The 71,845-nt window shown below is 39.7% G+C and overlaps 5 protein-coding genes across 12 annotated transcripts; 3 read left to right on the top strand and 2 right to left on the bottom strand.

Moving 5' to 3' along the window:
• Positions 1-8,675: 8,675 nt before the first annotated feature.
• LOC103970782 (uncharacterized) lies at positions 8,676-22,355 on the top strand. 8 transcript variants are annotated; one of them, XM_009384705.3, is made up of 16 exons: positions 8,676-9,248; positions 9,325-9,375; positions 9,523-9,765; positions 10,571-10,669; positions 10,779-10,834; positions 11,314-11,425; positions 12,952-13,131; positions 13,289-13,546; positions 16,177-16,386; positions 16,473-16,676; positions 16,780-16,878; positions 17,040-17,321; positions 17,423-17,521; positions 17,605-18,131; positions 18,254-18,286; positions 22,083-22,355. In XM_009384705.3, coding segments are annotated over exons 1-16 (2,565 nt in total). In that variant the 5' UTR covers positions 8,676-9,137; the 3' UTR covers positions 22,084-22,355. The 8 variants fall into 8 exon arrangements, with proteins under 8 accessions (XP_009382980.2, XP_064946337.1, XP_009383005.2 ...); XM_065090265.1 differs by lacking the exon at positions 22,083-22,355 and adding an exon at positions 19,821-19,983; XM_009384730.3 differs by having other exon boundaries at positions 8,703-9,248; positions 9,523-9,705.
• A 6,326-nt stretch (positions 22,356-28,681) lies between these two features.
• On the top strand, positions 28,682-32,159 carry LOC135597387 (3-phosphoshikimate 1-carboxyvinyltransferase 2-like). Its single transcript, XM_065090254.1, has 8 exons — positions 28,682-29,069; positions 29,391-29,635; positions 29,727-29,880; positions 30,636-30,850; positions 30,940-31,057; positions 31,157-31,367; positions 31,504-31,565; positions 31,651-32,159. Exons 1-8 carry the CDS (start codon positions 28,737-28,739, stop codon positions 31,867-31,869), a joined length of 1,557 nt encoding a protein of 518 aa, XP_064946326.1. The 5' UTR covers positions 28,682-28,736; the 3' UTR covers positions 31,870-32,159.
• A 67-nt stretch (positions 32,160-32,226) lies between these two features.
• On the bottom strand, positions 32,227-39,189 carry LOC135597383 (uncharacterized). The gene is made up of 9 exons (XM_065090250.1): positions 38,726-39,189; positions 36,360-36,604; positions 35,708-35,792; positions 35,032-35,217; positions 34,789-34,959; positions 34,500-34,715; positions 33,199-33,370; positions 32,948-33,119; positions 32,227-32,835 (listed from the first exon to the last, which is right to left on the bottom strand). The coding sequence occupies exons 1-9, from the start codon at positions 39,113-39,115 to the stop codon at positions 32,742-32,744; spliced, it is 1,731 nt and encodes a 576-aa protein (XP_064946322.1). The 5' UTR covers positions 39,116-39,189; the 3' UTR covers positions 32,227-32,741.
• A 9,083-nt stretch (positions 39,190-48,272) lies between these two features.
• Positions 48,273-52,193, top strand: LOC103970744 (LRR receptor-like serine/threonine-protein kinase GSO1). The gene is made up of 4 exons (XM_009384659.3): positions 48,273-49,037; positions 49,824-50,084; positions 50,182-51,054; positions 51,309-52,193. The coding sequence occupies exons 1-4, from the start codon at positions 48,608-48,610 to the stop codon at positions 51,776-51,778; spliced, it is 2,034 nt and encodes a 677-aa protein (XP_009382934.2). The 5' UTR covers positions 48,273-48,607; the 3' UTR covers positions 51,779-52,193.
• A 9,918-nt stretch (positions 52,194-62,111) lies between these two features.
• On the bottom strand, positions 62,112-65,154 carry LOC103970736 (uncharacterized). The gene has a single exon (XM_009384647.3). The coding sequence runs from the start codon at positions 64,618-64,620 to the stop codon at positions 62,443-62,445; it is 2,178 nt and encodes a 725-aa protein (XP_009382922.1). The 5' UTR covers positions 64,621-65,154; the 3' UTR covers positions 62,112-62,442.
• Between the last annotated feature and the right edge of the window lie 6,691 nt (positions 65,155-71,845).

Raw genomic sequence — 71,845 nt, 5'->3', positions numbered from 1 at the left:
ACGGCTCGCGTTATAATCGCATTGGGATTGGTCAATAACCACGTGGGCGTTCGTGTTTCGTGCCGTGGGTGCCAAGGGTGTACCGTCAAGTGGGGTTGGATAAGGATCTGATCAACGTAGAGATTTTACCTGTTGAGCTATCTTATTCTTAAGCTCCACTCACAACTCGATTATTCACTACTTATTTTGCCGCAGAAAAAATTAGAAAAAAATCTTGGGTGAATTTTTTAAAAAATTCATATTTTCTTTTATTTTTTATGCATATTTATTTTAAAAAAAATTAAAACAGTACATCGTGAAAAGTCCATTTTATTTCTTCTTTCGTTGATCGCTCCTTCACCGATGATCTTATATGAGAACCGATTGTCCTCGTTCGCTTGTAATCGTTGTATGAGAGTTATCAATCCTTGTATAACGATTGCAAATGAAGTGAGGCAACTAGCTCTCGTAGAAGGCTATATGTAAAGGGGGTGATTTGTCCTCGAGGGGTGTGAGTAGCATGAGATGATGAAGATAATAATAATTAAAACTATCCCCTCCACCATGTACAGGGTTATCCCCTGTCGATTTTGAGCGAGTAAAATCGTAGTAGATTATTTGGTTCTAGGAACAATGACGAAGGCTATAGCCGATACGCTAGGTTAGGTTAAGTGAAAGTTAGACAATCGATGAAAGGGTAGAATAGTTATTTTGAAAAAAAAAATATTTTAAAAAATTAAAATAGAAACGTTGTACGATAAAATTGATAAAAGTAAAAAACTTTTTTCAGAATTTATCCAATAATCAGTCATAATTTTAAGAATTTTATTACTTTACAAAGAAGTCATGTCTATATATAATTCTTTATTCTCAAAAAAACAAATCTTCATAAATCTAAAAAATAAATACCAATTCCAGTCCACACGTTCTGCACTCCTTTGTCCAAAACCGAATTTTTTGTTGAGTGTGATAAATTATTCTCTCGCCTCCATTAGAGAACCCCCTGAAGATACATGAGATAATTATATTATAACAAATCTTAATTACAGGGTTTTTCTTTCTTCAAAAGAAAAAAGTTGTTTCTATATTAGAATTCGTTGTTCTTCAAAGGACATTATCTCTGCAGATCCAAAATTATTAACCAATTCTAGCATGCACTAATAATTATCTGTCTCTTGTGTCGACTGAAACTATGCATGCACCGTTGAAGATAGGAATGGCAGGAGGCATCGTTCAGGGAAGATATGCTGTGGGGTGGTCTGCACCCAAGCAAACGAAAAAGGGAGGGTCGCCATGGGAAGCATGCAGCTGTGAGAGACCCATGTTGGACTGAAACTGATGTTGAATAAGGTCAGATTTGAATAGGTCAACCACCAAACCATCTTGGTACTAAAGTCAAACCTCACCAACTCAAACAAGGCAGGTTTCATGCCCAAAATTTTGCTCGGTCCAAGTGGAAGAGCCACTGCATCGTAGAATTTGTTGTCATTATCCATGGCACACTCTTTTTGAATCCTTTAACCAATTACAATGCTGCTTGAGAGAGACAGAGATAGAGAGGATTTCTTCGTTGAGACCAGTAGTGCGGCCGTTGCATCAGCAACGATGGGTTCAGAGAGAATTCCGAAGGACATCCTTTTGATGATTCGCCAGCTTCAGATGGTGTGACGAAAGGGATGAGCACATCTATTCGATTAAGGAAATAAGATCTTAAGTACATTTAATGGCTTTCTAGAAATAATAAAAAAATTATCATTATTTTTTGACCCAATAGAAAATACATAATTAGTCAATCTTTACCCATCACGCAAGCATAGGTTCATGAAATGAAAAGGCCTAGATTCATTCGCTTACCACGGGGATAGAAGTCGAAGGGATAATTTGGGGTGATTACAAGATATCTCTCATGTACAATATTCATAGGAATATTTTGTCCGTACGAGTCCAACAAACAATTCAAGACGATCATAAACTATCTTTCCTATATAATCTTTATGAGAATTATTTTATCTCTCCAAAGTTAAATATAAAAATACATCATTAACTCTGGATATGAAGGTATTTAAATCAAGGACATAGACCTAAAGAAGTCAATCTATGGACTAACTTAAGTGCCGCATGGATTAGCTTGTAAAACTTCTTCTAACTTTGATCTTTGTACATGTAATATCTTGGGAGTACGATATTTTTATCTCAAGAGCATGATATTTTTATCTCAGAAGGAGACATTTTCTACCTTGGACGATTCTAAACATATGGATTAGGATCATATTGAATTGATAAAGATATCAACGATATTTTTTCTTAACACTATCTTAAAAAGATTTTTTTATTATGAAAAGATTATAGGAAAAAAGAATTCAATAGCCATGTGCTCTAATATACTTTTGGAAGTATAAAATATTTTTTCACAATCATTTCATTTATAAGTTATGAGTAAATACAATGAAAAATTCTAAGTTAAATAACACTTTTATCTTATGCTCACTCATATTATATATTTATATATATATATATATATATATATATATATATATATATACAAATATATATTTAAATTTATTTGTCATTAAGTTAAAATTAGTTAGAATTGTTATTGGTAAACTTATTATCAATGATATACATTTCATGATATTATTATGTTGGTTGGCTGTCAAGCTTAAAAATTCTACATTTTACACACTTATGTGAATATTTAAATCAGGATAAGAGTAAATCTCAGTTGATTTACTTGCTAATAAAGAATCCTACATTCTTAATTTGTCACGATTATTTATTAATTTGATATTATAAAGTCTTTCTTAATTAGAAAAATAACAAAATGATCATTTTCTCAGCGATTCAATCTTTTCAAAAATTCTCTTGTTATTTATTTTTGATGAAGAATAAAAAGTTATATTGATTTTAAATCACGATAAATTGAGAGGCAAAAAAAAATCTGAAATTATAGTTTTATAAATATATATTTTTTATTATTCGTCAAATTTGTCTTCTTGTGTATATGGCACAAGAGTTGTCTTATATTATTGACGCAAATTTTCATAGAAGAGTTGTGGAATGTCCCTTACAAATCATCCATCTTATTTTCTTTAAGGGCAATCATCAATCTATTTAAATTTTAATTAATATTAAAATTTTAATTTGACCAATTAAACAAAAATCGAGATAAGAGAAAGTAATGAATGGACAATCGATATCTTAATATCAGATGATCGATATGCTTCACATGATTGATATCTCGATATCAAGTGATTCTGATTGTTCTATCCATAACATTTTCATCGTACTTAGCTAATGTAATGGCACTCTCTTAATGTGTCCATCTCATATTCTCTAAATTTGGCATAGCATAATGCCACTTGGGTTAAAGAATACGTGAAACCATATAAATCCCAAAGCCACGTTATAAAAAACCTTGGGTGCATCCCAAAACACAAAATAATTCTCACTCGATTAGATATTTCAGTCTTATGGCTTTGAAGACTTCATCTACATTTTTAACTCCGAAACTAATTTTAGCATGAAAAATTTATTTATGAGTGTAACATCATAAATGTTGTCAAATTCACTTTAATCCTTTCAGAAAAAAATCTAGAGAAGTCTCATTAAAACTTACAATGAGTCAATTGCCAGTTTATTTTCTCGCATGTTATTTATTATATTTTCCTCGGATCCAAAGAGAAATTTTCTTAGTCGATCAAATCGACATTATATTATTATGGTAGTTGGACATACTTCAACTCTACTCAAAAGTTTAATCTAGCAATTATTGGCTAATACCGATATATAAAAGCAACCACTCACATATTCTAAATTTAAGAGTACCAACACAAAACTCTAATGAAGATAGGATGATGATGGTGGTGAAGCCTAAGGTTCCAGAGCTGGTTTTATTTACCCTTGCACTTCCACTATTTGGAAACTAAATCTCACCTTATTATAAGTTCATTTAAGAATCATACTCCGAATCATTACAACAAACTAAATGATTCTAGGATTTGGAAATTCACCGAGGATTTCACGAATCATGGAACTACACAATGCTGAAAAACAAGAAAAACATCATGTTAGATTTCATTTCTTTCCAATCTTTCTTGATCAATGTGTAACACCGAGGTTTAATCTCATATCGGTAATGAATAAATGTTTGAATTGAGTATTTATCGTTATCCTAATGTTAGATTAAGTTTAAATATTTTCGGGAATGATTCAGACTTAACAAAGTAAGCAGATCAATTATCTCATCATCGATGATATACTAATTAGCTTTATTGTGACTTTACTATAGCTTTGTGAAGTCCATCGATGCATGGATCACGAGAGAGCATAAAATAAGTGATTCATTGATGGCTACAGTTCTCTATCACCTATCACAATTGAACATGTTTATACAAGTGTTTAAGAGTCTTGTAATGACCTAAACCTAATCATATTTGTACTCTCCAATCTCCATGAGTTCATGTGCATGACGTAGTAAGGAAAGTCATAGCTGCTAACAAAGCATGTTTAAAGTGAACAACTCCAAGACTTCCAATCATGATTTGCATACTGTATGACCTAATTATAGTTTACATCAAGACTGGTACAAGCACAAGCAACTCTGCACTTTAAAGGACCTAATTGTAGTTTGTCTCATAAGAAGAATAAGAAGAAGAGTTACGAAGAGACTGTGGGAAGTCAATTGTGACATATGCTTTTAATTAGCATGAGTTCCATGACCACATGCATGAGCAAATATGCCTGGAACCGAACAAGATTAATTTTAGGTCGGATGTGGATGGAGAGGTCCACATTTACATCATTCTATGCCCATTAACACCTTTTAGTGTATTTAATTTGGAAAGAGTTGATCAAGATATTGCTGTTTAATCTCATATCACCTTCTGACGGCAGAGGGCTTTGCTTTGCCTAATCTTTAAGAGAGAGAGAGAGAGAGAGAGAGAGAGAGAGAGAGAGAGAGAGAGAGAGAGAGAGAGAGAGAGAGAGGAACCTGAACCCGACTATGATCCATCACTGGCTCCTGGAGATAGGATGTCTCACTGACCTAACTTTGGCCTTTGGATCAAAGCAAATTATGGATTGTGAAATGAACATAGCTAATGCATCAAATGCGTTCCTTGTCATCACCATATATGCTGCAAACGTTTTATCCTTGTAGTTCTTCTTTACTGATTCTAGCATTGCATCATCTCATGGTCTCCTTGATCAATCGATTCGAACAGACCAGAGAGGCACATATGCATTTTTAATGTGTTGGTGCAATCGTCTCATAAAGAAGTTACGAGTGAGATGAGATGATGGTTAGGTCAGATATAAAGCTCGCATCCAACACAGCAATGGAAAACTAGAAATAGGAGAGGGACAAGAAGTCGATGGAACATATAATTCTTTGTCCACCACATCAAACTCCTGTGATATTGGACGCACAAGAGATCACTATCCAAGTCCTAACTAATAAAGTATAAACAATCTCCATTGAGACCTTATCATTCAAGAGCATTTGGAGCTAAGTGTCAAATATGTTAAGCATGACAATGCTAATTAACGAAACTTGGAGCATGATTCTCATGCATTATTAATTTTTGGATGATATCAGTCTCTTTGAGTATGATTTGAAGTACTAATTGGATGGTTGTTATGGTATTTGTGGTAGTAGCTATGGACGATAATATAATCTCATGAAGCAATTCAGCTAGCCTCACATAATTAGTCATTCGCCTAAGGTGGCGGTGACGATACGAGATTAAAACACTGGTAAAATTGGAAGATGATAATTAAGCATGATTTATGAGAAATTCACCAATGATGTTCATGTCTTGTATATGTCTCGCTTATAAGTATTCTAGTACATATATATGGAAGGATTTTTTCCAAAACAAATCTGTGTAAATGTATTTATAAATCTAAATAAAGCCAATATCATAAAATTAATAATATTTCTATTTTAATTTTCAGACATCATTTGGACACATCAAAACCTATCTAGGAGTGGTCGATTGCCATAGAGATGGACAAACAATGTACTGATATAACTAAAGTTCGAACCTTGATCTGATTTTTGAGCAAGAGATCTGGAGCATATTGGACGGGTCTTTTGGATTCTCGATAGAATCTTAAATATCGGCATAATTGTGTTTTAGCTATGGAGATGTGGTTTGTTTGGACTCATATAACAACATAGGAGTTCCTATTTCTCATTCAATTGTCAAATCGCTGATCCCTACATCTCCAAAAATGATTCAACCCACATACCTATCGAGATCTTCTTTGAGCTAGCTCAACAAGTGTTACGCAAATGATTATTTCATTCCTTCCACAACTTGCATCATAGACAACTATACAAAACCTTATAACTCATCAATTGTAGCATGTGATTGCCGTATCATAGCTTGAATTAATGTTATCTCATATACTCACTACATGTGTTTCAAGTGGACATGTCTCGTCTTTGCATGTCTCATATATTCAATGCTTTCTACATGTGTTTCAAGTCGATATGTCTTCATCACATCTCTTGCAAGTGATCCCCTTTATACAAGTAGTTCAAGCTAGTATATCCTGACGCCCTCATATGTCTTTTGTATTCAATATATCTCTATATGAGCAGTTCAAGTTAGTATATCTTAATATTCTCAAATGTCTCTTACATCCGATGTCCCGTATATATGGTGATTCAAGTCATCATACCCCGACACCCTCATGCATCTCTGCACTAATTCAAGTTGGCACACTCTAGCATCATAGCAAGTCTCCTGTGTCCAACACCCCCACACAAGTAGTTCAATGCTTCTTACATGATTGGTTTAAATTGGTACACCCTGATACCCCTCACACATCTGCTATATATGACATCTCTTGCATGAGTGATGAAGTCAACGCCTCTAGTTATCCTCGTGAGTCTCCTATGTCAATGCTTTCTATGTTAGCCAATACCTCTAGTTATCCTCGTGAGTCTCCTATGTCAAATGCCTTCTATGTTAGTGATTCAAGTTCACATGCTTCAATGCCCTCACTTGTTTCTTGTGTGTGACACCCCATACTTAACAATTCGAATTGACGTACCTTGATACCCTCATACTCCTATATCCAACATCTTATTACTATATCATTTGAGTTAACATTTTTTTAGACGTTATCATATATCTCCTACTTCTCATACCATTGATGAAATAAGCCATTTGGATAAGTTTTTGAAACTATAAAGTATTTTTATGCATTTAAATTATCCTTAACAAGCAAATCGAACAACATGCCCAGCATGATCCACATAGTCGAATATGAACTTCTAAGACAATCCTTAACTAAGTTTTTAGCATAGACCATAGTAATCGAGTTCTTACGATATATCATAGCACTAACATGAATAAGTTTTCTTAAAATGTAATGATGTTATATGATCAATATTCTTGAACCAACTTAAACTTGACACATGGACACATAGAGTCTAGAGAACTTACAATATTTACTTGAGTTAGATAAAAAAATATTTTTTTAAAATATTTTAATTCTAGAAATATTTCCTTAGTGCTCAACAAATAAATTTTTTTTCTTCTAATTATGGGCCAAAACTTTATTTTTGAACTGGATTGGTTGTTGGACAAGAGGGATTCGTCTAAAGGTACATTCATCTCCTTAAAAAATTAATTTATAAAATATGATGATCTTTAAAAAGTAAATCAACTCGATTAACTCGAATGTAAATCAATAATCAATTCTGAAATTAACACTTATAAATACTTTTTAAATCAAACGTCTTATTCGTTCAAATGAGCAAAGCAATAATTAGAATTATGCATGTTAAATCCCAAAAAGCTTCAAATTTTTTGATAAGGTTGTAAAAGCACAACTTGCCTGTTGACCAAATCTGAAGGCTATATATATACGTTAATTCCCCTAGCATGCCACACTATCTCAAATGAGAATAATTTTTATGATTATGATTTATTTATTTGATTTTTTGAGATGCAAAATAAAACCATGAAATCATCGTGTTATTTACTAGTAAGACCCTACCACTAATGTAAATTAAACGTTATGGATGTGGCATATAACCCATAGTTGGCACTAACATCAACATCATTTCCTCATTAAGGATCCTATCATGGAATGAATATGACATCTAATCCTCAATCAACATTTTAACTCTGTGCAGCGTATTATTGTGCTTTGCATAGTAATTATGACCACATTTAGTCTTTTGCTTCTCATCAGCTCAATTAATTTCTTATGGCAGTGACTAAAAATTAGGATTGGTTTGAAGTTTAATTGTTATTAGGTTCGAATGCAAACTTGGGTTGGATTTTTAGGAATCTACGTAGATAAATACACGAGGCTATAACAATGTGTCACATTGAATCGGATTAAGTCATATATAGATCATCTGTATACATGAAGCCAAAAATATTTTGTGTGGGAAACGATAGTCCAATTCATGTCAAAGGTTGACTTCGTAGTGTTTGACAAAAGAGTTACTTATGATCCATTATTTCTGGGATTGGATTTCCCGACCCAACCCAAATCCAAATTCGGGAAACCCAACCCAATTTGACCCAATAATTGGATCGGGTACTGTGGGTTTGGACTTGATTCGACCAAAAGTCTATTACGGTACCATTGGAGTCTCGGTTCTCTACACGAAAGGATCGGATCCGTTGACCACCGTGTGGACTCATAGTACTGTTGACGGCGTCGTTACCAAACCCACCGACGGTCATCCGACCCGCACCATTCGCCTCCCATGATCTCATCGTAATCTTCCCCGTCTCCCCATTCCGACCCCTATAAATTGGCCGACGCTTTCCTCTCCTCTTCTCTTCCCACTCTTCCCCGCCCCAGCCTCCGTTAGCTTCCTCCGACCAAATCCTTAATCTCAGTCTAGTTTCTCCACTCGACCTCTATCTGGTTCGGGCTCCTCTCCAATCCACCTCCGGTTCATCCTGGAATCCTACTCGCCTTCGATATCTTCAAGAATTAGGGCTTGGCCAACCATCTCAAAACCCTAGGATCGCTCTTATCACCCGATCCTTGCTTGGAAGGCCGAGCGTCCTCTTTTTTGGTGCCAGAAGCCCTTATTTTTTTCTCGGCCTGGGCTCCTCGTCTGGAGGCGGGGCTGAGCTCGATCGCCCTGCCGGGGGGCTAGCACCGTCCTGTCAGAACCCATGAACGCCGCCGCCGTCCTCGGCGGAGCCGTTCCGGTGCCCTCTTTTCAGGCAGCCAGAAAGGAGTGGCGTGCCGTCACCGAGCACTCCTTCCGGAGCAGTGGAGTCGAGGTGAGGTCAAATGCGCTTCATTTCTTGATAAACGTATTGCGGTTTGTATATGCACTCAAATCTTTATGTTCGGCAGAAACAAGTGTGTGTTAAATCGGGCCAATCAGCCGAGAGAACAATATATGAGGTATATACTCCGGTATTCTGTTGTCTAGGAGGCAAAATATAGGTGTAAATCTATCTTTTGGGAAGGCGCTTTTGGGAATATTATGAAGAAGGTGCTTTTGGGGGCAAAAGATTAATCTTTTTCTCGGGTAACACTTGTTGTGTAAAGGTGCAGGAGGGTACAAGCCTGCTGGATGTGGATCCTTGTTCAGTTACTACTGAAGGTGTTGGTGAGTTGAATGATGATATATTGCAGCAGAAGCTGCAAGAAATCACGAGGCAGAGAGAAAGGCTTCAGCAAATGGAGATTGAGCTCCGAGCTAGGGCGATTGCCAGATCAGATATCCTGGAGGTGCAGAATAGTTTTGAAGGACAGCTAAAGGAGCAAATAGATTTCAATGCTAATCTAAAGGTTCCCACATGCTTGGTTTTGTCGGACAATATCAATAAAATATATGCGTGATCAATTTGGGTTCTTGGTGTTTCTTTCATGATTTGTTTGGCTTTGGGAATCATCTGTTATTTGTCTTATATATTGACCACAATTTAAATGCCATCTCGGTGTAAAATGCTCTATGTCTTACACGTAGCTAGCTTAAGTTATTGTCATTGCATAGGATGAATATGCATTTACTCCATTGACCACTTCTGTTCATTATTTCCTTTTAGTTTAATAATTATTTCTTCATGAGAATGTTAGCTTTAAAATGCTTCCAGAGTCCCATCGTACTTTTCTTTTCCCTTTTGTTGTTAATACCACCTTTAGTTCATTGTCTTTGTCGTATTTGTTTGCTGTTCTTGAATTCTTGAAAGGTTAAAGCTGCTATTAAGATGATATCAGTATATCTGATTGGTAGTCTACAAAAGCTTTCAGTTGTTATGGAACTTGATGCTTCATTTTACTTCATTCTAGTTGCATATCAGAGAAATATGCTTGTAATTTAATTGCCAAGTACAAGTGTTTTGGCCCATATATGTGCAAAATGGCATGAATTTTATCGACACAACTTGGTTAGTATTTTTAAAATCCAAGTAGTTATATATGATTGCCTCTGTATCTTATGCTAAGCATAAACAAATAATTTGTTCTGATTTGTGTTGAATGATCATTGTTGATTCTTATGTATCTTTCTTCTCGTAATAACTCCACCAAGATCCTAGAACTGATTTATGTGAACTGTTGTGCTTATTATCTGTTAGTTGTACTCCTTGAACAGGAGCAACTACATGAACGGGAGCAACACATACTTGAATTGGAGATGAAACTAGAAGAGAAGGATAGAGAGCTACATGCTATGAAAATTGACACTGAAGAAGTTTGTTTTGGCTCTCTCTCTCTCTCTCTCTCTCCTCTTTTTGATTTTCTCGAGTGGCAAGCTTGAGTTTTGTTTCAAGGATTTGTTTTATGCCTTTGCTTTTATTTAGGCATGGGCAAAAGAGGACCTTCTCAGAGAACAAAACAAGGAGCTAGTAGCTTTCAGGTATTTGAGTTTCCTCATAAAAATCAATAATTATTATGCCTCATTAAATGTGTTATATTCTGTGATTTTTTTACTCTGATCTTATAGTCAGAATCCTTTATCTATCTTCCATTCTGGCCCATGCTTGGGCTGTTCTGTATGTATAAATGTTCTGAGATGCTGTTTCTCTTGGTGATGAGTTGCTAACATACATCAAGTATGGTCAGTTAAACATTCAGCTACTATTCCCTTCAGTGCCATAATTAATTTTTTTGCTTTTATCATCATGCAATTATTTAGGTGGTCAGGTATGTCCCTTTATTCTAAGATCCTTTAGTTGCAGACTTGCAGTTCCTAGTTATTAGGAAACTACTTATTGCGGTTCTCATGCAGTGATTAATTGTTTATTGAATGAATAATCTTTTGCATATAGAATTAACCTTCTGCATCCTGGTTTGATAAAACCCCTACCAGAGTCTTGAACTTACTATCCTATGCAGAAGGGAGCGGGATAAATCGGAAGCAGAAAGAGCACAACTTCTGAACCAAATACGTGATCTCCAAGAGCATATTCAAGAGAAAGAGAATCAATTTTTTGCACTGCAAGAACAGGTTGATCACATGTTTTCTTTTTTCCCTACATTTTTTAAATGTACTATGATTCTGAGTCCATCCTCTATCACATGGAATTTAGACCTAACCTAATGAAGTAATATTTTGATTGCTAACGTTTCAATGACACCATTTAAGCATTAGTTTCAGTTTCTTGCATTGCAGGAGCAGGTTGATGTGACAATTCTTTTTCCTACTTTATATAAATTCATATTCTTGAGCTAAAATGTACCTTCTATTTCATAAATTGAAACCTAATGAAGTGATATTTGCGGTTTCAACATCTCAATGGGACCCTTCAAGCATTATTTACTTGGTATTTGGTACTACTCGTCCTTTTTGTGGTGGTTGTTGTAAGGATCTATTTTGTTAATTCGAATTGTTTATTCATGTATATGCTTATTGTACCATATACGCTACACTTGTTGAATTTTGATTAGGACTGACTGCTAGTATCGGTTAGCTTGAAGAAGTTAGGAAACATCTAAATTCAAATGTGTTTGTGCAAATGGCTTTCAGATGGTTTCCTTATACATTAGGTATCTATATCACATGTTGATGTGGAAGACAATTGGCTTTACTTGATCTAATTTGTAAAAATGGATCATCTGGAATGAAGTTTCTAAATCAGCTTTACTTGATGAGGATTGGTTTGCCCCTATGTTCCTGTGGCATGGACCTTAAGTTATCTTATAGGGGCAGATATAAACAGTGAAAGTGTGTATCACTTGTCAACTGTTTTGATTTTATGGAGCAGTATTATATGGACCCAGAGAAGAGAATATAATATGGACATGAATCCAACTGTCCGGTTTGGCAAACATACAAAATGGAGACATGGGGATACATACAAGGAAAATAATAAAAAATAATAATATGATGCATGTTGTTTTATGAGAACATGAGTATTAGATTTTATGTTATAAGTAGCTTTGGAAACATAAAAAGATTCACTTCTTGTATTGTTGTTGTTATTTAACATTAGACTAACATAACTTAGGAGTCAATTAGTGTCCAACCAATGAATATGTGGATACTTTTGTGACATCTTGTGGGGTTTGACACTATTATCCATGTAACACTTCTGTGGAGTTCATTGTCTCTGATTTAAGAGGCACTTGAAAATTGAAATGATACCTAAATGTGTTAGATGAATCTATATACTATAGTACTAGGAAAATGTGGAGGTTCTGATTTGCTATTAAGAGTTGTAATAACTCAAGAAATTGAGTGCCAATCAAGCGGATTGTCTGTGGTGATCTGACTACCATGGATTAAGCTTGTATAATTATCTTGAACCTTTTTATTATTTAAATTATTATCTAAACTGTGTGTGTCCTTAATTTTTAGTAATTGTGAGTTCATATTTGCTAGTAATTATGTATTACTTTTTAGTTATTCTGTGTTAACTTTATACATTTCTATAATGTTTATCTGTTAATTTGTCTCCTGAAATAGAACTTATCATTTAGTTTCATCAATTTATAACAATTTAGAAATTAACTATAACAAATTCTTCCATTCAGCATAGAGTCGTACAAGAAACTATCCTTTTCAAGGATGAACAGTTAAGGGAGGCGCAAGCTTGGATCGCACGTGTTCAAGAAATGGATGCTTTGCAGTCTTCTACTAACCAGTCGTTACAAGCTGAGCTACGAGAACGTACTGAGCAGTTTAACCAATATTGGATGGGTTCTCAACGGCAGGTTGGATTGCAATTGCTTTTTCTTTTGTGCTACAGCAATCTACATATCATTTGTTTGTTCGTCACAATATTTTTTAAATTGGTTATTATGTTTTGCTATGATAATATTTTAATTTGGCCTCATTCCCTTTCTGTTATTGTTTGACTTCTTTTTCTAGTTTGTCGAAATGGAGCACTATCATATGCAAGCTATCCAGCAGCTTCAGCTAGAGTTGGCTGAGGCAAGGGGAAATAATAGAATGTTTATAGATGGTTTGCAAGTTACTCATGAGAACTCAGTGGATTCATCTTCATATGATGGAAACCAGATCAATGTGAAAGATGATGGAAAATCAGATACTCACTTGGGATTCACATCTAATGGAAGTGTAGATAGGACCATGCCTCATGTTTCGGCTTCCAATTCTTCTACTAAGGTAGGATGAAACATTAAAGCTCTTTAACTTATCCATTCATACCAGAGCTTAATCATCAACAATCTCACCTCCTGATATGCAACCTTGCAATTAACCTGTTGTTTCTTTTATTTGATGGCAATCAATGAATAAAATTTCTTTACTGTGTTGATTATTCAAAGTAGTAGTTTGATATTTATATGTGAAAAATGATACTTAACATTATTGTCATTGTCTGTGATAGCATTCCAGATATATAGTGGCCTTCTTTTTGTAGATAGTATGCCTTTCCGAGGAAATTGTAGAACTAGTTTTGCATGTAGATGCAGTGATAAGTCACAAGGTCCCATCAATTAATGTGTCATGGACATCACCTCCTCCCTTGAGTGATCTTGCGAGCAACATCTAGTTGAAAAGAGTCATTGATTCTCTTCATACTGTTTCTATTGAAGTTCTCTTTAGTCTTGTTCTACATCTTCTCATGTCACTACTCCAGCTTCGCTCAGCTCATTTATTTCTTGTATATAGATGCATTAGTGTAATCATTTTTGGAAATTTCTTTTGTGGGTTTATGATACATGCTACATTCTAGTATCATCTTATAGGAATATGTGGAAAAGGTTAATGTTGCACTATTTGGAAGTTCTAAATCTTGATGTCTTAGTAAATTCAAGTCTATAAAATTGATTAATTAGCATCTGTTTATCAACTTACAGTTTAGATAACCATATATATGGCATATTTATAGATATGTGCTATTAGGAGAAATGCTCATGCAATTTGGCTGGTGTGTCTTGTAAACTTTGTGCTATTTAGTGTGTGCTTCCTAAATTATTCCTTGATTTACATGGTACAGAGTTCAAGCCAGTATATATTTGTGTCACTAACTGAAGTTGGTAGATTCAGTAACTTGCTGTATCTTTGAATCTTTTTCTTTTTTCTTTTTTCCTTTTTGTATCCAAAACACCATTCTATGATCATGTGTGGCATGTACTCATCATGTATGGCATGTTATAAAATTTAATACAATGATTAAGGTGCTCTGTGCCTATTTGCCTTTAAGGTTGTGTACATAACTGGTTTGCAGTAAAACCAATGAAAAGATGCTACTGTACTACCACATAAGGTGGTTCTTTTCATTTCGAAAATATTATACTAAGTATTAACCTTGATTAGAAGTGTAACACCCTGATTGTTATGACTCAAATGCACAATGCTAGGGTTTGATTAGACTATATTGGGTCTTGACGAGGATGTCAAGCCCTTAAGTGGGAGAGATTATAACACTCCGATTGGGCAAGAATCGCAAGACTAAAATTGGCTTATAAAGGTTTGATATATATATTACTATCCAATTGAACTTAAACATTTTGGCCAATGGTTTGGGCTCAACGAAGTTGACAGGCCAATAAGCTCATCAGGACCGGGTCGTTACTAATGGTATCAGAGCCGACCTAATATTAGGGTATAGTGGCCACTCGTGGATGGAGTCAGAGGATTCGTCACGGCGTGTAGCCACCACTGGGCTATGACGAGGACGTCAAGCCCTTAAATGAGGAGATTATAACACCTCGACTATTATAACTCACATGCACAATACTAGGTTTGATCTGGGCTATGATAAGGATGCCAAGCCCTGAAGTAGGGGAGATTGTAGCACCCCGATTGGGCAAGACTAAGATTGACTCATAAGGGTCTGATGGGTGTACTACTGTCAACTTTAGCTTAAATATTTTTGTTAGTGGTTTGGGATCAATGAAATTGATAGATCAGTTAGCCCATCAGACTCGGGTTGTGACTAGAAGTCTTAAAATAAATTATAAAAATAATAAAAATGAGCAAGAGTCATTAATTGAGTATTACTTTTGGCATATGTAACCATATTACCATTTATCTCTTGATACTATGATCTGGGTTCTGTTTTCTGGTTCTTGGTATTGCAGCATCTCAGAGTGTGGTGGCACATGATCTGGATAACAAAAATTGGGAATTCAATCATAGATGCTATCCATTTTTTGTAGATACAAACCAACTAAATATGAACAAGATATAAATCAGTAGCTTCTAGCTTCTACTTTGTAATCCACTTGAGAGCCACCCTCCGTCCTGCACACAAGAAAAGGAAAAAAATGAGAGGGAAAAGCTATGTGAGAAAAGGGAAACAAACTAAAAAATTAGGAATAAGATTCCTGATCTTTGAAAATTTCATAACAATTGAGTGTATGCATTACACACTCAATTCAAAACTATTTTGCATCTTTTTTTTTTATCAATAGCAATGGATTACTGTGTTTCCTGTGGTCACATGTTGTCTTGGGTTGTGGGAACACTTGTTTGGCCTGTGCCAATGGACCAGAAGTTGTCTAACAGTCCTGATAACTCCTCGTCACTGCACTCATGGATCTGTTGTTCACAGTAATTATACGGCTTCAAACACCGGTATCCTCAAATTCTATGCCAAATAAATGTAAGCTAGATCAATGTAAATGCTATTCAACTAAAAATTAGTATATACATTGTAAGGCTGCATTATTTATTCTGGTTTATTTTAGTGCACAAAGAAAATTAAAATTTAAATATTTGCCTGATATCATTTATAATTAAAGAGTATTCTCCTTTTGATGTTAAGTTTCTTTTTCTTTTTTTTTCAGACTGATCCTCTCCCCAGTGTTTCAGTTGTGCCATCTTCCATAATTAGTATGAATGCCTTAATTCCTCCTGGCCAAATGTCTGCAATGCATAGTTATGTAATGGATCCACAGTCTGTAGCATCCACCAATTCTCCTATTCCTAAGTCTCACATGGGTCATTTTCAATCAATGCCTATGGTTCCACCTCACCAACTTTGGCAAAATCATCAGGTGCTGGTAGCACAGAATTTCAAAGCCTTGTGTTTGTTTTTACAATGCCACTTTCAGCATTAATTTGTATTTCTTTTCTCTTTTAGACTGCATCAGACATCTCACAGATACCTAATCAGAGCAAGTTCGTGACATCCCAAACAGAGCAAGATATTTTAAGACCAGATACCCATTCTAGCTCCAATCTGCTTGGTGAAATACAGATGGTCCATCCTGACCAACTTAACAGCCACACAGACCAGCAACAGATGTCTGGCCCTCCAGGCAATGATTCAAGTGAAAAACCTCAGGTTGCTAATAAGAGACTGCTTTTATCTGGATCATGGATTGCTACTCTGATGTCTCTTAGGTAACACTTATTGCTTATGCTAACTTTTCATTGATGGTTAACAGAACACATTTACACAACAACCACAAGGGACCGTAGATGCACCTTCTCACTTGGATTCAGCAAGAGAATTCTACCCACCAGAAAAGAAGAATGAACCTGGGGTATGACCCCTTTTATGCCATTCATAAATGTTAAAAATTAAAGAATGAAAGCTGCCAGTTTAGATCTCAATGAACACCAATATGCTGGTTGAAAAGGCTAATAGATCAGTCTACAGGCATGTAGAGGTTCTTGTAGTATTGTTGATTCTTTGTTTATGCAGGTTGAGGCCAGTATAACTGCAGATAACCAATCACAAGATCAGGTGCTCGAATCTGAACAACGTCTAACTTCTGGTATCATGTTATCAGCCAGTCAAAGTAGCTCCTCTATCAGTTTAAATGGTACTGAAGAATCTTCTGTATCGGCTGCACCTGATTCAAGTATTTTGATGCCTGGTAAACCTCTAGTGGAACCCAATCTTTTAGATGAAAGATCACTTTTGGCTTGCATTGTCCGTGCTGTTCCTGCCGGATCAGATGGTAGAATCAGAATCAGTACAACAGTGAGTATAACTATTTAGCATCAAAACAGTATAGCAAATTTACTGATTGTTATAATATCTTTCATAATTCGTATTAAGTTTGTATGTTATGTATGTTTTAGCTACCAAATAGGCTTGGGAAAATGCTTGCACCCCTTCACTGGCACCATTACAAGAAGTACCATGGAAGGCTTGATGATTTTATTTCACATTATCCTGAAGTAGGTTTTAGCCGTCAACATTTGAGCTATCTAATGTTAACTTGAGCTGTTATGTTAGTAAAATTCTAAGTTTGTGGTTCCAGTTATTTGTTATTGAAGGGGACTTTATTCACCTTCGCGAGGGAGCACAACAAATTATATCTGCAACTGCTGCTGTTGCCAAAGTTGCTGCTGCTTCTGCATCTTCTGCTCCTTACACATCATTATTGCATTCAGTTGCTGTCACTCCTGTTGCTCAAATCAGTCGCCAGAAAATGGCACAATCAATTGAATCAAAGGTTGCAAACACCATGCCTTCTGCAGTTGGTGCTGCTGTTACTGATATTGGAGATTCAAGTAACAACTGCTCCCAGATTTTGACAACACAGAACCAACAACCAAATGGTATCAGAGTTAACATTATTCAGGGGCTATCAGATGTCACAATTTCAAGTAAATTAAAGAATGTCCAAGAAGCTAATGGTTTCCCATCTGAATTCCAAACTGGCCATTCCTCTTTCAACTTTAGTGTTGGAAGTACAGCAAACCTTGATAAAACGGGTTTGTCCTCTTCGCAATGCCAAGGACCAAGTAATGGAAGACATAGTTTTGGAGGGAAGCAGCAAGGGAGGTATTATTTGAATTGTTTGATTATATATGTATATATGTATATATGCAAGACTATAGATCATGCAATTTTCTGATTTTCAATCTAGATAAGTTTAATTAGCATGGCTACTTGTACTTTGCCAGGTCAACTGGAGCTGGCTTGATTTCAAGGAGATAGTAAGTCCATACTTAAATCTTTTGGTTCATAAGTTAGTATCTATAGTTGGAATTATTTATATTCTTTGAAGTTGTGTATGATATATAAATTCAATTTAGTGACATTGTTTAGTTTAGATAGACAAACAAAGCAACTAACAGTAGTGATTTAAAAAGGCGCTTGGGCGAGACGAGGCCCGAGCGCCTCATTTAAGGGTCAGATGGCGTGCTTCAATGAGGCACCACTTGGGTGCTCGCCCGAGCCCAGGCGCCGGGCGCTTTGGGCGAGTGCCCGGTTGATATAAGGTGATTGAATCGCCTAAATTTGCATTAGTTGGTTCGATTGAACCAACTGTTATATCAGCACGCGACCCCAATTCCCAACCCTACACACGCTTCTCTCTGTTTCCGTCGCCAATGATTTCTCCCTTTGTGTTTGCTGCCGACGATTTCCCCCTCTACCTCCGCCGTCGACGGTTTGTCCCATTGCCTCAGAGTCTTCCTCTATCGTCGACCGAGTCTCCTCAACTTCTGCTGCTATCTGCTGTCTGTCGCTGCTGTCCGCTGCCGCTGTCGTTGTTCACTGCTTACTACTGTCTGTTACCTCCTGTTGTCCGCGACTTCGGAACTTCCGCTGCTGTCTGCTACTTGCGACTCAGCTTCTCACCGCGACTTCTTCGGTCTCTACTATTCCCTACTGTTAACAGTAAATATACTATTAATAGTAGATTATTAATTATTATTTAAATAATATTTATTTATTAGATTAATAATATACTATTTAGATTTTAACACTGCTAATCTTTGTTTTTAATTTAATATTATATTTTTATTTAAATAATTATATTTATTAATTATATTATATATTTTTTTATATTTTAATATTTTAGAATGTCTTGCTTCGCTTGAGTGAGCGCCTAGTGCCTCGGACGTTTTTGGGACCTTGGTGCTTAGCGCTTTTTAAATCATTGACTAACGATATATGGATTAATTGTTCTCTTCCCAAATTATAAATTATCATAATGATCCATTTCACTTCCTTTCCCATTAGCAGCGAGCCATATTGGTGCAAAAACACAGTTATTGTCTCAATGCAATTTCAACAAGGACAAGATTAGACAAGAAAGAAACTCCCTAGGGTCATACATCAGGCCCAGAATGTCCCTTGGGATTGCTGTTGACCCACCAAGTGTGTGCCTACCCCTGATCATGATGTGATGGTCAGGTGCCAATATAGTCCCCTGGTTGCATTTCTGGGGCATGGCACCATCATTACCTGGACATGGATATGGGAATAAGATTCAGATACATATCTGAGTATCCAACTTGGCACAAGGACACAGAGATGCATTTATTAATAATATAAAATAGTATATAGAATTGAGATATAACATAAAGTTTCAAAGATCAAAATCCATCTGTTTGTGCATATTTCTTAATTTGGCAAACATGTTTTGTCATATTCTCTCTTATTTCTATTTATTTGAGTTTTGACTACTTTTCCTTCCACATGGACTCACTAACCTGTGAGGCCATTGCTGTGTTCCATCACAAGTCGGGTAGGTCAGCCAGGCAACCTTTGAACATTAGGAAGTGGTTTTCTTTCAATTAAGTAGGTTGCAAGATCTACAGTCTTCGAGGATTGGATGCAGGATGCAAGGGCACAATACAGATTCCTCTCTCTTTTCACACTCATTTTGCTATGCTCTGTGCCTGGAGATCACAATGCTGTGCAGCTGAGCAGCACAGAGAAGTACTCTGGTTCCTCTGCTCTGGTATCTCTTCTTCTTCCTCTTCTTCCCTTCTTCGTTTTTGTGGTTGCACCAGCTGTGGATGCATCTGGTACATATTTAGCCATTCTCAATAATTGTCAACATGTGAAGAAGGATCAACCGGAACACACATATCTAGGTAATTCTTTATGATATGAGCATGAAACTATGTATACCTTGATGGCATACTTTAGAATTGCATGACATGGATGAGGTGGGTGGCATGATTTATTTTCAAGTCATCCAATTATGCTCATGCTACCAAGGATTAACATTTAGATGGCTAGTTCTGGAAAGAGTACCTGAATAGTTGAGGGTTGTGTTCATTTACATGGCAACATTTAGCCAAAGAATCCAGATGACATCCAAACTATAATAAATGATATAAGGTTTAATCTATATCAAATATTTCTTTCTTTTGTCAGAAAAGGACACAATACTATCAAAACAGTGATTTCATACGCCAGTTAGCCCATCTCTCTGTTTAACATATTAATATGCTAGACATCAACATGTGCCATCATGGTCCAGAATTGAAGATAAATTGATCTGCAACAGGAATTGGTACCACTGCTGTGAGAAACTAATCTGCATTACTGTCTCTTGATACCTGGACCAAATTTTTGTTTATGCACATTATACTCAAGTCGCTAACTGGCATTTAAACATATATAATGTAAGATATATTTGATGCTTGTTTTCAGGCATTTAAGTTTGCATAATTTGGACTTGTCAAATAAATGTCTTGTACATTATGTATGTCCAAATGTGCATCCTGTGAAATGTTCACGATAGAAGTAAGACATTTTCCTACTATATGAAGATACTACTGACCTATTTTAGTTTTTTTTTCTTATATTTTCGTACACTTTGATAACTTGGAATTTAATGCTTATGTTTTATTTTGGTTTCTTTCAGTTCCAAGCTTTCTCTTTCCATAGAACTATATCTATGTTTCTACCAGGCTTAGTTAAAGATAGTACTCAATAGAAAAATGGGAAGAAAGGTTAGAAGAATTTAATAGTTTTTTATGGAATTGAGGGGTTCATTTTGCTAACATATATTCTATCTGAGAAATTATAGAAAATTATATTGTTAAATGTTAGGGCTTACAGATGCATATGGCTTAACAGTAGATACATAAACACCGGTATTTGCATAGCATAAATTTGATTCAAGTAGATAATACATACCATTCTACTATGCTGAGAACATACTGATCTTGTGTATTAATGTATGGTTTAACAGAACCCTTAGATGAAATAGGTTGAGGAATAGCATGATGTAATGTAATTTCTCAAGGTATATGTGATTGATTAAGACAGATTTATTTTGATTCATGTTAAAGGTAGGAAATTTATTACATTCACCTTAGATATCATATTCCCATATTAAATTAACTTGCCATAAGAATTATTAGGATACATTCTATTGCTGGGACCATGACTTTCTCACTTGCCATAGCAGATCATTTGCATCTTGGTCAATAATATGTTTGTGTCCTATATCAAAATCTCACATATTCATTTAAACTAAACATCAATGAATTGAATTAAAATCTTTGCTCCAAAACTGCTCAACGAAACCTTGCAATAGCAAAATATGCACATCATCAAATTCAAAACTTCTAGGTGTACCAAATCTCAGTAGCGACACTAGTCAAATATAGTTTGATGAAATATATAACCAAATGCTCCTAACTCAACCGGTAAGGTACATAGTAGATAAAGTGAAACAAACACCACCATTTGAAACATATTGTTAATAAACTCTAATAAGGGCTTTTGACAAGTTTAGACCCTGAAACATATTGTATTCAACATGATTTCTTTAAAAGTCTTTTTGCACTTTTTCTCAAACAGGATATCTTTGAAATTTATTTGCATATTTTCTATCTAATATGGCAGGCAATTGGTCCAAGATAATATCACCTAATTGAAGTACAAACTTGTCATCTTTTCCAACATGTTTGGTCCAAGATAATATCACCTAATTGAAGTACAACTCATGACTAATACCAACATGTTTGGTTTATTTAATGGCAGGTGTTACCAGTTGAAACTTGCAACCCAATTACTTGGATGGAAATTGCAGCCAAACAAAGTTTGGAATTTATTTCAGGATAAAGCTCTCTGATCATCTTTTCCCAGGTTTTTATGTTGAACTATAACCAGGGGCTTTTCCTTTGTGTGAATTTTTTCTTCTCTGCCAACTTGTACTTGAGTTCATGTTTCAAATTGAAAGTGAAAAAAAAAGAACAAGAATTCTTTGCAACTGTGCAAATTTTAATGCATCTACTTGACTTGATTTGATGATTAGTTTGATAGTCTTTGTTCCTGGTTCAAATACCCAGATGCCAGATAGATAATTACATTGCTTCCACATGATGATTTTGTGGCGATGCATGTTGGAGAAAGAGGAAGAACGTTGCTATGCAGATTACAATTTCCTTTGAGACGGGCTCAGATATTTGGATGGTAAATTGGGGTTGGGAAACTATCAGAGGTGCATCAGCTTTGAATGCTTTGGGATACTCGTCTCGACTTGTTCAAGTCAAAATAAGTTGACTTTTCAAGTACGAGGGGACAAGTTTTTATCAGACACGTCATGTCTACAACTTCGGCCATATAGAGAGATGATGATGAGATGAGCACTAGCCATGGTTGCTCAAACGGGCCTTTCGTGAATCCCTTGTTGCCATTTATATTCGATGTCACAGGTATTTGTTTATGTTCGAGTATATTCTCATTGATCTGGTGTCAGGAATGAAGCCAAATATAGCCTTTGGATTCTGTAAATGAAGGTAAACTTGATCAGCCTGAGCAAAAGACATCTGGTGTCTCCTAAGAACACTATTGCTTATATTTGTTATACGTGGAATCTTAGAAGCCCAAAGGATCGCATGAGATTTGTCATATTTTGGTTAGATGGGAAAACCTCAAGGCATTATATTTTTCAGTTGTGATTTTGCAGGTAGAATGTTCTTGTAAGGGAAACCAAGCGAAAACTAATGAATTCATTACCGTACAGGAAGTTTGGAATAGGCATCGAAGGAGGGAGCTTACCAGGTGGAAGGTCAATATAGTGGAGGCTCGTAACTATAAGAATCCCCTTTCTGAGTAGATTATTGTCAGATCATCTCTAAGATAAATTTTATCAGATCATCATAGCAAATCGTAGGATCAAAAGTCGTTCTTGGAAAACAACAAAAAAAAAAAAGAAAAGAAAATTCCCACCAACAAGGTTGCAAACCAGGTCAGGAAATCTAGCACTACATATTTGTGAAAAAGAAGGAAAACTTCTCTTATCGTGTTTTGATTTAATGGTTTATTTTCTATTTGGATAAAAAAAATATTGAGCTTAGATCAAAAATAATAATGATCCAAATTCTTGGAACACTTGTCTGTATTCCCCCTCCCCCCATCTTTACCCGACCAAAACGCAAACACCTGGCCGTCGCTGTTGGGGCGGCTATAAAAGCCGGGAAGGCAAGGGGATCGAAGAAAGGCATCATAGGAGGGGGGAGAGAGAGATGGGGTTCCTCTTCCGGGTGAGGTTGGCTTCCTTCTTTGCCGGAGCCGCCACAGCGTCCATTGCCGGCTTCTATCTCCTCTACAGGGACTACATGCTCTCCCATGACGCCATCGCCCAACAGGTTGTCCTCTCCCTTTGTCCTCGCCTCTAGTTTATTTCTTTTAGCTTGCAATCATATATTCGCTTTCGATGATTGTACGTGGCGAGTAGATGGATTTCTTGAAGAAAAATCCCGTCTTTCTGCATTTCTACTAATTATCTGTGAATCCTGCACCTTTTCTTCGACCCCGTTACTCGTTGATCGACAAATCGCAAAGGAAGGTTGGCCTGAGAAAAGGATCGATTTCGAAAGAAATGAGAAGTTGAATGTGAGGGGGGAACCGATCGGGTGCCTTCTAGGGTGATTCCTTTTGTTGCACCGTACGTTAGGTTATATAGTTTTCTGTAAGGTAATAGCTGAAAGGGTTAACCTAGATGTTTGAGATGTCAAACATTGCTTGTAGGACTGTTAGAATCACATTGGCAAAGATGTCGCATCCACATTTATGTTATTCATGTTATGATTAATAGGAGAAAAGGATTGGGAAATCAGTTCTAGAACATGTAAAAACTGGGTGCTGATTGATGAACCTTGTTCACATTTTAATTCAGAGAGAATTCTTTTTTCTTGATGGGGCGGTGGGCGGGGGAGTGTGTTATGTCTTTTTGACATGACTTGCATAATGGAATTTGTTTCCTAGGATCTTTTTGCCCTATGTTAAAACTTTACTATAATAATCTTCTATAATTTGAACATTTCTATTTTGATGCAAGATCTTTTTGGTTGAGCTGGAGTAAGTAGATTGGCTGAAGTATTTATTCCCATTCTTATTTCAAAAGTCCTTTTGAGTTCCCTTGTTTTGAATATGAAATTTCCAGTATCATCCTTGTTCTTTTATTGGAAATTTTTGTTGCTCTGAACTACTGTAAAATGAAGTTCTATCCAGAGTGATAATCAAGGGTGATTCTAGTCTAGTAGTACTTATCTGTATAATTACTTATATATAATATGTGAGTTTCTATAAATAGGGAAATCTCATGTCAACTTCAACAATGCAGCTACATGTTAGTTTTACTTTTTTTTTTTTTTTTTTTTTGAGAAATGTTCAAGTCAAAGGGACATGTTTTTCCTCTTTTTGCTTGGAAGTTTGGTGTTAGTTTATCGTTACATTCTGCTCATGGTTAGGAACTCTCTGTTTTGTGTATGTTAATAGGAGGGCTAATTTTCTCTGAGACAGTTTTTCAGTAGTTTGTTGTTTCATATAAAAAAAAATGGTTAATAAAATGCAATATTGGTATTTTGTGTTGATAAGACTTATAAATCTTAAGTATATTGATACATTCCGTAAGAAGCATTTCAAAATAAGCTTGGGAAGGCATATCATTCTGTTGCATTTATCAAATTTAAGAAGGCTGATCTACTCGTTATTTTTCTCATTGTTTGTTTTCTGTCATTTATTGTGCTGCAAGAATGCCTGTTATTATCTCATTGTAGACTCTAGCAGATAGTCCCTTTGAAAAAGGAACTAAATGAAAAGGTTTGTTTGAGGGAATGTAATAAATTTGTTTATTCAGAGTTATGTAGTTACCTGATTCTATCAAACTACTTCAATGCTGTCAGAATTATCGAAATCTCAGTTCTCATGACATAAAAAACAAATTTATGTATAGTTGCAAATGCTCCATAGAAATAATGACTCCTCAAAAAGATCTTAGGAGAATTACTGCAGCAAAATGTTTTAGAAGATGAAGCCACACCTGTCTTCTTTTCCATCTTTAAAAGATGATGGTGCTTCAAGTTGAATGAAGTTGAAATCTAACAGGAGGCATTGCTTTAGATGGATTAGTGGTACTTTGGGAAGCAAATCATGAATCATATGGACATTTGTGTTGTTGCTTACATCTTGATGACTGCATTATCAAAGCCATCATTATCAAATGACCAACATTACATTTTCTTTGGTCTCGTATGAGAAATATCCATAGCACTGTCCTGTGTGGCCTTGTTTTATTCCCTAAATGGTCCTTCTTTGTGGATTTTCTTTTCAGACCTTGACAACAGACAAATATTTGATTGGATGAGCACGGCTTATAAGCTCATGATGAGCTCAACCTATATTTTTGACATTAAAAAGTTGCATCACACAAATGCATCTGAAAAATAAATTGAAAAGCTAATCTGTTTATGTTAGTCTGGTGGATATGAGAGTCAGCGGTCCAATTCCTTTAGAAGATGATGTAGTGGCTGGATGATCCAAAATGGTTTGTGCATCTTCTGTGAGTTTCAGATTTTCAGATCCAAAAGTTGTCCATTATATAACATCCATTGTTGCTAAGTCAATGAATGCAGTGACTGCAGCAAAAGAGCCTTGATGCATTGAATTTAACAAAACACTTAAGCAAGCACTTCATTCATCAGAATCTGATGCTATCTTGTTCAACACATGCAGTGTTCCAGCACCATATACTTATCTTCACTAGGTCTTTATGTGCTATATCTCCTAGAGCATGAAAAATAACATAAGCAGAATCATAAAATCGGGTTGATAGAAAAATCTGATATGATGTGTACGATATTGATATTTTGCCTTCTACTTAGCGCTGTAGTCTCCATTTGTTATTATGCATCCTTATACCTGTACTTTCACCAAGGCATCCAAGACAGCAACAAGAGTTTTTAAGGTAATATGATGTTAAATCTTGTTTTGAAAATCTAAAGTTCTTGTTGAATCATTTAGGCACTAAGCTTACTGAAAATAATGTGTGGATAACAAAATTTCCAAAAGCCCAATAAGAGCACAGGTAAAAGAACAAACACAAAGATCAAGAAGAAGACAATATATGTAATGGTTTAGCAAAATGGTCTGCATCCGCTTGTAGGTTCCTCCACCTGCTCGAGGTAGTCTATTATTTTTGTCTTTTAGGAGGATTCATTTATTAATGGCTCACCAAAAAGGATGTTGGATGAAAATCAAGCTTAGGAAACTCACTTGAATGAAATAGTGTGAGGGAGGAGGTGGAGAACAGATGAAGCAGCAAATAAGGCTCGAGTTTCTCATAATATTTTGGAGAGATCCCTAAGTTGGATGAGGCAAGTATAACTCAATTAAATCTTTTAGGCTCTGAGAACGATGTAAGTGCAAGTTGAAGCCCTTCTCTCAAGATAGAAGGATGAAACCTTGTTCTTTTTGTACCTTTCTCATTTAAGCATAGGCTGGTTGATGATTGATGAGAATGGATTACCTTAAGAGACGTTTTCAGTTACTGGTGTTGATCCTTATTTATAGATGTTTGGGATTATCTCGAGTTTTCTAAACCTGTACAGGAATTCTAATGGTGGTTTCTACAGCTGCTGGTGTTTTGTATATGAATATTCAATAATGTCAAATAATCTACTATACAGTTCATTCTTTCCATGAATATTGTTATATGATTTGATAGAAATTCTAAATGTCTTACCGGGTCTCTCATACAGATTCTGCTATTCTCTTTTGGGTATCAAATTAGTTTCAATTGCTATAGTATGAAAATGCTAATGTGGCATCAATGTTTGGAAGCTTTTGGTTCAGTGCATTCTCAATTTTGCCTTGTTCTTTAGATGGCCTAATAAATTATTTATTTTAGCACTGAGTGTGGATGCTTGCTTTTTCCAGGTGAATGGAATCTATGGAACTCTTGATGAACGTTATGAAGCTCTAAACAGGCGTGTCACGGCCCTGGAAACTCAGAAGGAAGCTGAAGCCACTGAATCTGCAGGGGCATCTGGTTAGATTGAGATGTTTGTTGCTTCCAAACTGCTACACTTTGCTTCGTTCCTGATGTTTGTTCAGATGCTGCATTGTTAGAGATGCTTGCAACAGTACATACTGGAACTGGATGTGCAAAAAAAATATTCCTGAAATGGTACTCATAATCACACTTGGCATTGTTGTTCTATTGCTCATCAATAATGTTGGGGCTACTTAGTTTTTAAGACTGGCTGTCCTATTTGCATCTTCTACTAATCTAACAAGCGATCAAAATTGAACCATTTCAACTTTGGATATTGTTCCTTGATCAAGTACTTAGTTTTTAAGACTGGCTGTCCTATATAGCTGGGGAATCCTCTTGTACTACTTATCCAAGCAAAGCAAATGAAGTCAAGTGACCACCATGGGGCAATGACTAATCCATAATCTCATGTGTGACACCATTTTATGCACCGATGGGTAATTCTCAATCCATCCTCACGTGTGATGACGTGCCATATGATTCGTGTGGTCATACTTCAACTGGCTAATTTGTCATATAGCGGCCATGTTTAACATGTGCATGCATGCATGCATGCTGGCCACAGCCAACCCGCCCCATTCTCTGCCCATGAGAAATTATTGGCAAAGGATGTGATATCAGTAGATTCAAGCCATCTGGCACTGATGTTGGTGGATCAATTAGAGACTGTTAATTCACAACCTAGCCATGATCATGGAAATTTCTTGTGATGATATATTTATAAAGTGATGAGTTTTGAAGTGCAAATGGCAATTCCAAGCCTCATCCAATTTGTAAGAGATGAGATATATATATATATATATATATATATATATATATATATATGAAAAATGTAAGAGAATTCAAGGTTCCTTCCCACCACCAAACTGAGTTGGGTTAGGTGAGTCGGCAGCATGCAGACTTGCTGCGCCTTCCTCGCGATCGCCGGTCGCTCGTCCCCACTCGATTCACCAACCAACCACATCCCACGCGGACCCCACAGAGAATATCGAATAGTCTCCTGCCACGCCAGCTGGGGTCGGGTCAGATGAATTCGGGCGGAGCAGCGCACCGCTTCTGAAGGGGTTGGTGGCGGTGCTCTCGTAGTATCGGAGAGGGGGGCGGGGTTGGTGGGAGTTGGGTGTTGCATGAGAACCCGACTTAAGATACGCACCTTGACGTGGCTCGCATCCAGAGGCTAATACTCTGACGTGCACCCACGGCGTCCTTCGTACCTTAAGTCGTAACTTTCATTGCTACGTGACGCAGCCTCGTTGAAGGGTTGCTGGTTTTGCTACTTTAAATCCCATCCCAATTCCCCTCGTTCTTCCAGAGCAACCGGAGCGCAGAGAGAGAGAGAGAGAGAGAGAAGAGAGATGGCGCAGGCGATCATGTCAAAGGGATTGGAGGCGAATCCTGCGCTGACGCCTGCTCATATCGGCGGAGCTCGGAGGCCGACGCCTGTTCCTTACTCCCTTCCTCTTGGATCAGTGGCCAGGCCCGGGCCTTTCGGTGGCTTGAGAGCGCGAGGCTGCGGGAGGCGCGCATCGCCTCTTAGGGTCTCGGCCTCTGTCGCCGTGGCTGCCGAGAAACCATCGGCGGCGCCGGAGATCGTGTTGCAGCCCATTAAGGAGATCTCCGGTACGGTTAAGCTCCCCGGATCCAAGTCCTTGTCGAATCGGATCCTCCTCCTTGCTGCCCTTTCCGAGGTGAGGTGCTTCGTCGAAAGATTGAAACTTTTGCGGGTTTGGCGTGGTGGGATGTGCCTCTTTGGTGAATTTGCGGGGAAAAATGATTTTTGAGTGCTCTCTTTGATGAAAGCTTTCGCGGTTGGAATGATTACTTGATTCTCTGATGGATCCAGATAATTAGCTTAATTTCCACGATGAACAAAAAATACCATGCATATATAGATCTAAATGGATATGAAAGAGTTCAAATTTTATTTGGTGGATATCGAGGTTAAATCCATCGAATCTCCCTCTTCTTTCCTTTTCCTTATTTTATGATCCACCATAAACCTTTTTCAGGGTACCACCGTGGTGGACAACTTGTTGAACAGTGATGATGTTCGCTATATGCTTGCTGCTTTGAGAACCCTTGGCCTTTCGGTGGAAGATGATGTTGCAACTAAGAGAGCAACAGTTGTAGGATGTGGTGGCCAATTCCCGGTGGGCAAAGATTCTAAACAAGAAGTTGAGCTCTTCTTGGGAAATGCAGGGACTGCAATGCGGCCACTGGCAGCAGCTGTCACAGCCGCTGGTGGAAATGCAAGGTCTACTATTATTTATTGTCTGAATTAGGTGTCTTCATCTCGGTACATTTAATTATACTGTATTTTGAACTTTTTTCGTTTGATGTTTCAGCTACGTACTTGACGGGGTCCCAAGAATGAGGGAAAGACCTATAGGAGATTTGGTTGCCGGTCTGAAACAGCTTGGTGCAGATGTTGATTGTTTCATGGGCACCAATTGCCCTCCTGTTCGTGTAAATGCAATGGGTGGTCTTCCAGGGGGGAAGGTTAGTCTCTCTTTACTACCTTTTATCCTGTTACTAGTTTGGGATTCTAATATGTATCACCTTTTCTTTTGTCTTCTTCCTCAAATACAAGCATTGTAACCTTTGGCCGAGTAGAATAATTGTTTGTTCAGGAGCCAGCGCGTAGTTAATTTTGCTTTGTAAGAAAACGACAAAAGTATGTTACATCTTGCTAATACTCTTTTATTTTTTGCTAAATGGAGTAAACATACTTCTAGTACTTGGTGCTAATAGCACACTCAAGAAATTGTGGTGTATCAGTCATTGTATATCTTTTTTTTTAATACAAAATCTGGTTAATCCACCTGAAATGGAGAAGAATTATTTGCTTTTGACTTACTAGTTCTACACTAAGAACTTGTGCTTGCTCATGAAAATAGTAGCAGAGAGAAGATTGGAGGTAAGAGCTTATTCTTTATCCAAGCAATCTGTAAAATTAAGCAAATTCTGAACATGTGCAACAGGGAAAAACATAGGTGTTATAAGAGGAATGTTCACTATGATAACACAGCCAATGAGGATCTATACAGGCCAACTTTATTATGATTGTGCTTTATTATGGTTACGTCTGCTAGTTAACAAGGTTAATTACTTTGCTTTGGATCTTTTTCTTTTGCTTTGGGACACACAACTTAGCCTATATGTTTCTGGATTATGTTTATACACTTTGGATTCACATATTTACTTTGCTGATATTGACTTTTCTTTTCCTTTTGTTTATGCATCACTTTGTTCAGGTGAAACTTTCTGGATCCATTAGCAGCCAGTACTTGACTGCTTTGCTCATGGCAGCTCCCTTGGCTCTTGGGGATGTGGAGATTGAGATCATTGATAAGCTTATCTCCATTCCGTATGTAGAAATGACTTTGAAATTGATGGAACGTTTTGGAGTTAAGGTTGAGCATTCTGATAATTGGGATAGATTCTATATCAACGGTGCTCAAAAATACAAGTAAGTTTTCGATTGCAATATTGATGATGGTAATACTACTTGCTAAATTTATAAAGACTACATTATTTGGTATTACTTCTGTTCCATAGGTCTCCTGGAAATGTATATGTCGAAGGTGACGCATCAAGTGCTAGTTATTTCTTAGCAGGCGCTGCAGTCACTGGTGGCACTGTCACTGTGGAAGGTTGTGGTACAAGCAGTCTACAGGTGATTCTTGCTCCGCAAAATTTCATGATCTTGAAGCACGTAGCTTTTGTTTTATTTATTTATTTATTAGCCCAGCTTTTTCTTTTACCCTAAATGCAGGGAGATGTGAAATTTGCTGAAGTTCTTGAGAAAATGGGAGCAAAAGTTTCATGGACTGAAAATAGTGTGACTGTTACTGGTCCAACACGGGATCCTTCCAAGAAGGGACATTTGCGTGGAATTGATGTCAATATGAATAAGATGCCTGATGTTGCCATGACCCTTGCTGTTGTTGCACTATTTGCTGATGGCCCTACAGCCATAAGAGATGGTTAGTTTCAGTTTTTGCTGTATATTCTCTTTCGACATGAAGAACTAAATGTAGTAGTCTATGCGGTGGTGTCTGGCAGATATACTGCATTACTTGTTTGACCTGAAAACAATTCACCCTTATTTTCTGGTTTCAGTGGCTTCATGGAGAGTTAAGGAGACTGAAAGGATGGTAGCCATTTGTACAGAACTTAGAAAGGTTGGTAAAGTTTGATCTTTTGTGCAACTCAGTCATCTTGTTTCATTTCCTGACAATTCTTCTTGCTCTGTATGTGATGAACTAGCTCGGAGCAACGGTGGAGGAAGGCCCCGACTTTTGTATCATTACTCCCCCAGAAAAGTTGAATATAACAGCGATTGACACGTACGATGATCACAGGATGGCAATGGCATTCTCGATAGCTGCTTGTGCCGATGTTCCTGTCACAATCAGAGACCCAGGTTGCACTAGGAAGACATTCCCCGACTATTTCGATGTTTTACAGAGGTTTACAAAGCATTGAAATGGGACCTCCCAAAAAGAGTAGAGCTAAGTTCCAATCCCCGGGTCTGCAGAGAAGCCTCTCTAAATTTCTCACTATTTTGTGATGGACGATTCTTTGTTTTGCTGCTCAATAATGTGACTTGCACTGCCTATGCAGGTTGTTATCTTAAGACACCTTTGTATCTGAATTGAGTTTTTTTGGGTAGAGGACGCGTTGGTATATGTCATTTTATTTGGAAACATCCAACCAAATACGTGTAATATGCTGTAGACTGAATCAGGTCATGAATTCTTATGCCCCTTATTACACTATTGCTTGTTTGCTTGATTGCAACTCCAACTACATGTCCAATCCACCGACCAAAAATAAGAGTACTTCTGGAGGAAGTTGGAAATATTTTCCATTATCATAGAAGAAATTGACGACAGAAATCAGTTGAAACATACAACGTCTGGGCTTTAGCAAGGCTCTCTCAATCACCACTTTTACAGACTATGAATTCTTTTTGCTTCCATTCTAATGAGGCTACTGATTACTCTTTTGAAACAATTTTGCCTGCATCATCGAAATATAGTTTTCATTTACCATTTTGGCGGACAATAAACACAAAAAAGTTCTGAAATATCGATCATCCGCTTAAGAACAGCTATCACCATGCAGCAGTTTGCTCTCAACCGCCAGAAGCATGAGTTGAACCAGGCAAAAAGGTCCACTGGTACATGATCAGCACATTCTTCTTGGCCCGAGTGCCAGCCACAAATGGGTACAAAGCTTCTGCTGAATAAACAGATAGGCCAGTTGATCATGTCATTCATAATGCGAGAGTTTAGGAGCTTCTCGTGCTAACTTTCCAGCCTATCTCAAGACCAAACAAAAAATTGACTCTGTAGTCACTCTTGCTGCTCATATATTTGCATGTAAGCCTCGGATAGAGCAACCATTTGAGGAAGAGTTTCGTTGACATGGAGGTCTTGCATCTCAAACCTGAAGGAACACAATGGTTGGCGTGCACACAGGCAACAATACCAAAAGGAACACAGTGGTCAGCATGCATACAGACAACACTGAAACACTTAAACTTCAATGACAAACGTACCAGAGTTCTTCCGATTTACGCTGCACAAAAACTCTGTAACATCCTTCTCCTGGCTTGCCATCATGAACTATATTTGCAATAAGATCGTATTTTGACCTTAACTTCTTCTTGACCTTTGGTGGTGGTAATGGAATATAATCCTTCAATTCAAGATTCTTCACAGGAAAGTTCACTGAAAGAGGAGAGTATCAACAAACAAATAATGACTAAAAACATAGAACATCTCATATACAAAAAGAGACATAGTATACCAAGAGTAGGGTTCTTTTCTATGAAGAAGTTGTTTTTTGTAAATCGACGCATGTGAAGAATAAGATACTTTGGCAGTCTGGTGACACGATATCTCATCCTTGCTATGCAAGGCCGCACAACCTCTGTTACAGTCTCACCATCAAACTTCTTCAATATGTTGAAGAGGGGAACCTACACAAAGCAATAGCAGAATAGGTTTCCTCCATTCATCCTGTAACAGGAAACTAACTAGGAAACTAACAAAATGTATACGGTCTAAACTTGCTGATCCGGAAAGGAAAAACTAAGCTTTATGAACAGAACAGACATTCGAGCCAGGATAATCATGAAACAATTCAAATTTCCTTGCTTTCGTCCACAAAATAAATGGCTTTTTTTCTGAGACCAAAAAGACCCACTCTACCAAATACCCTATAGGAATAACAGCTATTAGCTTATTATAATTTACTCCAATTAGGCCCCTAGAAACTGAACCACAATAAAGAGAATAGCCTATCCAAGACAATCCAAAAGAAAAGGAACTCCGATAACATCTACTCGAACCATCACAATTAAACAAACAATCTTCTGCTTGTACCTAAGTAAACTCATCACCAAATTTGACATGCCATCAGTTAATTCCACTAACAATTACATTTCAGAAGATTTCAGAAGCAAATTCAAAATGAATTACTCAATAAACTAAATCAACAATTTCAAAACTTATGGCCAAGAACTATCAGAATAAAAGTGCCACCTGTGTTACACAAAAGAGGGAAATAATTGTGCTTTGTTCAGAAATTACTAGCAACAGAACTGCAAAACCTATTATGCACTAGCATTAGAATATCATACTAACATCTTCCCATTGAATTTCTGCATGTTATGGGTGCTGCAAACCTAATGATTATGTGATATGATTTGCTCATCTCTATATTGGACCTTCTCAGACATAACTAATGTGGCAGTCAAACCCCTTAGCTTTTCTAATATATAAACAGTTTTGCTGGACATTGGTATAGTCGAAAGAACATATAGCACTCTGAGAAGATTCAACTAATATTAGAGTCAATCAGGACAGCATATCTTTTAGAAGATATTCCTATGATAACCCTCTAAAAGTATTTCCTTTTTCGCTCAAAAGAAAAGAACAGGATACTATAAAAGAATCCAAAATATCACTTCAACATTCAAAAGAATGAATGAGATTCTGTAAGGTTCAGAAGAATTGCATTCGATTAGCAGTAAGTGGCAATCTAGACCGTTAATGTCTTTATATAAGACTCAAGACAAATACAAGCAGAGGCATTTAAATAAATACCTGAGGTATAATGTTTTTCTCCATTGCATCCTTAAAAAGGGGAGGTGGTGGCAAGTCAAGACCAAGCATTAGAAATGGCACTTTAGATGTTTCCCTCACCACACTGTCATTTGATGACCCGCCCTCTGCAACAATTACCTTGTTCTCCTCATCATCATTATCATTCTTCTCAATAAGATGTTTCTTCTGGATCTCTTTCACAACCTCCAATTCACCCTGCATTCCAGAATAATCAGCATTACAGATAGCAAAGGAAAAACACAAACAAATGATTTATGTTAGGAAAAACCTGAAAGCAGTCATAAATTATGCTTCGATCCTTTTTCTTTGAATGTCTAAGTTGTGCATGCAATGTGTTTAACAGCCAGGATATAAATTCAACAGGATCTGACTGAACACCAATTTGGAACCGCTTGTTACTAGCTTTCATAACAGCCTGTAGAAACTCATGGGGGCTGACCTGAAATGGAATAATCAATGAGGAGCATTGCCAACAATGAAAATAGCAACATACAGAAAAAGATGAATCAACCTGTCCCTTAAAGTTCCTTGCATGCCAAATTTTTCGTGTAAGTTCTCCAAACCGATGAACAAGTGGAGATTTACTGTGCTGATAATTTTCAGGGATCAGGAAAAAGTTCCTCAGAGGAGTCACTCTCATTAAAGACTGAATTGTGACATTCACAAAATCAGTCTCCTTAATATTGTTGAGACCCACCTAAAAACAAGGAAAAAACTGATCAATACATGAAATTGATGATCATAGCTGATGTACTAATTCTGAAGAAAGTGCCAATAGCAAAATATAGTTGTAACAGCATAAGAACTTATATCATGGCACTTGCTTTCAGGGATATAAGCCTTAAACAAGGAACATACGGCTTTTGTTGCATTTTGTACTATATGCAGCAAACAATTAGATAACTAAGCAGATTGTCTTGTAGAGCTACCAAAGGATTCCATCTAAACAAAGTGTTAACAATGAATACATAGTGATGATCATTAAAGATTCTAGAACCCGAGCAACTTTGCATCCCTTATGCAGACATACATACTAGAAAAATGCATACCAACAAACCCTCTTTTCAACTGCATTCATTCAATTCAATTACAAACAGAACTACAAGCTGTCGTCTCTTTCCAAAACCTAACCATATTAATGATACAGCATGGTCTAAAAATGCCGTATGTATGCAGGTGGAACTTACCATTCCAGGTAGATAGTTGGACCCATCCAGTGCTCTCGACCATTGCCTGTTTTCATCAAGGTGCAGAACTTGTTCTCTTGAAAACCTGAATGAAAAAACCGTACAAAGTTGGCCTAAGTACAAGAAAATTTCCATAACATCTGATATAGAAAAAAGACAAAAATTGGCACAATAAGAAAACTCAAATTAATCCCAAAATCATCCATGAGATCATCTAAGGCTTCTGTTATGGCAATATTGCTCCTCATTGATCCACTTTCTCTGGAAAAATTGGGGGGTGGTGTACTAGTAGCAAGAGCCAGATACAATATGTTTTCATTTTTGAGTTGGTATATAGGTTCAATCAAAAGGTAGCTGAGCGAACTGTTACACTAATGTCTTTATATGAGTAGGTCTTGGAATCCAATTAAACAGCAATTTAGCTGACTGTAACATGAATCAAGTCAGAGTCAATACCAATACAGGGAAAATGTTATAACCATTGCTGACAGCTCTTTGGATCCTAGAAAAGGGTATCAAAATATTCAAGTTTCTTAAAACAAGAGGGGGCAGGTTTCAAAATTCTACTGGATCAAAGCATAAATCCCTGCTGAATCCATACTATAACATCTAGAAGCAAAGAAGCAAGAGTTGTATGTAACAGTACACATACCTAGGATTTAGAACATGCCGAATATCATCTAATGATGGATCATCTATCTCATATCCATCAGGAAGGCAATAAACTTTCTCCGTTTGAAGATTAATATATACATGGTGACCTGCTTCAAGGCTATGTGTATGTGCATGAGAATTCAGACCTCTTCCTTGGTAGTACTTTCCACAAACCAAACACGCATAAACATTTAAGTTTGAGAGAGAGATGGAACAGAACTTCTCAAAATCAAAATCCAAGACCTGCATTACGTATATAACAAAAATTACAATGATCAGATACAAAGCAACCTACATGCTACTAGATGACCAAAATATGATTATTAAATCACAATTCACATCACAAATAAAAATGTGAAATTTGTAATGTGGAGTATATTTATCCAAGTCAAATGTCAACAAACAAAGAACACTTATCAATGTAATTGGACATGACAAACCATATGAAGCACTCCAGAACATCAAAACTTCAATTTCTTTGTCACCGCGGGCAAGCGCCAAGTTCAAATGAAGCAACCAAACCAGGCTTTTAAGTCTGGTTCGGTTCAACAATGGCTAGTTGGTTCAATTGAACCAACTAGCAATTGAACCAACTAGCCACTTTCTTACCCACAAAAGCCACCCCCCGCTCCCCCACGCGACCTCGAGCCATCAGCCCTAGTGCAACTTCTGCCTCCGTCGCCAACGCTTTCTGCAGCCTCCGCCGCAGACACAGAGGACCGAGGCTTCCTCTATCGTCAATGGACAGGTCCGACGGCCTAGCCTTTGTCCACAGCTTCCTTCTGCCGTCGTTGCTTCCATGTGCAACTCCTTCCACTGTCGAGGGAGAGGACCGCAACTTCCTCCACCACCGCAACTTTTGCTGTTGCTGCTGTCGTCTGCAGCTTCCGCGGTTGCCACTGCTGCCGTCCACAGCTTCCTCCACCACCGCCACTGTCGTCCTCCGAAAGTTCCACTATTGGTGACTTTTTCACCCCTCCTCTTAATAGTTCTTTTCTCCCCCTCTAACTACTGTTAACAGTAGTTTAATATCATATTTTTATTTATATAATCATATTTATCATTTATATTATTTTTTTATTTTAATATTTCAAAGCGCCTTGGGCATTTTGCGACCTTAGTACCTAGCGCTTTTTAAATCATTACTAACTACTTTCTAGACCCATTTTATTTTGTATTCTCAAGTGGAGAGATTTGGAGAGAAAGAGAGAGAATTCCAACTGATCCTTTCTCTTCTTTCCTATTGTTTCAAACACAGGACAAGAAATTGGTCTAATATTCTCTCCTTGTATTCTGTCATTGCCTTAACATCTTTTCCCTTCTCTTCTGTCCCCTTCTTTTCCTTTTTCTTCTCTCCTGAAGTTATAATCAAAAGAGATGAATAACATCCAAAATATAAACATGTCATTGGGATCGACTGATGGCTTTAGTAATTCTTAATCCATATTAATGATTTGTGATCTAAAATGTATAAAAATTAGAAAAAACAAATGATCCATAATATAAGCCCAAATACTCATTTTTAGTCATTTACATTCTCATAATCTAGTCACATATAGTTCTGGTAATTTTAGGTCTGAATTAGCATTATATACAGAATTATCATTACAAACAACTACGATAACAAGCATGTTGCATCACCCAATTACCATTTACTATCATATCGAACCTTATGTCAGTTAAAGATGCACTCCGCAAAAAACTTTCACATGGATCAAAATCTCCCACTCCCTAATTTGTATGCCATAAAAGTCAGCATACACTACTCAGAATAATCATCGAGAACTTTCAGACGAGTTAGTTATGTGAAGTTTGCATAAAATATTTAGCTCGTATGCCACTTCTAACAAGCTATAGAAACGAAGCAAATAAATAAGTTTGCTTTCAGATATGTAGCACGTTTTGGTTCATTGTGTACCCAAATATATCAGATCTTCGGAGTAAGATTTCAGGGAGTGGTTAGATCGTAACAAGTTCTCAAAATTGCTTATCAAAAGCTTAAGAAAAAGAAAGGTGACAAACAAAAAGCATCTTGTTCGAAGCCCTAGTAGACAGGTTCCACTTTGTTTCAGTTGAACTTCAGAATCAAAACCATCTGAAACCCGAAAATGAGAAACTAAAGTCTAGGACAGCAACATATATCCAAATGAAACTTAATAACGCCCTATCGCAAAACCAAGCTGCTTTTCAAACACGATGAGACTTCGTCTTGGCCTTCATTTCGGTCACTCTCAAGTAAAGTTTCATAATTTCGAGTGTAAGTATCGATATTTCCTTATCCCTATAAACAAGACTCGAGAATCCATTTCCTCCATCTAACTGAAGATTTTTCTCATGTGCGAATTGATGAGGAGGAGAGATAACCTGACGGTTCACGGTATCAAGATATGGGCAGTCCCTCCGGCGCTCCACCTGTCGCTGCTGCCTCACCGGAGCTGGAGGGCGAGAAGCATCCTTCTGATGCAACGCCTCCATCACTTCCTCATCCCCAGCCCTCACTCTAACTTGACCACCGACATTTTCAATAGTTTCCCCACGACCGTTCTCTTGTCCCATCCACTGCTCTCTACGGCCTGCCCCTTCCTCCTCCTCGTCATCGTCGTCCTTGTAGACAGCGAGGCCGGGGAGAGCAGCAGCGTCGGTCCCTTCCTCGCCTCCGCCCTCTTCCCCATCAGATATCCGCTGCCTCTTGATCGCCTCCGCCTCCAAGTCGTCGTCTTCCTCTGTGAGTCTCCGCTTCCCTGGCGGATCCATGGGCGTCGAATCGATCTCCAAACCCTAACGTCGGTACCGGACCGAGACGATTCGGGAAAGCTCGAGAACTAAGATCGAACCGACGTGACGGGAGGAAGAAGAGTTAGTAAAGAAACGGGCACGGGTCGGATCCGGATTTTGATCCAATTCGGGCGGATTTGGGTCGGGTCGGGTTTGGGTCACATTTGGTTGTCCCCTATAAGAGCAGTATTACAATATGGAAACTAATTTTGTTGAGATTTATTATATCCAAATAATGCAAAAGTAAAGTAAATGATTACAAGCCATATTGCTATGAATGCTCAAACTTCCTAATAGCTAAGATGAGGTTTGCGAGAGAGACGCGTATGGATTAGAAAACTTAGTTCTTCATGGCCCCTCACTTTTATCTCCTGTCTTTGAATTAATGGCGATCTATAGGATTGCTTAAGACTCGTCGCCCAAACACTTCCATGAGGCTTTGGGCTTCTAAAGGAGTTGGAAGAAGCATACGGACGGTAGAGGATCGGATTTCCTATTTTACTTATTTTTTTTCTTTTTTTTTATTCAGGTCTATCATACATACACAAACTATGTTTTGATAGTCTTTAATTGAGGAACAAAAATAGACATTTGAGTCTGATTCGAATTCAAAATTGGTGGACAAATAGGTAGATTCAAGTTCGGGTTATGGACTATGAATTTAGTGGGTTTATGATTGGAATGAGACGATATTTATGGATATATTTTTTGGGATCATTATATTGTTAAACGATGATAGTATTAAATTAATTTTTTACTACATATTTATAATATATATATATATATATATATGCCTCGTATTTTTTTTTAAATATTTAATAATATATATGACTATTGTTAATATAAAATCATGATAGTATGAAATTAATTTTTTACTACATATTTACCCAATCTAATTAAATTTATATTTCTATGATAGTATATATATATATATATATATATATATATATATATATATATATATATATATATATGTATGTGTGTGTGTGTGGCTGAGACCACTTCCTACGAGGCATTGCGTTCTACCAACCAGATCTTCTAAGAGGTGAATGTTTATGTCAAATGTTATAGTAAGACTAGAGAATACCTTAGTAATAAAGAATATTTTATGCTTTGACTCATGCTTATATGATCCTTTTGATTGATTGGGCTTTACATGTCACGAAAATGATTAACTATATCATTAGCTCAAAATATGTGACTTCTTAGTTCATCATATCATTAAATAAAACAAGTATGATACATATTTATTGCGATCATGACATCTCGAGTATATGATATAATCTCTTACTTACCATGCTCTGTAACTAGACATAAGCACACAACATTGCTCGTGCCCTAAAGGAGCAAAATGTGTGATGCCTTAGACACGATCTACGCCCCATACTCCATAATATGGTAAATCATATTGATAGGCTACTACTTATATCGCATCACCTTAGACATGAATCAACGACTAATTTCAACACTAATATTTATATTACTCTAATTATAAAATGGTTTAAGTGTATATGATTATATATTCAAATAGATGTAGCATCAAATAAGTATTCGTTCAATCTTAAATTTTGATGGTAAAATCAATTGATAAAATTATAAACTAATCAACGTTTAAGTGACGTAAGATTAACTTCGATTATGGAAAGATAAATTGACTGAAGTCGGAGAATCATACGATGGGCTGGAGAGCTTCATGTCAAAAGATTGGACATCAGATCGGAGGGCTAATTGACATCCTGGAAGGATTTTGTATCATGTATTCAAACATCAAGCTAGAAGGATTGAACACTGCGCCAATAAGATCGAATGTTACGAGAGGTTAACATGTCAATCGGGCAACACACTAAAGGAGAAGATAATATACCGAAGGTTTGGATGAAGTACTAGATGGACCAATGACATGCTGAACAATAGAGTATTTTTGTCTTATAATTTGGTCATGTCTTGATTGAGGTAGTTTAGGTTGTAATTGAGTTGATTTTAGGTCTAACTATCTCAACTCAATTAGGGATCCATTAGTTCTAAGTCAAGGCTGATTTGAGCCCAATGAGAGGCCCATTCAGTGACCCAAAGTCAGATCAGGTAATGACACCACCATAATAGGAGGTGGAACTGCTTATGAGTTAGAACGTACAAAATGTACGTTTTTTCGAAGACCAAATACGGTTTAGATTAGTAGCGGTTGATAAGGGTAAAAATGGCGATGTGACACACCATGACGTTAGTCAACGCCTCATGCCTCGATCGGTGCAACTGCACTCGGTTAATCGAGCCGGAACACTGGTCGAGGCGCATTAACACCTAACTCAGGCTTGGTTCTTCACGCCACGCCAACCCCATGTCAGACGCTATCAGCCTGCCTCCTGCAGGCAGCAGACATCAGGTAACATTAAACTCATCTATAAATACCCCAGAGTTCTAAACGAACGGGGAGAAGGACGAACTCACACACAACACTTGTATGGAGGCATCTCTTCCTCCAAAACCCTCTCCACATCTCTAACTTGATCGTCGGAGGGGTCGGGCCGAGCTCCCGGCCCGACCTGTGTGCAGGTGCGAGACGGTGTCGCCTCTTCCCGGCGCTGCCGCGGAGCTTCCTCCCGACCCGACCTCCCGACCCGAACCACCGCGCTCGGCCGCTGGGAGACCCCGAGGGACGCCGCCCGAGATCCCCGACATCGGGACCCCCGAACCGAGCCGCGTCGGCCCCGAGGCCACGGCTTAAAAAGTTGTTTCCCACAACAGATTGGCGCTAGAAGGAGGGCCCGCCCGAATGTCGAGGGATCCTCAAACCGATCCCGACGAACTCTCTGCCGAGGGATCGTTCTTAGCAGGGGCGCAAACCGTGCGTGACGGGCCGCGGGCTGACGACCTCCCCGCAACCTCGGAATGCTACTGGCATTCATTCGACAACCCGGATCTGCTTCCGCCCGAGGGCGCTCCGAGCGTCCCCTCGCCGGTGTCATCCGAGGCCTTTCACGACCTCGCTCGTCAAGTCCGAGCTCTGACGGATATGGTGCAAACCATCATCCCGCTCGTCTCCCAACCGACACCCCTGCTTATGACTCAACCGCTACGGCAACAAGAGCCGCCCGCCTGGGCCCACATGACGCTTCCGGAGCCTCCCGCTTCACCTCGGGTCCGACCGACCCCACTCGGGGATCCAGTGATGGCAGACCCGAGCGGCCCCCCGGAGCCCGAAGTATTATCTCCGGAGTCAACGGACTCCCTGCGAGCCCAGCTATGCTTTCTTAGTCAGCGGCTCGACGAACTAGAGAAGGAGTTTCGCAACTCAAAGGGAGAGCTCGGGATGGACACATACCGAGGATCTCCGTTCGCACCAGAGATACAAGATCACGCGGTTCCCCCAAACTTCCAGCTCCCTTCTTTGGACTCATACGACGGCTCCACTAACCCAGCGGACCATGTCGCCGCTTTCCGTGCCCAATTGGCATTGTACGGAACGTCTGACGCTTTAATATGCACGGCGTTTCCCACGACCCTAAGGGGTCCGGCCCGCACATGGTACAGCAGCCTGAAGATCGGAACGATCACTTCCTTCGGCCAACTCGCCAAGGACTTCGAGCTCCACCTCGCAGCCCATGCCCGGCCAAAGCCCTCCGCGGCACTGCTCCTCGGACTCAAACAAAGAGAGGACGAGCCCCTCTCACATTTCGTGGATCGCTTTGCCACGCAAATCCGGAGCTTACCGGACACTCACCCCTCTCTGTTAGTATAGGCGTTCATGATAGGCTTGCGACCTTCCAGATTCTGCTGGTCCCTCGTAGAGCGACCCCCCACCACAGTACCAGATATGCTCCAGCGAGCCAACCAGTACATCGCGGCGGAAGCTTGGGTGACCGCAAGGAAGAGGAGTGACTCTGGGCGACGGGCCCCGTAGCAACGGTCAAAGCATCCGCGGTTGCTATCCGGTGTAATCCTCGTGCAAGGAATCTAGCCCCTGCCTCAGTCTCTTCCAAGCGAAGGCTCCATGTTTACCTGATCGCCTCTTGGCTCACGGTTAGCTTCGGCCTAACCCCCCTCTTTTTTGCATTTGCACGGCTCGATCTTAGACGGCCCGAGTCCACCTCAGCGCGGCCTGCGCGCCTGAGCGATGCCCCTCGGTCGCAGCCTGCCTGCGCCGAGCACCTCGGCCACACACTGCCGAGATCCACCTCGGCACGGCCTGTCCGCCTGAGTCGTGCTACTCGGACGCATGGCCCTCACGACCACGCCTGCGCGGTTTGCTCGCCTGCGTTGTGCTCCTCGGCAGCATGGTGCCCGAGACCACGTCCGCGCGTCTTGCCCGCCTGCGTCGTGCTACTCGGTCGCATGACCCTCGCGACCATGCCTGCGCGGTCTGCTCGCCTGCGTCGTGCTCCTTGGCAGCATGATGCCCGAGACCACACCTGCGCGGCATGCCCGCCTGCATCGTGCTCCTCACTCCCATCATCCCCGAGACACACCTGCACGGCCAGCCCGCCTGCGTCGTGCTCCTTGGCTCCATGTTCCCGAGACACACCAGCGCCGCCAGTCCACCTGCGTCGTGCCCCTCGGCTCCATACTCCCCGAGACATGCCTGCGCGGCCAGCCCGCCTGCGCCGACCTCCTCGACCATATTCACTGCTGAGTCCATCTCAGGGCGGTTTGCCCACCTGGGTCACGTCCCTCGGCCGCAGCCTGCCTGCGCCGAGCTTCTCGGCCATACGCTGCCAAGTTCACCTCAGCGCGGTCTGCCCGCTTGAGCGGTGTCCCTTGGCCACACCGCCGAGATGCACCTCAACGCGGTCTGCCCGCCTGAATCGAGTCCCCTGGCTTTTTGCCATAGACGGCCGAGCCCACCTCAGCGCGGCCTGCTTGCCTAAGCGGCGTCCGCGCGGCCATAGTCTGCCTGCTCCGAACACCTCGGCTGCATGGTGCCCGAGACCACACCTGCATGGCCTGGCCGCCTGCGTCGTGCTCCTCGGCTACATGTTCCCGGGACAGACCTGCGCGGCCCGCCCGCCTGTGTTGTGCTCCTCGGTCCATGCCTTCCGAGACACACCTGCGCGGCCTGCCCGCCTGCGTCGTGCTCCTCGGCTCCATACCTTCCGAGACACACCTGCGCGGCCTGCCGCCCGCCTGCGTCGTGCTCCTCGGCTCTATGTTCCCGGGACACACCTGCGCGGCCTGCCCGCCTGCGTCGTGCTCCTCGGTCCATGCCTCCCGAGACACACCTGCGCGGCCAGCCCGCCTGCGTCGTGCTCCTCGGCTCCATGTTCCCGGGACACACCTGCGCGGCCTGCCCGCCTGCGTCGTGCTCCTCGGTCCATGCCTCCCGAGACACGCCTGCGCGACCAGCCCGCCTGCGTCGTGCTCCTCGGCTCCATGTTCCCCGAGACCGCGTCTGCGCGGCCCGCCCACCTAAAGACAGAAGCCATGCATCGGTCTCCCCTCGTACAACAGCCGACGCATAGCTCCTTTCGGGGGGGGGGGAATATGATAAGGGTAAAAATTGCGATGTGACACACCATGACGTCAACCGACGTCTCATGCCTCGATCGGCGCAACTGCACTCGGTTAACCGAGCCGGAACACTGGTCGAGGCGCATTAACACCTAACTCAGGCTTGGTTCTTCACGCCACGCCAACCCCATGTCAGACGCTATCAGCTTGCCTCCTGTAGGCAGCAGACATCAGGTAATATTAAACTCATCTATAAATACCCCAGAGTTCTAAACGAACGGGGAGAAGGACGAACTCACACACAACACTTGTATGGAGGCATCTCTTCCTCCAAAACCCTCTCCACATCTCTAACTTGATCGTCGGAGGGGTCGGGCCGAGCTCCCGGCCCGACCTGTGTGCAGGTGCGAGACGGTGTCGCCTCTTCCCGGCGCTGCTGCGGAGCTTCCTCCCGACCCGACCTCCCGACTCGAACCACCGCGCTCGGCCGCCGGGAGACCCCGAGGGACGCCGCCCGAGATCCTCGACATCGGGACCCCCGAACCGAGCCGCGTCGGCCCCGAGGCCACGGCTTAAAAAGTTGTTTCCCACAACAGCGGTACTGCTCAAATACAGTGTACGTTCATACGAAGTGTATGTTATCATAATGGTGGTACCACTTAGATTGGCAGTAGTATTGCCCAGATACAATCTTCCAAACTATGTTAGGTGGTGGTATCGCCTAGCCTAGGCGATGGTACCGTTAATACACTAGGCTACATGCGGTGGTACCGCTAGTACTCTGAAATCTCGAGGATTTGAATTTTAGCTTTATTTTTTGAAGTCATTTGGAGTCTATAAATACCCCAATTATTCCTACTTGGGATAATAAGAAAAAAAATAGAAAGAGAGAAAAAATCCTTAAGTAAAAAGTGTTGTAATCTATTTTAAAGTTTAGAGTCTCTTTCTCATAGAGATAGAAGTTTTGTAAAGGTGGAGTGATGTCTTGTGTGAAAGAGAGATGTTAATGTTCTCTTCTGAGCTTGTGAAAAAGAGAAATAATTATAATATATTCGTTAATCGAAAGAAGATCGGTAGTAAAAGTCTGTAGCCTTGAATAAAGAGGAATCGAGAATGAACGTAGGTCGAGATCGACTGAACAATTATAAATCGATTTATATTTTTGTTTATGCTTTTGATTCATATTACTTATTGATTTACTTGTTTACTATTCTTATAAATATTTTTAAATTAAATATATTTTTGATACGCGTTTGATCGAATTAGTTTTCAAATCAACCTAATTTTATGACCGTACTACTAATCCACCCCCTTTGAGTGACATTTATGCTCCTAACAGTATTATGTTTAGGGATCAAAATTATCCTCTTATGGTCATTAGGAATCAATATGATAGTCTCATTCTGTAATTCCTAATTAAAATGAAAATGAGATTACTTTAATCGAAAATTTTATTTTATTTTATTAGGTTCTTGCCTACTTTCCAACTCATCCAACCAAACTGGTTCCAACAATTTGAATTCAGACAAGAGAATACTAGAAGATTGGATGCATGATTTGCATCTCCTGTTTCAACGCTTGTCCTCGTCCTCCCTCCCCATTTCACACTTACCTAACCGGCCTCTTTAAATCCTAATTGAATACCCTTCCCCAACTCAATCTGTCGACCAACCAACCCCGCGTCCAAGATTTTGACAAGCCAACACCCAATTGAGTATTCAATCGATTCCTTCCAATAAATAGCCTACCATCAATGCATGCTGATGTTGGTGCTGTTCTCGAGGTTACATGTGTAGGTAATCATCATGTAATGCGATGTGAATTCAAACGAAGGGGAGAGGAGGGGGTTCGGTGGGATGTGGGGGGGGGGGGGGGGGGGGGGGGGAGTGTCCTTTCCTTTCGTGTTCGTTCGTGTATGGCGAGAGGAGTAGTGCTTTGCATGATGGTGGTGCTTTTTCTTCTCTTTTGGCATGGTTGTAAAGGGTCGATTTGAAGTACTCACCCATCGGCTGAAAGGATGGAATTTGGACCAAAACAAGCATTGGGAATCGAAAGCTTTGATGCCTCGGAATCTCGAGGAAAAAGGTGTGCGAGACAACCTCGCTTTAATGTTTTAGAAGCTAAGCACTTTGATGATTTATATAAACATCATCAAATCCAACTTGGGATCTTGAGTTGAATGAAATGTTAGTCCAATATATAGTTTATTTCGATCATAATATTGAAAACAATATATTTTTATTTCGAAAATAGAATCCAAATCGAATTAGTTTCCAGCTCGATTCAAATGGTGATGAGAGTCAGAAAGAGTTTTCTTTGATAGAAACTAATAATCTTTCTTTAAACTATGTCATAGCCACAGATTTAAAATGTCTCTATGTTTTAGGCTTTTGATATCTACCATTTAGTCACACAGTGCTCGTCATGCTCATCTTTTTAGCTCCTACTTTGTCTCATTCAGAAAGTGTTTTGTGGTGGGGATTCATATTGATTCCTGAAGGCCTAAAGCTACTGTGTCCTATCATAATTATCGGTATCGGATACAGTCGATTAATTGGATCGGGTAAATTCTTGATCGATTTGGTTCATCATAAATGTCAGCAGCTACAAAGAACTCACAGGTCAAATTGAGTTGACATAATGTGTTGGTCGATTTTAATCGTTTTAATCACTATATGGGATCAGTGAAATCATCATATCATTTACTTTAGAAAACACAGTTCGAGCCTATGAAATGATGCTTCCAAATCGAAGGCAGATTTCCGTTGGTTTCACCTACAGATTGCCGCACACCTTCGATCCATCCATCCATCCATCAGTCCATTGACTGAGGGCTCCGAAGCCAAACGTATCCATGGCCAAGCCATCACATCAACCCAGCTACTCCGAGCTAGCCTCACGGAGGAAACCATGGGCATGGCTTGAGGTGTCAGGTTCGCTTTCCCATCTCTCTCATCCATGGCAATGGCTTGAGGTGTCAGACTTCTTTTCCTTGTCTCGACACCTGTCTGTGCTGGCTCTGCACTTGGCACTCTTCTCCATCTATGCTTTTTATATATGAGACAACTCTTTCTGATTTCCTCAAGATAAGACCTTATCTACCAAGTCAGTACCTCACTTGACATGTTGGTACTGTTGCTTGGGTGCTCCATTGGGTGGTTGAAAGTATTATGGTAAACAATTATAAGATTGCATGGCCCATGGTGTGGGGATTCAAAATTTGAAATAAGTGTCATTTTATTGTGTTGGACAGCTCACAATGGCAGCTTTCCAGGGGTAGCCTTGTGGTACTCCTCACCCAAGGGGGTAGAGGTTACTATATTGTCATCCTTTTTCTTATCTTGGGAAAAGGTGACAAAAAGAAAGAGCAGCTGATGAAGGCAGAGTCTTGTCAGCACAGAAAAGATTTTTTGGACAAATAAAAGGCTGGAAATTGTAACAGCACCTCATTTTCCAAAGTTTATATTTTTTTTGGTTGCAAGAAGGTAGCTTTTGATCTACTAGTTGTTAGCCACCAAACCTTACAAAAACTTTTGTTGACTTCCAAGCATTAGAAACTCTTGTATGGAATTTGGAATATTATGGTGGACACCATCTGATTTTATTTCCAATTCACTGTTTCTCCAAGACTCGAGTCCCCTGTTGGTTCTTTCATTAAAGAAAGCACACTCTCTTTTCTCCCTCCCCACTCTTGTCCTTTTCCGCTGTGGCTGCTCCCACTCCTCTCCCTAACCAAGGCAGCGAGCTTTGACTCCTTTCTCTCCTTTTCATCGCTCCCACACCTGTGAAGAGATCGAGTTTTGGAGATACAATATAGAGAAAGATCCTGGCTTTCTTCCCTTCTATCCTGGCTTAGGTGTTGCGACGATAAAAATCAAAACTTGGGGGTGAGAGAGCAGAGAAATCTGCAGCCTTTCTTCCTTTTCCTGTATTTTCGACTCCAAAGGCCTCAAAAAAACCGGATTTTGGAGAGAGATATATAGCGAAGCCACCAAGTCTCCGGTCTTTTCCGGTGGTTCTAGGCCAATGGCGTTAGTTCCTGTGTTCAGGTTCGTTCTCTTGTTTCTTCTCGCTGTGGAGCTCGAGCTCTCATGGGGTAACCCGGAGGTGAGGGCGCTGATGGAGGTGAAGGCGGCTCTGGATCCGGAGGACCGGATCCTCTCATCATGGACCAGCGAAGGGGACCCGTGCCGAGGAAACTTCGAGGGAGTGGCCTGCAATGAGCACGGGAAGGTGGCGAACATATCGCTGCAAGGGAAGGGGCTCACGGGCTCCATCTCGCCGGCGGTTGCGGGCCTCAAGTGCCTCTCCGGGCTATACCTGCACTACAATGCCATCACCGGGAAGATACCGAGAGAAATCGCCAACCTCACCGAGCTGTCCGACCTCTACCTCAACGTGAACAATCTCTCCGGAAGCATTCCCGTGGAGGTTGGGACCATGACGAGCCTCCAAGGTGAGTTCTTTTCCCACCTTTTCTTGTTTCTTTCCGGCTAAGAGATGGGACAACAGGAGAAAAATGGTGACGTTGCACTTGTTTTTTTGACTCGCCTCCATATTTGTTTGCACTATAAAGTCTTAAGTAGACAGCAAAAAAACCCATCTTCTTCTTTTACTAAGCCAAATAGTACGCAAAATGCAGACTGTTAGTAAAAGAAGAAGATGGATTTTTCTCCGAGATTTCATTTTTTATTTTTTTTGCTTCAATGATTGACTTTATATTTTAAACATTTTGACTACAAGAAACTCAGGTTATATTCCCATATTTTTACTAATTTATAATCAGGTTTATTTGATTCTCTCTTTCATATGAAGTTGTTATGGTATGATGGCATATGCTGTTGCCATATTAATTGTCAAGATTGGTTCTGTTCCAACATTTTCTCCTAGCTGCAGATATGCCATTAAAGTTTTGGAACTCATCAATTTAATGTCAAGTTCCCCCGAGAAAATGATGCTGACATATGTAGGGTCAGAGCTGCTTTGCTTTGTTCTAGCATTGGTATCTATCCTTTCTAAAGGTCTCCATTAACTCCATGTTTCTATCTTTTTCGGCAATTTTTGTGTAGATTCCATGTAATTTGCATAGTGGAATATGGATATATTAATGCTGAATGGTGTATTAGAGTCTTCCATTTCTTTCATAACTGATAAATTGGCTTTATGCTTTTAGTTTTAACTCTAGTTAGATTTAGTTCATTGTGAAACTTCTTACCTTTTCATTTATACATCATGCTTGCAGTCTTGCAGCTGTGCTACAACCAGCTCACCGGGAGTATACCGACCCAGTTGGGGCGTTTGAAGAAGCTTAGTGTTCTTGCTCTGCAATCCAATCAATTAAGTGGCGCTATCCCCGCGAGCTTGGGAGACCTAACCCAGTTGACGCGATTGGACTTGAGCTTTAATCGGCTATTTGGTTCAATACCTGTCAAGCTAGCTCAGATCCCTCAGTTGACCGTGCTTGATGTTCGAAATAACTCTCTTTCCGGCAATGTCCCATCTGGTAAACCCAAGTTATCTCTTTTCTTTGTGTACAGTCCTCATGTTGCACCTTAAGCTGTTTCTATTGACTTGAACATTGTTCTATGATATAAATGAAGGTTTAAGGCGGCTGAGTGGAGGATTCCATTATGGAAACAATAAAGGTCTTTGTGGAGTTGGATTTGCTTCGCTTGGAGTTTGTGATTCTGATGATCCCCTCATGCCGAATAAACCTGAACCCTTCGGGCCTGATTCTCGTGGATTCAGGCCGCAACAGATTCCTGAGTCGGCTAACTTGAACTCAAATTGCAATGCCTCTCGCTGCTTGAACTCCCCGAAGTCCTTCAGTGGAACTGTCATTGTCGGAATAGTTGTGGTTGCAGTTGGTGTGATGGTCTGTGGGCTATTTGCCTTTGTGTGGTACCGTCGCAGGAAGCAAAAGATTGGCAGTGCCCTTGAGGTTTCAAACAGTCGGTGTAGCACTGACCAGCCAAAGGAAATGTTTCGGAAGAGTGCCTCCCCACTCATCAGCCTCGAGTACTCCAATGGATGGGATCCTTTGGCTGACGGTAGGAGTGGTGTTGGGTTCTCTCAGGAGGTCTCCCGGAGCTTTAGGTTCAATCTGGAGGAGGTGGAGTGCGCGACTCAGTACTTTTCAGAGGTTAATTTGCTCGGGAAGAGCAATTTCGCTGCAACTTATAAGGGCATCTTGCGAGATGGGAGCATTGTTGCTATTAAAAGCATCAACAAGACAAGCTGCAAAACCGAGGAGGCTGAATTCTTGAAAGGTCTGAAATTGCTCACACTTCTGCATCACGAAAATCTCATAGCTCTGAGAGGGTTCTGCTGCTCAAGGGGAAGGGGAGAGTGCTTCCTCGTCTATGATTTTGTCACAAACGGGAGCTTATTGCAGTATCTCGATGTGAAGGACAATGCCCAAAGAGTTCTTGACTGGCCTACAAGAGTTTCCATCATCAAAGGCATTGCAAAAGGTAGAAAAACTAACCTCGTGTTAATGGCATTTACATTTTTAAATGATGCTTCTATTCACCACTGTTCTTATTATGAATCCTGAGATTTGAATTGCTGGCTCAAGGAGAAACCTGACCGAACAGTGTCGTCTCTTCATGAATGAAAGTGATTTAACTTAGCATAGTATTTATGGATACAGTGATTATGTTGCCTGCTGGTTTGTAATCGTAATAAGGTGACTAAAGCTTCAATGATAATTTCTTTGTATGTACAGGCATCCATTATTTACACAGTAGCAGACCGAACAAACCCTCGATCGTCCACCAAAACATATCAGCTGAAAAAATCCTTATCGATCAGCATTTCGCCCCTCGGCTCTCCGGCTCTGGTCTGCACAAACTTCTTGCTGATGATGTCGTCTTCTCAACCCTCAAAGCCAGTGCTGCAATGGGTTATCTGGCCCCTGAGTACACCACAGTCGGACGGTTCACCGAGAAAAGCGATGTCTACTCGTTTGGAGTTGTCATCTTCCAAATCCTCACAGGAAAGACAAACGTAACTCAGTTGCGACCAGGTCCAGATTCCATCAAGCTAGAAGACACCCTCGATGAGAATCTTCACGGTAATTTCTCCAAACCAGAGGCCGCGAAGCTGGTGGGGATCGCGATGATTTGTATGAGTGAGATGGCGAACCAGAGGCCGACGATGGAGACGGTGCTTCAACAACTGAGCATCAGCTGCTGATTTCTGTGGACTGTAGTCATTGTTTCCTCTTTCCAACATACTGCACTTTCAGTTCTGGGAATGTTTAGTGCAAGATGATGGGAAGACTCCTGTGACCATTGCTAACCACTGATCAAGAAAAATAGACATGTCCTCGATCAAAGACCTCTGCCTGCTGGGGTAACCAAGTCATGTGGCATACTCTTATTGCTACTCCTTGATCCGTGTATGTAATCTTTGTCGACTGATGCAGCTGTAGAAACCTTGTGGCTTAATTCTGCTTTGTCAATGTACTAACTCTGTCTTGTTTCCTTTCTACCAAAAAAAGGAAAAAGTTCTATCTGTCCTTGGAAGTATTTTGGCCTGTCTTCAAATTGTATGGAAACTAAAATTCTTGATAGTTCATCTTCCCAGATAAGCAATCAGGCTTTTATCAGTCAATTACTACTTGGTATGAATATTGATCTTAGTTATTTTCATTGCTCATGCATACTTTTATAGTGGAGAATTAGAAGGATCTGCAAATTAACCAAATGATAGATATTGTATTTTCATTGCTTATGTAAGTAAATTAGAAGGATATAAACAACTGCTTGGTGTTCTTGGCAGGACTTTGGCTGTCTCAAAATTGTATTGAAACAGTTCATCTTCCCATATAAACAATCAAGAAATGAAAGTCTTAAAATTAAGAGAAAGAATCTCAAAAATTAACAAATAAATAGTATATCAAAAATCGACTTAAGATTAACATGATATGATATTATTTACTTACATTCACAGAGAAAATTAAAATTATAATAACATATTAAATTTACTTACAGAGAAAATCAAAATTATTCAGTATGTGTTCAATTATAAGCATCTAACTTAAATACAAATCCTCTTGTATAACCTCTCATATAAATTGTGAAAAATTATAATAATTTTTTTCATTGCTTTTGAATCTATTAGAAAGAAAACCAAGAACATCTAAGAGCCTTTCCATATATTTTGCTCTCCCACTAAGACTTAAAAGATGTATAATGTATTTATTATAATAAATTCTAATTCATTAAGAATTTTTTAACTATTTAAAATTTTAATTCTAATCTTAATCTTTTAAGAAGTATGAATGAAATTAAGACTCATCCTAATAGTTTGAATCATCTTAGAACTCCCTAATACTTTCTACCTTCATTACTGTTTCCATTATATAGATACAGATTTCAAGATTGGGTTTGTCGATATTTTGAAGTAAGAGAGATCGGTTATTGTCGCATATAATTTCAACTTCTTATTTGGTTACTAATCCAGCTTATGATATTTGTAATCATATTAAAGATGTGGAAGCATTATTTTGACTCAGCCGTATGTCAAAAATTATGTTGGGCTATTCTAAACAAACCAAACCAAGGCATTAAATGCAACCTTTAAAGCGTTGATGCAGCTGTAAACATTTGGCCAAAGTGATTGGATGATTTATCTTTGTCATGTCAGAGATTAATTGAGATGCGCATTAACTATAATATAAATTTGAAGCCATATATTGACTCTTTTTATGCGGACATGGATTGCTTGATTTTGATCTCAGATTATGACATTTGTCATATCATCTTTCAGAAATGTGTACTCGAATTTGATATAAAATATATATATTATATTAAATACGGAAATAATATTTTATGCTAAGATTAAAATCAATTATATTATATTAAATATATTAGTATAAAATTAATATATTATATTAAATATAAAAACAATATTTTATGTTAGGATTAAAATCAAATAAAATTAGATATAATTTTACGATGCGTACATTTTGATGTCATCTAAAAAAAATGTTTGTATGATCTATAAAGATGATATTTAGATTTTGTCAATTAAGAATTAGATCGTTCTACTCTCTTCCTATTCTTTGACCGAATTAATTAGATTGATGGTTAGAAAGAAGAGTTGAGAGATACTATAATTCTTCAATCATCCATAAGATACATAACCTCTCTTATTCTTAGGGTGTAAGATAAGTAATTAGAAACATTCCTCGAGCATCTCATGAGGAATCATATTTTAATATGATTTCTTTTCTATTGACTAATATATATTATCAGAATTAAATTAGTTATGTTATATATTTTATCGAAGAAAATCAATTCTCACACACACAAACACAGCGATTAGATGGTCCCTTCCAAAGCTCGGTTGACTGGGGAATACAGCACCCAGTTCACAAGCTCAGAATCTGAACCCAAACACAAACAAGTTAGGCTACGGACTGAATAATAGTTGTTTGCTTGATCTTGCATGGTGCTGTTTGTTTTTATCTTTCTTTTTTCTCGGATAAGAAATTCTAGTCTCTCATAGGTTTCTCTAGCATCGTCAACTATCATTCCAACGAAGAACAAGTGATCGAATAAGAATAATAACAACCTAATTTAACATAATATTCCCAGTAAAAATATATTTACTCAGTGAAACCATGCAATTAGCGGAGTAATCTATCGTACCACCATGATATGAGTATCTTCTACATCCTATCAGAGGGAAGACTATAGATTCGTTGTCTTTATAGAAGAATTCAGATTGGATCATCTTATTTTTGGGACGAAGCTTAAAGCCTTAACCCTAAGGATTGGTCTGCAGGTGATTCTTCTGCGGTCTTTTGGGTGTTCGATCCATGCAATTCCACACCTAAATGGAAAAGCCATGTCCATAATGAACCTCCTACGCAAAAGCGTAATCATGCTGCCAGTTATTATGGCATCAGTCCACAGAGATCCATTAATTCCAAGTGTCCTGGAGAGCATCTTCTTCTCCATTTGATTGCTGGACTGGTAAAAAAGAGCTGTGTGAACTGTCACATGGCATCCTATGTCGAAGCAGTGATAAAAGGGAAGAGCAAATCATGCGCAAGGACTGCAGTCAGATGAATGATGAGCTCATGCTGTCCAAAAGATCATCATTTCATTTCATGGAGTTTGACATAACAGCAGCAATATAAGGAATCCAACTGTGGCACATAAAAAATATGCGCCGAGCACATCATCACTACCGGAACAGATGGGGTGGGGGGGGTTGTCTTCTTTAATGATAACTCCGAAGAGCAAAGAAGGTAAAGGTGACATTACATAGTATTAACCTAACTGACAAGGATTAGTAATTAGTATTAACATAAAAAAAAAATATTATTATTTGTTAACGTGATAATACAAGGATCATCAGAGACTTGAGTGTCGGAAGGATCGAAAAATCCATTCAAACTTAGTCATCGTATAGATCGATCACCGAGCATACATCCGACACTACCATAACCTCCGAAGAGTATCTTAGACATCACTGACTCCTTCCCTATTCTTGTTCAGCCATTTTATCCTTGCCATTCGGAACTTTGGGTCGACAAAAGCCTACTGACATGAGTCCACGTAGTTATATGGATAAGGCTCTCCGCATATGGGCCGGGCCATTCCTTTCTCCAATGACGAGGTGGGTAAGAGAGTGGGTAAAGAGGTATTTCTTTCGGTATATTTAAGAGGTATATGTAGACACGTATATTTGTACGCTACCGTATGGAATCCCCCATGATAGTCGTATCATCCCAACCTCTCGTCGTCATCATCACCACCACCCACCTCGGGTCATGAATGTGGTGTCTCACGAGATCCCAACTCTTCCCGCGGCCGACGCTGCTCTGCCGCTGCAACACGAGACGGGGAAAAATAACAAAGGAAGATAAAGGTAAAAAACGGGATATAAAAGAGGGGAAAATAAAGCGTTCGTCTCGTACAACCAGCGCTTTCTCTCTCCATCTCTTTTTCTCTCTCCTCCTTTATACGTTTCGGCATCCCTACGCTTCTTTCTCTCTCTCTCTCGCTTCTTCCTTTTGTCGTGCTGCAGCTCGGCGGGCCACCCGCGCAATAATGAACTCATCAGGACTCCGCAACGGCGAGCCTCGTGTCGACCGTCGCCATCCGGCTGCGTCACCTCCGCCCTTTCTCCGGGCCGCACCCGGTCATCCACCAGTGTGGCCCCCGCTCGGGGTCGGCCGTGGAGGAGTACCCATCCTCCCCCGTCCCGGTAAAGCTTCGACGGCGAGTGTCGGGGGGTGGTGATTGGTCAAGTCGGAGCGGGTTTCTAATGGCGGGACCCACCACCTCCGCGGGCCGTACGGAAGGTGGTCCCGTGAGCGAGAGCGTGGGGTCCCCTGCATGGATAAGCGAGGGCGGGTCGCTTTATCCGTACGCGGAGATATTATTGCTTTTGGTGCACTGATTCGGTGGAATCCGAAACAGTGGACTTTATTTAAAGGGCGCCCTCCCCCACCACCACATCACTCATCATCTACCCATCTTTCTCTCTCTCTCTCTGTCTCTCACTCTCTCTCTTTCTCGTTCTTCGGACTTCACCATACGTTGTAAACATAAATCAAGCAAACCTCACAGGTTTCATAACAAAAAAAGGCAGAAAAGGTTCGACTTCAAGTGGAAATGGTACACAAAGCACTGTTCCTCTTTATTGTCGTCACTTTCAATTTCATCCTACAACATCTACACGTATACACTGACCTCTACTCGATGACAACATACACATTGACCAAAACTTTGTCCCTACATTCATAGGATCAACTTTGTCATCAATGTATATCATAAAAATGAACTTGAAAACAAAAAGGTGAGAGAAGCTAGAGAACATGTTTTTGGGAAAGCATTCATCTTTCACATCGCAGGTTGCAGGCTTCATCGATTCGAACCTCCCAACTAGTTTATCATGCCGCACTTGAATAAGGAACATTAAAAGAGATAACATTCTACAGGAAGGTACTTTCTGGCTCTCTTTTGATGTGCTATCGCCAGATGAAGAGGTGCCATTAAATGTTGCTTTCTTTTGGAGTTACACCCCAAGTGTTGCAGACTAAGAGATGTCTATGAGATAGCACTTACAGGATCTATTGTCAGCATGTAACATCAAAAATGACATTTGGATTGTGATGCTCCTTCCTTTCCCACACACAACATTGTATCGTAGATCCCAGTGTAAGTATATATACATCCATAATTACTATTTACTGTATTTATTTATATTTGTGACCACCTCATGTAGGCATTTTTCATTAGAAGCAATCAAATGCCAAACTCCTATTAACGTTTTTTCCTTCACTTCAAATTTCTTTAGGCATGTAATAGCAGTAGAATCTTAAGCTCTTATATATATATCTGACTTAATTCTTTTAATGTGGTAGAAGCGAAAACACTATGCATCCCTACTTAGATCATAATCAAAAGTAACAAGCACCGAATGAATATATGGTTTAAACCTAAATGAAGAATGAGTATTTTGAAGTAGATACTAAAATGCATAGGCAGATGTATGAATCTTTTCCTGAAGACCGAGGAAAGTGAGGAACATATTTATGAATTTTAACACGAGATATTAAATATATTGAGCTTATGGAGATGTAAGGAAAAAGAAGAAAACAAAAAGAAAGGATAGAGAGGGAGAAGAAAGAAGAATCTCGTTGATTAAGACTCAACATGGGAGGAAAGAAGATAGAAAACATAGCACAGACCACTCATAACCCCATGTGGTCTTCCTCTTGATTAAAGACTAAGACAAAGATGTCATAGTGCACTTGATGAGAGCACTCTTTTCTGAAGCCATATGATTACTGCCAAAATTGAGACCATGTCAGGATATGTTTCTGTCTCCTCGAGGGCCAAACTGCACCGGAGAAGCACAAAGAACCCCTAAACTTGTCCTCATAATTTTTTGTGCCAAAGAACAAAAAAGATCCACATTTATCAAGACGATAATTTCTTTCTGAAACAAAAGGAATAAGATGGTTTTTGTTCTACGCCAACATTATTCGAGTGCTTTTCAAAATCTTAAAAAGGATTTGAAATGACAACTAAATCTTCACCAACTTGCACATGATCTTTCAACCCTAATGTATCTGATGTTGACGATGAGGTTTTGATTGTTTGGCCGCTGCAAGGGCGACAGATTGGACCTCACCTTTTTCTTTGTGTTGAATCAACACCATGTCAAAGTTTGGTGGCTTAAGAGTTTGCTAATAGGGTCTCAGAAGTCCAACCTATGACTCCGGAATATAACCTGCAAGACAGAGTAAGTGGAGGCCAAAATGAATTCCATCACATCTTTCTCGATGCTCAAGCCAAAATTTAATTTTAGAAAAATGTGATATTAATTATAAATATGCAGTGTGTATGTGCATGGAAGATACAGTTTATATACGACCTGGAGAACCCTCTTGCATCGAGAAGGATGTGACAGTCACTAAATGCTTGGTTAGGACAAGATATATGATCCCAACAAGGTTAGGTGATCTGGTGAAGTCTTTATCGACTAGGTTAGGTTGGCCGATAGTTTCTGTCCTTCGACGTGTGGTTCGGTCACGTTGACTACCAACCATAGTTTGACGATTCATTGACTCATAAATGTGCATATGTAGACACACTCTTGACATCATTTTATTTTGTTGGCATTACATCTCAGCACAGCGTTTTCTACAACTACAAATCAACACTACTTTACTGTTGCTGGTTTAATACGAAGGAAAATGAAGAGAATCCAATGTCATGTGGAATAAGGAGAAGCTTTTGGAGAGAGAGAGTGGCGATTAAAAGCATCAACTTTCCAGAAAGCAAGTGATCTACAGGAGGCCATAATTGAAATGCAATTAGTTGCCTAATTTAGCAAATCTTGCGGCCCTTTTTGCTATACAAGTCATGGCAAAAAAGAAGAGCCGTCCTCAAATCTAGTAAGCTTGCCAACTCTCGAGCCTCGCGGACGAAAGAGTCGGCAGAGACAATGAATGGAAAGCGAGCTCCGAGACAGAAAGGGTATATTTTATCGTCACCCACAACAAGAGCGAGAAAGAAAGAAACAGAAGAAGAAGAAGAAGAAGAAGGAGGAGGAGAAGAAGAAGAAAGAGGAGAGACAGAAAGGCAAAGGTGACGCGAAAGGAAGGTCCTTTTGACGCCCTTTTCCTTTTTCTTTTCTTTGCTTAGATTGCAACGAGCGCACTAGGGTTGAAATGGCGTTGCTGCTGCTGTTGCTGCAGTGGGCCTCGAGGAAGACGATAAAGTGCTCTCCATCTGCCGACAAAGATTCTGTGCTGCGTTCGTTCATTGTTTCCTGAAGTCGACGTCGCCATCCACCCAACCTGCAGGGAAAGCAGTGGAAGTGGCCGCCCTCTTCGGTGAGCTTGACGTAATACCCCAACAGTCGATTCATTCACTAGCTTTTCTTAACTGGATGGAGGCTCTCAGCTTTCGACAGACTCAGTCCACAGCACCACCACTACTCATCCCTGATTGAGAACAGTACCGTGTGTACATGTGGGAGGCATGCAAGGGCCGAAGGGACTCGTCATGTTGAGTAAGGAGCAATCATTAGTCTTTAAGCCTCACCATTTCTAGACCAAGAGTGCATCATCTCCCTTCTTTTGCTCTCTCTTTCTTTCTCTCTCTCTCTCGGAGAACAATCATTGATTGGGATGACAAGAACAGTGCCTGCCTCAAAAATCACGTACCGCGAACAGCCCTTCCCCTCACCTTTTTTTCCCTTTCCAAAAAGATTGAAATGTGCTCCTATTCTTGTCGTTTACTAAAAGGATGATCCAATCCTACCCTACATTTTCATCTACTGATTTCATCCCGTCTTCATCTTCCTCTTCGGTTCCGTGGCCGGAATTGTAGTTATACCTACTAAAAATCTTCCGTCGATGAACATAAAATCTCAGGAATGTACTCAATAGAAACTAAAGGGATTCAAATATAATATATAAATAAAATTTAATTTGCTAAAGAGTATTATAATTGCAGATTTTATCTGTACTTTGACCACTCCCTATCATTATATTCACATGCTAGAATAATAAAATAATATATTACATAAAAAATTCATATTCATAAGATCCGACAGAGTTTCAATATAATATTATTAAGACAAATATAGATGATTCTAAAAATAAGAAAATATATATTAGTATACTATTACTGAAATTATTGTAATTTATATTAAAAATTTATAACTATCGCTTGTCGTTGTTGCACTCACACAATTGTTAATTTGATTTCATTAAATGAATGGCAAATGGATAAAAAATAATCCAAATTGATTTTTCTTTTGCGCAAATTCAGTTTAATAAGCGATTGTTCGTTATTGAATTTAAGCATTATGTCTCGATATTTATCATATAAATGTAATCTTGAGAGGAATACACCTTTCTAATTTCTGCGATAATTCACAGATTCAATATGCATTTTTATGTTTTGGCAGCTCAAGATTGGTATGAAATTACATTATTTTATTAAAATTAGTCATTCAAAAACTCGATATTTCAACATCAAAGTAGTACAATTATTTCAAAAGTTATAATACTGATACTGATTTTGAAAATTATCTATTATTTAATAGACATATAACATATTTTAAACAAAATATTTTTGATCTATGATCGATGATTTTACAATTTATATATAAATTTCAACCATGCTATCACTATCTTGATTAATAATTTATCCAAATATATAATAATTTCTTCCATTCTAAGATCAATTTCTAGTTCAAATGTTATAATATAAATCTTATGATGACTGATGTCGCTATAGTCATTGTTGTCATCATCATCACCACACGGATTATCCTTGCTATAAACTACATTGAATTTTCCAAAGGGGATGAGAGGAAAAAGAACGGAAAGGAGACAATAATCGCATCGTCATAAAAAAAAAATTACTATAAACTATATTAAATTTTTCGAAGAGGATGAGAAGGAAAAAGAGCATAAAGAAGATAATAATCGTATCATCATAAAATATATATATATATATATATATATATATATATATATATAAGAAAAGGACAAGATATGACTTTGATGACGACACCAATGACTTTAATATGAGATTCATCCTTAATTTCGAAAAGAGGGAAAAAATAATAATAATAAAGGAGAAAATGGAGATTTGGGTGAATGGAGGCAAAATGATGTTTCTTCTCATTCAAAAAATAATGCAGGACAATTGAACTCATCAGATGCCATGAACGAGGGAGAGAGAAAGATGATGAGAGAGAAAAAAAATAATTGAAGGGACAAAAGAGGGATGCATACATGGGGAAGGGAGAAGACAGGACGTCAAATTCAAAGCGAGTATCCTTTTGTGCAGTGCAGTACGAGTCCAAGAAATTATTTTGCTGGAAGTGCATCCAAAAGTTGATAACCTACCACTAAATCTGCAAGCAGATGGGAGAGCCGTCGTCTCCAGCCAACACTCGAAAGAAAGATGATGCATGCATCACATGCGTAGACTTCGGATCGGTGCATTACATTGGAAAGCATGCCAAAAACAAGAGCCATTTCCATTACACAGTTCAGCATGAAAGACGAGGAACAAAGCCGCAAAGGTGAAGATGGATGGTGAGATGGATGTGCTCTGATCCACCTTCTAATGTTCTCAAATTGGACATGTGAAACAAAGCCAGTGGGAGATTCGATTCATCGTTTGATCCTGTGGTGCCAGAGAAGTTAGTCATGCGATGCGATGCGATGCGATGGGTGGAAGGAAGAAGAGATTCCAAGGAGATGTAGAAAAAGGGGGAAGCAGCTCAAACTAATCCAACGAATGATGTCTTTCACACATGTTTGAATGCGTCAAGCAGGAAATTCTTATGAACAACATGACGACAAGACTGCTGCTGCTATCTAATTGCTATCTAATTCTTATGAGCTCTCCTACTGACACATATATGTGAGCTTCATACAATTCAGTAGCAGAATTCTACTGAGAAGATAGATAGATAGATATATCACGAAAAATCGGACAATTAAACCAGCAATAAAGATTTTTTATGCATCAAAAAATTCCTTTCCCCAAATGATATTTTCCAATAAGTGCATGTAATGATCACCTGATCCAACTTATCACAAAGACACAAAATCACAAAAGATCTCATGACTTGGAAGGAAATCTTTCTTCCAGTGAGTGCATATCATGATGATGAACACAAACACACACACACACACACAAACAAAACAATAATATATTCAATTTCAAAGCAACAACTCACAGTACTCCCAACTATAATTTGTTTATCATTGCAGACAAATAGCAAGTAGCAGTGAACATTTGTTTTTTCAGTAATATAATTGGAATATGGGCATCATCATAGAAACAACTTTAGGACCAATAATATAATAAATCACATTCCCCTATGAATATGAATATTTATAGGACCAAGGCATGAAAATCATATGACATGAATATGGCAGCAGCAGTGTCAGTTCCTACATTAAACTAAACTAAGCAATTTCAAAGTCCAAAAAGAAGAAAAAAATAAAATGATGGCAAAGAGCACAAGAAAAGAATGATCTGCCCAAATATCAATCAGTGCTAAAACTTTACATGAGTCTCCCTCTCTTTCTATTCATAGACATATCTTCTATCTTCTAACAAACACAGAGACTTGTGCAAACTCATCAGCCTGGAAGATAATATTCCCCTAAATAAAATATTTAGTAGATCTTTGTGCCTCTACTCCCACCCCAAACAAAATACTGAGCAGGTGTTAGAAGAACAAGGGCTAGAGAATCCATACAAAGAATCAACATTCCTTCAATACTAATCTACACTCAGCAACAGAAAAGAGAAAAAAAAAAAAAAAGACTTAATCCAGAAGAGAGAGAGATGTTACACTGCTGAGGCACCCGCAAACTCGTTGAGCACATCATCCTCACCTGCGCCGAAGAGCTCCGCATCCTTCTCCTCCTCGCCTAAGAAATCCCCCCTTCCAATCCTGGAATGCGCGGTGAGAAAAGCCATCTTCTGTGCGACCCCCGACTGTGCATGCGCGCACATCCAACGCGTCAATGCCGAATTGCGCTTGAGCCCGCACGAAGTGGCGTGGAGGAAAATGAGCCTCACCGCCACTTTCCGAAGACATTTGAATTCGCTCAGGCAGGTCTCCCATACCAACCTGCGACTCTGTGGGTTAGCGATCCTCATCTTCCCCGTCGACGGGTCATGCTGCTTCACCTGAACAGCTTGTGCGTAAAGCGGATCCAATCCCTCCGACCTCCACTTCATCATTTCCATCAGAACAATGTGGGCTTCCTCCGGCGACACCAATTGCGTGATGAGCCGATCCACATCCTTCTCCTGCTCCGGAGTCAAGAGCTTGAAAGGTGGGAGGTACTTCCCACTGGTGTCCTTGATCAGGAAAAGCGGATCCAAAACGAATGCCGCCGACCACGCCAGGTGGTAGTTCTTCGTGAATCTTTTCTCGATCACATTGTCCACCAGTCCGCCGTCGATCCCGTATTTAGCGCTCCACTCTCTGACCTTCGATCGCAGCTCATCCCACAGCGGTAGGCAATGCCCGATCAATGGCCGCTCCATCTCTATTTCTCGAGCCATGGCCTTGAGCAACTTGACCAACGAGTTAACTGCCTCCGACTCGGTCCAAAACCCACCATCCTGAATCAGCTCCGCCATTTCTCTAGCGCTAGGCTCCTCCAGACAAACAACCTTATAGTCCTCGTCGAGGACAGCCATCTGGATCGGACGAGCGAAATCCATGACATCCTCCACCATGGTGAAGTCAGCGGTGAAATTAGAGGCTTCGTCGCTGCTGCTCGACGGGCTTCTTAGAAGGCGGGTGTGGCCCTGCTCTTCGAGCTGGTACTTGGAAAAAATGCTTCGAACTTGAGATTGGTTGTTCATGAAGTTAGTCAGCTTCGAGCAATTAGCGGAGACCCTTCCAAAGAGCGGAAGCTGCCGAGCAAAGTCCTTGATCAAGCTGTTGAAGGCCTGGAGCTGGCAGGAGAGGTTCACCATCCTTTGGTTTCGGTTCTCGAGGTTCAGAAGAGCCTTCCTCTTGAAGCGGTCCGCGACGATGCCCGCACACCGGTCGACGAGACCACCGCATAGCTTGGCGACGACGTCCCGCAAGACCTCCTCGGCATAACTGGAGGGGGCTCCTCCGGTGGTGAGCACCGAACGGTGGAACAATGCGGTACCGTTGGGGAGGTTCACCACGAGGCTCACCAACGCATACTCCGAAGGCCTCGCCGACGACTTCCATCCGTCGGAGGCGAGCTGGAAGAAGGCAGCGTCGCGGATTCTGGCATCGGACTCGGACAGGACCTCGAGGTATCGAGCTTGGAGGTGTGATAGCGTCAGCTGGCGAGGCGAAATAGAGGAAAGACCGACCTGGTTGAGGAAAGATTGGAACTTTGGGTGGTCGAGTGCCGAGGGGGAGACGGCGCTAGCGGATTCCAAGAGCCAGTCGGCGAGCAGGGCGAGAGCGGCGTCCGCCTGGGGCTTGGAAAGGGCGGCGGCGGGGGATGCCATGGGGCTTTTCAGCTTCTTCACGCTGTCCTCCAGCCTCGCGAGTGCGACGAGGTCATCCTTCCCGCCGGAGAGCAGGAGGGGCAACTTAGGCTCCAGCGGCGTCGGGGCGGAGCGCCTCCGGGTGGGGGGATGGTGGGGACGGAGGCGCGGAGAGGCTGGGGGAAGGGAGGAGATGGGGACGGGATCGACGGCGGCGGAGGCGGGGCCTGCGGAGGAGGGGGAGGAGAAGTTGGGGCAGGCGCCCCGCTTCAGGTGTTCGGAGGCGGTGCGGGAGGGGTTGGAGGCGGAGAAGAGCGCAGAGCAGAGGGCGCACCGCAGCTTCGCCGCCGATGGTTGCGACGACCCGGCCGGCGTCACCAGGATGGGTTCCAGGTGGGCCCAGTACCACGCGCCCTTCCCCTTCGTCGCCTTGCACCGCACCGCCACCAGCCGCTCGTACCGCTTCCGCGCGGCCCTCGCCGTCGCGTCCTCCGCCTCCCCTCCACCGCCTGCCGATTCCTTCGCCTCCGACTCCATCCAAATCTCTCTCTCTCTCTCTCTCTCTCTCCCACAAATCACCAAACTCGGGCCACCACCGCCAACAAAAGAAGAACAAGCTTCCCCCCCCTCCCCGCCTCACACCGAGACTTGCATCGAACAGTTCGACTGGGGAAGCAGGCCGCTCCTTAAGCAGCGGGTGCCCTCACTTGCGCCCATGCGATGAATCGGCGATCCGGTGCATCTGCCCGACATCACTGCCTTCCTGCTTTAAGCGTGCCGTCACGGGGGTTTTGGGTTTCTGCATCATATCAAGACATGCATATTTTTCTGCACAAAAGGGGATGTATTCTAGTCACCAAACCATGTCAAGTCCAACACAAATAATGCATGAAGACTTTGGATGAACACTTTGTGGTCTGTCAGAGGAGTAGATAGATGGAAAGATAGAAAAAAAATGATGCAGAAGAAGAAAGAAGAAAGAAGCAAGAAAGGGAGGGGGAAGGGGAGCAGGAGAGGCGAGGAGAGAAAGATGAAAAGGTGAGCTTGGAATTAAAGGCCATGTGCCAGTCATTTTCCACTGTAGTAGCGAGGAAGCTTTGACTAGTCTCGTAAAAGGAATTGCCCCTGCAAACATAGGGGAGAGGGCGTATTGAAGTTGTGTTTAGTAGTGGTAGTAGGTAAGTGACCAGCCTAGCTTGGGTACTACATGCATCAGATGCACTAAAGCAGACGTACAAGTTTCTTGTAAGTTGCAGCTAAATCTCTCTCCAGCGGCAAGATTTGGGGATGGATACCCCCTCCCCCTCCCTCTAGATTTTATACATCCCATGGACTCACTCACTCACTCGCCCTCCTCCTCCTGCCCACCACCCCTTCTTCGTCTTTCTTCCCCCCATCTTTGAACTCATTACTGTTCGCATAGCATGGTTAACGTGAACTTTAGCAGCTGAGATAGGATCCGACCCATTCGTTCTCTCCCGTTCCCTGCGGGGCCGGGTAAAAGAAGGAAACGTCGCTTCCCATCACCACATTCCTGGCTCCTCAGGGCGATGATCCCCCCCTACCGACGTCGATGGTATTCCGACAACGTATACGTGTGCATGAGCCCTTTCTTCTCCATTTACGATTCGACGGAATCATATCTCAAATTTGAATAGGATAAATCCGAAGAACCTGAGATGGATGAACAGTTCCAATACGATGAATTCGGTAAACATCATCGAGCACGAATTCACTGGATGAAGGAAAACAACAGTAAAATAAAAGAAGCAGCAATGTCTGGACAAAGGAATGTGGTTTGGGAAAACCTACAGAAAAAAGTGGCATCTGAACGATTGCTGGAGAAAGCAATCGGCGGAAATTACTCCTTAAAGGCTACCGTGCTCTTTTGGCTTGTCCAAATCCTTCTTTTGTGCCTACATGATAAAACCATGATGGTGAGCTGATAAACTAAACAACCATCTATCTATCTATCTATCTATCTATCTATCGATCTACACATGTGCTAACAAAAAGTAAGTCGAAGTGAAATGATGATACTATCAACACAGTTTGTAGATTTAAATTCTAAATAGATAGAAAGAATCGGTACCTTTTGGAAAGAGAAACTTGTGCCATTGCCTATTGCATGCATGTGCCCGCAGTTCCGCATGTAAAATAGTAAACTACTATACCTCCAAATCCACTGGCAAAGCCACTTAGCTGGTCACTAAGCTAATCACAAACCCTACTGACTCTAATGTTGAACTAGAAGAAACCATAGAGAGAGAGAGAGAGAGAGAGAGAGAGAGAGATCATCACACATGTAGATTTAGGCTTCGAAAATGATAACTTGTGGTTCAGCCAAGTAGTAGAATGAAACGACAATGACAAAGGTCATCAAAAAGGCCTGCTAGACTCGCCATTGCCTCGGGCATTCAACGTCAATCTTATCGACATTATTAGTGAATCAACTATGTAATATTTAGGAGTCGTCTCTGTGATGCATCAAACATGATGATGTCCATCATAGTCAACCCCCAGTGGGTCTTTCAACCTTGATCTAATTATTTTCTCTAATTAAATAAATACATATATGCTCTTTAATTTGTATTTATCGTTCATTATTATTTTTCTTTCTCCTTTTCGGGATTTGACTTGTGAGGACCTCTCGCCATATCCATACCAAATTCTTCTTTTATTTTAGAAATCATTATCAATCTCAAATAGTTAGGAGATATATAGATATATATATATTGATTATCGTTGTATCTAAAGATTTGAGTCAAAATCTCTTATAATCGGGCAGGATTTAGCTTATAGAAGAAACCTTACAATGTCAAATCAAAATTGATGGATTAGAAATTTCTCTAGATTTACCTCCTCTCCTCTCTCTTCTATTATTCTTCGCCACCCGTATATCCATGTATCAACCCATGTTCTTTCACATTAAACTTGTGATGAAGTCCACAAAGGTTGATTTGAGCTATCGAAGGACATCAGAAACAGTGAGATCCGTGCATTAGCTAACTTTACCTAATACGAAGACGACTACATTGATGATGCCGACAACCAAAAATGATAGCAACAAAACTCTACTCCCATCCATTTGTAGTTAGGTGCATGGATCATTTTCATGTTGTACCATAGCCAAGTTCCCAGAAAATCCAAGGAACTGCTGATTCGTATTCACTAATTATTACTAAGTCCTCTTTGTTCCCTCCTCTTCCGTTCCTAAGAAACCTCTAAGCTGAACCACTTGACTTTTCTTTTACCACTACAGTTGATGGGATGACTTCTTTTACTGCGTCGGATGTATAGTTTCCTCATCCACCATATCTCATGCATTTTTTATATGATACGATCTCCATCTTTTGGAACCCAATGCATGAAAGAAATATGGTTGGTGTTGTGATCATCTTATTAAGCTTTCAATATTTATGAAAGCTCTTACAAAGGTTTTCTTGTTCTTTCTTATATTTATAATATACACATAAATTAGGCATAAATCATGTCCAAGTCCAAAGGGAAGTATTCTGCACTCAATCATTATTAGTTTCTTGTAGTGTTGTTGCATAGGAGTCTATATCCATCCGTGGAATCAAGGGCTGTTCAAGATGTGTAATTGCTCCCACTTAATAGATACATCTATATTTGACACTATTACTCAATATTACTCGAGGACGGTTTAAGATGAGACATTCTTCACTGGATCAATATATTATACACTACATGTCACAACTACTAACTCGTTAGCTTAAGTTCAATTTAACAAAAGTACATATTGTTCTTTATAAATCAATCTGAATATTTGTCCACTTTCACTAAACTAATATCTTTATAAATTTATTTTAATTTTTATGTACTTTTGATTGGGACTAAACCGGGATGTTATATATATATATATATCCATGATTAGATTGAAGTGATAATGTAAAATCATAAAAAAAGCATATAGATCCAAATTATTGAAGTTGATCTATATTATCTTGTAACTATTTGAAATTTTCTTGCTTTTTATCGACGCATCTAAAATATTAATAGTCTAAATTAAGTTATGGGATGATAATCTATGATAATTTTTATATATACATACATACATACATACATATATATATATATATATATATATATATATATATATATATATATATATATATATATATATATATCCATGATTAGATTGAAGTGATAATGTAAAATCACAAAAAAAGCATATAGATCCAAATTATTGAAGTTGATCTATATTATCTTGTAACTATTTGAAATTCTCTCGCTTTTTATCGACGCATCTAAAATATTAATAGTCTAAATTAAGTTATGGGATGATAATCTATGATAATTTTTCATTAAATTTATTGTGCGCTCGCACGCACGACCTCTTCTCTTAGGGTTTGTCTATCTTTAATTGAAAATCAAACCGAGTCTGGTATCACTTATCTCGAACCCAAACTCCTCATGTACTATAAATAGTTTTTTTTAATTTATTTTAAATATTGTTAAAACATATGTTGATTACGTCACACATATCTCATAATTTATTCGTATTAGGACGAGGTAAAAAATTCGATTCAAATCTTGGCATTTGTTACTTATATATGTAATGAAACATAAGAATAATAGCAAGTATGGCTAGTAATCTATAATATTTGTGTCACATACCTAATAAGAGTAAGAAAATAAAAACTTAATTTCCGATATGGATTGATCTTCCATGCAATTTGAGGCTCAAGGTAGATCAAAATTCCTATATTCTAGAATGACAAGACGCAATAAAGTAAGATGGAATAAGAATGACATAGAGGTAAGGTATATCACGATGGCCATGATCCAACGAAACTAAATTTAATAGAGGAGAGTAAGCAAAAGAGAAAAATATTTTATTGGATGCAAAAAGTAAAATCTACGTAAGAATTAATCTAAACTCTACAAAATAGTTTGGTTGTGTAAATTATGCCAGTGTGTGTATCTGCTACGCTTCATTTCATGCCATGATACTAAGAACTCTCTCAGTCATTTTGTATCTCTATCAACATCCATTTCCATACGATTACGCACTCTAATAAAAACTCCTTCTTTATCGACCGTACATGAGAACAAAAATTAGCCTGGAGTTGCCGTAATCCTAATCTAAACTTTAAACCGCAAGGAATTGTGATCGTAGATTAAGCCGACAAAAAAACCAAGGAGCAAAGTATTCATTTGATGAAATCACTTATTACAAACGGTGGAATGGGCCCCGTTCATGGGGTCAAGCAATCAATGATCACCAACAAGGTCGTAGTACACGTAGTACGGATGTGCCCGTATGTGTCTGAGACATGTTAGGTCATGCAATTCATACTCTCTAGGTGACCATATATATCTTTCACATGAATGGACTAGAGACCATGCTTCGGTAGTTTTCGGTGGATTTGATGCTGCTGACAATGAGTCTTTAGTGGAATTGGTTTGCCTACCAAGGTGGTGGACAATCAGAGTTACAGATGACTTAGAGATACTTTGTGGAAATAAGAAAGATATCATCAATCAGAGTTCGATGTGATCCATTCATAAACATAGAAAAGCTGGTGAAGCAAGCTAGAGGCTATAGATTATGAGACTATGTCAATTAAGAAAGAATTGTCGATATGTACCCACTCACATCTTAACATTCATTTACTACCATTTATTTTATCCTCCTACGGGTGTCCTGCTCCTCTTTCACCTTGATTTGGTGCAACTTCTTCCAGGTTTGTATGAATAGTCGTACGTGCTGATGACACAAGGAACCACCCTTCTGACTTTGGAGATGCATCTCCGAGATATCAATCAGTTCATCTGGAGCTGCATTTACTCTAGATCACAACTTCTCCACTTTCATGTGAGACCAAATGATGTGACAAAGGTTCTTGGATTAGTATATAGTGTTTTGTATTCACTTCCCAAGATCGTCTCTTTCGAGCAGGTGTGCTAGTAGAATGGAAGAATCCATGGATGCCACACTCCCTGTGACGCTGACTGCATGTAGATATCAAAAGCAGGCACTTCCGATCTACGACAAATGACCAGCATAGTTTTCTATGTGCAATATAAAAGAAGCGCATAACAGTTTGATCCATAAAACAACTCAGTAATGCCCAAAAGCATAATCTCCCATTATTCTGGTGTTCTTATAATAATCTGTGAATTGATAATATCAGATCTGGGTTTATGAATACAGTATATCATCCTGGCATATGGAAGAATCAAGAATACATATTCTATGGGATCGCATATAGTGCTGTGGCCAAAGATCAAATTGGGCTCCGAGATATAGACGATCTTACTGTTCATCTTTAGACCCACGATTGTGCCCCGGCCTGTGAAACGCGCGCGTCCATGCATGCATGCATGCATGCACGTACAGTCACACATGCGAGCATGGACATGCACACACAATATTGTGCAACCTGAAGAGCGTTCTGTTCAGGTATTGATATCACAGAAAACTGTACCAGGTGATGCGATCTCCCAAAGGTTTGATTGTGAAGCGAAGGCTCGGCAAATGTAGAATGCCGAAGCACACTCTCAGTGTTTCCATTTCGTATTCTCTGACTCCAGGTTTTGAAAGCAGCCCTCGGTTCTTCAGATCTTAAAAGAAACGTAGGGATTTTATCTTCTTCCACAGTACTTCAGATCTTAATGGAAAGAACGACTAGTTCACAAGGCTGGGGCAGGAGCGCAGGAGTTATAATTTGTGTCGACACCAAAGCAGCAGGATTGTACTGAAGGAGGACAAGGACATGATTCGACGTCCGTGCAGTAAACTCTGGCGATGAATTGGATGTTAGAATCTTTGTGATCGATGAGGACGATAGCAGCAACAAAGATGCCTCCCGAAATGGAAGCTAGCAAGCCAGCCATGTCCGTTGTCTGCGGCTCCAGAGTAGCAAATCGAAGACTGTAGATGCCTAGCACGAGTGCCGAGTTCATGTGTGTGAGAGACACAGCACATGCATTTCCAAAGTCATTCATTAGGCAACATCCGTGTTACTCCGACAGAAGTTTTCTTGGCTTGGAAATTTAGATTCTCATCTCTCTTCTTATGCTTTTGATTCATGTCATATGGATGGAGTGGGTGTTTCTGCAGATCTATGAACCGGACGCCACAGATAGATGAAGTCGACCTTGCACTGAAATCTGTTTGACCCAGTTAATTCGTATGGTCAACCAAATATCGGCCAGGTCAACCAGTTTTAAGACGACTCTTTTAATAGACCAACTACGATATATCCGACTTCATGGAGTTTTGATGATAACAAAGGGAATTTGTGGTGCCATCTCCATCACATTACGTGAACACCTTGACGTCCCTCTAGGGTTTCAAGTCTCTCATCCACAGTCAACTTCTCGACTCCATTGATGAAAACCTTAACCTTACCAACACGAACGCATCGAACTATGTGTCATAGGTTTCCTTGATATATATGAATTATCTTTAACAGTACAGTGGCGTACCTTTGTAGACACGCCTCATCAGAATCGACTTGCATCGGGCACAATCCAAACCATTGGAAACGTGAGTTTTCCCTCCCTTCGAATAGCTGTACTCCACGTATGGAGACATGTTCCTTCGAGAAAAGCACAAAGAACAACATTAGATTTTGCCTGATCAAATCCAATGTGTGATGATCCCTTAGATCTGTGTCTCGGGTTAAAGAAGAAAATTAATTGAATCATACATCGATTGAGATCGAATGGCTTCATAAGCTTGGACGATGAAATTATGTGATGTTCACGTACTACATAATTACTCCCTTGG

This window comes from Musa acuminata, chromosome BXJ1-2 (genome assembly GCF_036884655.1).
Source record: "Musa acuminata AAA Group cultivar baxijiao chromosome BXJ1-2, Cavendish_Baxijiao_AAA, whole genome shotgun sequence".
Lineage (NCBI taxonomy): Eukaryota > Viridiplantae > Streptophyta > Magnoliopsida > Zingiberales > Musaceae > Musa > Musa acuminata.
This window is presented reverse-complemented; position numbering and strand designations above follow the sequence as displayed.

Bases quoted from the DNA above. Each gene is read 5' to 3' on its own strand.
- LOC103970782 (XM_065090265.1), top strand. From the start codon at position 9,138: ATGAACGCCGCCGCCGTCCTCGGCGGAGCCGTTCCGGTGCCCTCTTTT. The intron at 9,766-10,570 runs GTTCCCACATGC...CTCCTTGAACAG, and splicing joins ATTTCAATGCTAATCTAAAG to GAGCAACTACATGAACGGGA. The intron at 18,132-18,253 runs GTATTATTTGAA...GTACTTTGCCAG, and splicing joins GGAGGGAAGCAGCAAGGGAG to GTCAACTGGAGCTGGCTTGA.
- LOC135597387 (XM_065090254.1), top strand. From the start codon at position 28,737: ATGGCGCAGGCGATCATGTCAAAGGGATTGGAGGCGAATCCTGCGCTG. The intron at 30,851-30,939 runs GTAAGTTTTCGA...TCTGTTCCATAG, and splicing joins AACGGTGCTCAAAAATACAA to GTCTCCTGGAAATGTATATG. The intron at 31,368-31,503 runs GTTAGTTTCAGT...TTCTGGTTTCAG, and splicing joins CCCTACAGCCATAAGAGATG to TGGCTTCATGGAGAGTTAAG.
- LOC135597383 (XM_065090250.1), bottom strand. From the start codon at position 39,115: ATGGATCCGCCAGGGAAGCGGAGACTCACAGAGGAAGACGACGACTTG. The intron at 33,371-34,499 runs GTATTTATTTAA...TGCTTTGTGTAG, and splicing joins AGAAAAACATTATACCTCAG to GTTCCCCTCTTCAACATATT. The intron at 33,120-33,198 runs GTATACTATGTC...CTCCTCTTTCAG, and splicing joins AGAAAAGAACCCTACTCTTG to TGAACTTTCCTGTGAAGAAT.
- LOC103970744 (XM_009384659.3), top strand. From the start codon at position 48,608: ATGGCGTTAGTTCCTGTGTTCAGGTTCGTTCTCTTGTTTCTTCTCGCT. The intron at 50,085-50,181 runs GTAAACCCAAGT...ATATAAATGAAG, and splicing joins TTCCGGCAATGTCCCATCTG to GTTTAAGGCGGCTGAGTGGA. The intron at 51,055-51,308 runs GTAGAAAAACTA...TTGTATGTACAG, and splicing joins CATCAAAGGCATTGCAAAAG to GCATCCATTATTTACACAGT.
- LOC103970736 (XM_009384647.3), bottom strand. From the start codon at position 64,620: ATGGAGTCGGAGGCGAAGGAATCGGCAGGCGGTGGAGGGGAGGCGGAG.